Source organism: Aythya ferina (assembly GCF_964211825.1).
Source record: "Aythya ferina genome assembly, chromosome: 3".
In the NCBI taxonomy this organism is placed as follows: domain Eukaryota; kingdom Metazoa; phylum Chordata; class Aves; order Anseriformes; family Anatidae; genus Aythya; species Aythya ferina.
In genome coordinates, this window is record NC_140298.1 from 39,615,973 (window position 1) to 39,676,920 (window position 60,948).

General features: G+C 39.9%; 1 long non-coding RNA gene across 1 annotated transcript; it reads left to right on the top strand.

Annotated features, from left to right (window-relative positions):
• Positions 1–4,782: 4,782 nt before the first annotated feature.
• On the top strand, positions 4,783–60,617 carry LOC311433484. Its single transcript, XR_014690776.1, has 13 exons — positions 4,783–4,845; positions 6,108–6,207; positions 6,332–6,395; positions 6,852–6,881; positions 18,320–18,618; positions 19,911–20,122; positions 21,345–21,511; positions 22,664–22,848; positions 23,337–23,439; positions 41,770–41,856; positions 45,586–45,679; positions 60,011–60,162; positions 60,260–60,617. It is a non-coding gene; the product is annotated as an uncharacterized lncRNA (long non-coding RNA).
• The last annotated feature ends 331 nt before the right edge of the window (positions 60,618–60,948 follow it).

Below are 60,948 nucleotides of genomic sequence, written 5' to 3' on the forward strand. Positions count from 1 at the left end.
TCCAGCCCTCTACTTAGAGGGGAAAAAGTGCAAATATTTTTCTTTCTGCTGTCATTCTGAGGATGAAGCCACCATTTGGATTTTCCTAACCCGGTGTTTAACTTTCAGATGACAGAAATACAACAGTTCACAAGAACATGGTCTCAGCCCTCACACATATGCTAGTTAACACTTTGATGGCTGAATTAAATGCTAAACACATCTAAACTGATTAAATAAGAATTTGGCAAATTACAATAATACCCTGACCCCCCCCACCCCCCAAAAAACAAACAAACAAACACAAACCAAAAACAAACAAACAAACAAAAAAACTCACAAAGATATGCATCTCTGCTGTTTCTTTTTTAAAGCCCTTCTCAGATCATTTTCTTTTCTTTTTCGGTAAAAGCCTGATTTGGAAAGTTATTGTCTGGAGGCTGTATTTGCATAACAGCAAATAGAGTCAACCTACATTGTCCAGTTGAGGAAAAAATAACCTTCAGATAAAAGGAAGGCAATTTGCCCTGTTATGAGTCATCAGGAGCCGAAGGAAGGAGACATTCTTGAGGAAAAGGTTGCTGGCATAGGTCTACTGCAAAGGAAAAGCAGCACTATTCTGCAGCCGTGGTTTCTCTTGGAGAACAGTTAATGAATTGGATGTGTGCTCTGCTTTTCTGTTCCCAGGAGGCTGTTTCCTGGTAGATTGATAGGGGTAGGTGTTTGTTGCAGTGTTTTAAAGTTGCTTCAACTGTTTCAAGCCTGGTTATCTGTTCGGGGTTCCAGAAGTTTGAATTTAGTTAGATACCTACCTGTTTTCCATACAAGCAGTGGTAGAGTGGTAGGCTCTGGGTCTGATACCTCCTTAATCAAAAGGTTCGTTCTCTCTCCTCTGAAATTTTTTTTTGTATTTGTATTGTGTTTGTCTCCAACTTAAAGCAACTTTCATACTATTCGTTTTTTCAGGGGAAAAAAAACTGTGGTGAAGGGACATTCAGAAAAGCACCTAGCTTCTCTGCAGGTTCTTTTTGAGGAACTCCATTGCAAGAAAACAAAATTGTTATACTTGAGTGGAATGGTAGGTTTTTAATGGGTCTTAATGCTTCACTATCAGGTTTGCCAGCCCCTACTATTTGTGAAAGTATATTTGATATGAGCACCCCATTTCATCAGATAGGAAGTATGCAATGACCTTTAATTGACTTCTACACCCTGGTTCCTCTGGAAAATGTGTAGTAAATCTGTTGATAATTTCTCAAATATGGAGTTTCCCTAAGGAATATCTGATTTAGACCAGTCCCCTGACCGCTCCAAGGTCTGTCACAGAGCAAACATCTCCGTGCCCAGACACAACCAAGAGGGCCGCCGTCTCCCAGAGAAATGGCTCATGACCAGCAGCACTACAGCCTCCAACTGAAATGTGTAACGCTGGTTTGTCCTTCAAGTGTAAAGCCAATAAGGAATCTCTACCACAGTTTTTGAACATATTTCCAAGTATGGCAGGGTGCAGTGGCAGGCACATAATAGGACTTTTGGCATGTATTATACTGTGCTCAACAACTCCACTCTCTGATCCAAACATGCCCACCAAAAATAACTTCAGTGAACAGCTTTTATTTTAATTATTCCAGTGTGGGACTCATGAAGTTTTGCCAACAATCTGGTTTGTAAAGCTTTTTGTGTCTAAGCACAGAAACCCTTAGTGTGTAGTTAATTCCCCACTGGGATTTTCCTGATTCAGTCACAGGTCTATTCTGCAACCTCATCTTTCTTTACCTATCACTTGCTCTTAACACTGTTCACCCCATTGACTCCTTGAAATCTCATGCCTTCTTGGCTTCTGTGACTGCTCTTTCCCGGCTTTACCCCCTAATTTTCTGTTTTCTCTTTCAGCTCCAAATTTAGTGGTTGTTGGTGGATATTTGGTGGTTCCCTAGTAGTTCTGATCTCTGCAGGGCTCTCACTGAGCTCTGTGTGTGGGTTCTCCTCTTCCCCCCTTTATGCTCTCTGTCCAACTTAGCAGGGGTATAATAACTGAACAGCTACAGTTTTTGCCAATGACTTGCAAATCTGCCTTTTCCTATCTGAACTGTTTCCTTTTGTCATTGAATCTTTCTGGTTTCTTCCCTAATTGTCTCCCTCTTTCCATCTTCCCTTCCTCCCCATGTCATAAATCTTAAAACAAACATAAGAAAAAAGATGTCCCTGTGGTTTGGTGGTATGAGCTGCTCCATTCTGCAGAACTGACTATGGTTGTTCTTCTCTCTTCTCTACATTCAACTATTTATTTAACCCTTCCTTTATCCAACTCTACTTTGTTTTATGGGGAAGCACTTGCAATTTGGGACATGGCAATGGTGCAGTATTTAAGAGGTTCGTATTACTTTGTGAATAACCTCAGATAGCCAATAAATTGCCCCTTTAAAAAGATTGGATGTGAAAGGAAAAAAAAAAAGAAAAAAAAAAAAGAGTTGCTATGATGCTCAGTTTAGATCAGGTTCATTTCCTGAACGTGACAAAAGAAACACCTTTGGAAGGAAAGAATGGGAATGTTCCAGAGCAGGATAACCTATAGTCTGATAGTTTTTAGCGCAGGTGTGGATAATACAGATCCCTTCATGCCTAGAGGGAAGGGAGCCCAGAGCTTCTGCAGCAGGAGGGAGTGCCCCAGTTGTAGTCCTATTGCGTAAAGCAGCCCTGCAGCAGCAGCACCCACTTCTCTCATTGTTTTGGTGGAGGAGGGTGGAGATCCCTGTCTTGAGATAGGCAACGAAATTCCAGAGAGGCTTAAGATGATTTCAATATCCTCAGCATTTCCTAATGGCTAATCTGGGCAGCTCTTGCTCAGCCCTCTGGGCTATCTGCATTCTTCAGCACCCAAGTTCTGGATCCCACCAGGGAGGTGCACACCTAAGAGTCAGGAGCAGCAATTTTCAGTGCTGTGGGGCCTAAATCCTGCTTATGTCCAGACCAAAATATTTATCTGTATTTCAGTAAATGCTTAGCTCTACCACATCTTGGTCTTGGTTGCCTTGATAAGTACTACCAATATGAACAGTTTGGCCAACGTGATGTTTATTTTCAGCATTTGTGTAACTTTCACGTGCCATCTGTTACAACATCCATAACACAATGCTTAAATTTATGTAGCAAAACTAGGGGAATGCCTTTGGAACATCTAAATTCACACACTAGTGCAGTTGGACTTGATGATCTTCGAAAATCTCTTCTGACAGAACTGTTCTGTCCTGTCCTGTCCTGTCCTGTCCTGTCCTGTCCTATCCTACTCATCATAATGTTGCTAGTAAAATAAAAAAATACTATAAATTGATAGGGTATTCCCCTGCCACGTATACTCTATGCCCCTTTCCCAAAAGTCTAATAAGGTATATTGTTTTGTGAGAATCCCTTCTCACTCACGAATTTTCAGACTACTGCTTATTAGCATGCTCAACCTGAAATTCAATACCCAACACTGGTACTTTCATTTTGTCTCACTTTTGGTCTGTACCCTGGTTCTGCTACCTTAGTTTCTGTGCATATGCAGTGTGGAGTATACAGTGGGGGATTTTTCAAAGGTCTGAAGGTCTTTCATTCTTGAATTTCTTGTGAAATTCTACTTTAACATTTTCATAAGACATATGAAAGACAGATATTCTTGGCAATTTACAGTAGTCCTTGTCCAAACTCATTTAAAATATAATTGATGTTCTGAGAATAATAAAGCTAAAACCAGAGAGAAAAAAAAATGATATAGTTAGAAGATCAGTGGTTATCTAGGTATTCAATATTTTATCTTAATGGCTTGGATGGAAGGACACTTTTAATTACTTTTATTGAGTTGCTGTGACAGTGTAATAAATGTTTCTAGAAGTCAGATTTGAATCAGAGGAGGGTTTCACATGAAACTGAATGCTTTTTAGAGAGAGTTGCAAACACTGGACTTTGTTATCTAGTATAAATACTGGAAACAAAATGGTTCACTGATCTTGTTCTCATCAGTCACTTTTCTCCCAAGTTACCAGTGCATTTGCCCATCTGTGATTAAAAATACAGATAACCAAGAAACTGCGGCATTATGGTAAGTGTAAAGAAAATAGAACCAGAAGCTGTGCTTTATAGTAAGCAGGGGGATGCTGCAATATTTGAGCAAGTATCTGCCAGCAGCTGTGAATTAATGAAAGAACCATTACTTCAAAATTTTTAAACTTTTAAAAAACAACAACCTTGGATCATGTCAATTTGGTGCCTACTCACTGGAAAGTCACCAAATCTCACTTGTTTTGCTTGGGCCTCACTCAAACATAACTGGCCTCAAGCTAGTAAGCAAGCCAGCAAATGTTCTGGCTTGTAAAGAAATCTGATCCAATTCTGTAAACTGAACCCAGCCTAAGAGTGGTGGTAAGGGGAACATATGGAAAATTAATGACAGATAATAGAATGGTGGGACAGCCTTAAATGAAAAAAATATTGTTATTAAGTTTATGCAAGGATTCCAACTAATGGTCTTTTGGCTGGAGGGTCTTTTGAGCTAAGAAAGTTACAGAAAAGCTGAGCATTGCTTTTGACTTTGCCAGCACTGAAACCCCAGAAATGGCTGCTGCACTGCTTTTACCCCTTCTGCAGCCTGAAATTTCCCCCCCCCCCCTTGCCTGTTCTTAATTGATACCTGTAGCAGAATTACTTTCTAAGCTGGTTCAGCTGCAGCAGCACTTTGGGAAGTACAGCAGGTCTGGTCCCACCTGTTTAAATAAATGGGAACCTCAGGAAGAGGAGTGGATTGGAATTTGCTTGGGCTCAAACTGGGTATGACAGCAAAAAGCTAGCCTGAGAACTGCAAGCCTAGCCAAGCACTAGCAGGAGGAGGTAAGAGCGGTATGGGTGTTTTCTTTTTTCCTCTGTGGACCTCCAGGCATTTTGGAAAGATAAGTTGCTACTGGTATGGTGTCACAAATGGGGAAACAGTCTTGGGGAGCTTGCAGTCACACACCTCCTCTCTGGGGGGAATGGGTTTCACAAGGAAAGGGAAGGAGGGAGGGGTTACTTTGAAGAAAGAGTGTGCATTGCTGGAGTATTTATATCCTATGTTTAGTTGGCTGATGGCCAGGGGCACTCATCTAGTGTAGACTTGAAACTCTGGTGCCATATAATAGTTATTTTGTGCTAAGAGAAAAGTGGTTTTTATTTTTATTTTTTTTTTTCTCCCCACTTTCATTGTTGCAAACCAGCTAAAATGCTAATCTGCCTGCCTATAATTTAAAATGCCTTATTTCTCTTCTTCCCCCTTTCTTTTCACAATGGATGAGCATCAAGCTGCCTTTACTCACTGAGTAGCTCAGGTGTGTCTTCATTACGTATGTCCAGCCCCTTCTATCTTTAACAGACCATGTGGTGTAGTGTTCCCTGGGTGATTTCATGTGGTAAACTGATCCCTCTCACTCAGAAGAGGGCTTCACGTACATCTGAGGAAAAACAGCACGGGCTACACTGAGGTGAAATGACAGGTGGTCATCTCCATCTCATTGCCGCTATGTAATGGTCTATGGCTGTTGGATTATTGTCTTTGACTCCTGGTGAGTAAATTATCAGGAAGAACAGAGCTCCTGCTTTTTCAGTTGTAGCCCTTCTACAGGAGGAAATATGTTCTCATTATCTAGTCTTAAGTCTCTCTGCTCCCTTCATTTGAGGTCTCTCTTGAATGAGGACAGTGTGCTGTAATCTTTGCAAACCCATTCTCGTTTCCCAGGAATTTACCACAACATTAGCTCATTGTTTATAGTATTTCCCATTCCTTGCTCACACTTCCAGTATGGAGTGTGACACACCCTGTTACCTATTAAAAAGTGAAGTGCCAGCTGAAATGGAGTGGCAGCAAAAAGTGTCATATACATGGCTGTGATAGAAGAGCAGACCCTCACCCTGATGAGAAACATTATTACCAAATGTGTTTCTGGCTGCATCTATCCTGTTGCACACATGAAAATATTAAGCTTGATGTCAAGTCTCCCACTGGGAGACCCTTCAGGGCTAAAAAGTGTGACAACTCATCTGGTAATTTGGATTTAAAAATAAATGAAGATCTTGTACTATTCAGCATTATTTATTCCTCCTGAACCTGGTGGACCAAGCCACTAGGTTTGCACAGAGACTAGAATGCTGAGTCCACAGTGGTCCTTCTTAGAAGAACCTTGGAGAGTATCTGGAGAGGACCAGACTCCCTCAGAAGAGGTACTGAGGGGTCTCTGTCAGCCCTAACCTTTCTTGCCAAACTGATCACTTGAAAGTACAAATGGATTTTCCAGCAAGTGTCCTTCTTTCTCTTTTTTTTTTTTTTTTTTTTTTCTCTTTCCAGGTGACTGTCTGCATCTTCATTGCAGTTTAACGAAATGTACTGGGATCAGGATCCCAACAAAGAGGTGATTCTTTTTTTTTTTTTTAATTTTTTTTTTGGATGGCTTACATTAAATAGATCATCTGATTGGATAATCATAAGGTTTCATGTTAACCTTAAAATTTGATATGCATGAAATAAAACGTCAAAAGCTGAGTTTTATACAAAAAAAATTAGAACACAAACACATGTATTTTTTAATATACATATTTATATGTGGTTTTATACATACAGAGTGGCAGCACTCATACCAATAGTGCAGCAGCAGAAAACTTTAACTATGTTTAAGGGGCAGCAGGGAATGACTTAGCAGGCAGGGTTTTTTCCTGAGAAATAACTCTTAAACTGCTTCACATGGCTCAGAGACTGGGAATCAGTATCAGTGGGGAAGGAAAGAAATAAGAAATGTTTAGAAATACCAATGTTTCCAAACATAAATATTTCCATTTCTGGTTTGATAAATCTGTTTAAACCCTTTCAGGTTCCCGTGGAGGAATAAAACAGCCTAAAGGTAAAACTTATGATGTAAAAGACTGTTTTCTGTGACCTTGGTGAACCTATGAACTGACCAAAAAAGGTGATGGCTCCAGAGGGCACAGTGCATGTTTTGCTTTTCTAATGTCTAGAAGATTCAATACATCTGAAATATAACGAAAAAATTCCTGCAGGGCAGTGGAGATGTCCTACTGACAAGAGGGAGCTGTATTCTTTTCTCATCACCTCATAAACAGTGGGGTTCTGACTAAGGATGTTAGGTAATGCGTGCCATATACAGAACTCAAAGGGGGTATTACTTTCATTGTATAACCCTTTAAGATCTGAGGCAGTATTGTTTAACAAAGCATATTGTTTTTCCCTCTTGCTTTTACTGAGCTTTGATGCTGATTTTAGAACTTGACAGCTGTGTTTTGACTTGTCATGCATCTCCCATACAGGGGAGGGGGGGCAAATGTAGATGTTCAGGGCAGCAGGCAAAACAAACTGCATTTAAAAAAAATAAAAAATCAAGATTTGCCATAGGGAATTGTAGGGCAGGTCCGTAAAGCTAGCCAAACTCCTATGGGGAGAGCTCTTAGACCTTAACTGGGTGCTGGTCACTCATACACTAGCTGGGAGAACTCTGTGGATCAGACAGGGACTTATAATACCACTGTAGAAAATACTATATTTTGTAGTATTTGCTTGGGATTGTGATCCAGAAGACTTTAAGAGACACACAGGATGCTTGACTTTCCTTGTAGCACTCTTCATTGTGACAATACTTAGGTACGAGTATTTTGCATGAAAAATAATTAGGCTGGAAAAAATTAATGTGTTCCAGAACTTTTTTTTAAAAAAAATCAATGTGTTATTCCTACTGCAGTCTATGAAATAGACTTTTTTTTTTTTGTCATTACTTCCAAACCCATAACATCAAACTAATTTGTATATAATATTAACCTGCTAAACTGTTTAAGTTTATCCCTTATGTCTTTTGAGAGATGTAAAGAGTTCATATTTGTTCCATAGCTGAGTTTTTCAGATGGCCCATCCTTGAACAGTTATGAATACTGTGTGGGCATTCAATACCTGGAGCAAGATTAAAACTGAAGTTCTACAGATATCTGAGGAGAATCTCTTGAATAAACCAGCAGGACTGTACACTGGGAACAATGGGCTGGGGCCTAAATAGGAAAAGACATGAAATCAAGGGATATTCAAAACTCTAATAAAATAGAAATCAGACAGAATCCTGTTCGGGGTCAAAATAATTTTACATACATACATGTGTGTGTATATATATATATGTATGTATGTATTTTCCCTCCTCACTATCCTCTCTAATGACAGAAGACTCAAGAAAATTCATTTTTCTCAACTGCTACAGAACACCATGACACAAGGGGCTCTTAAGAACTTTCTACCACACAATTCACTAGTCTTATTTTCTTTCTTCTTCCTCTGGAAGAATGACATTTCCATGGTGTTTAAGTCATGGCCCTCTCAGGAGAGGCCTCCTGAGTTTCAGCAAGATTATATCTAAGGGAAGATGCAAAACCCCAGGATCCTGTTGATGCTCTTCACATAGTGTTTCTGCATATTCTTGTTTCTAAGCCTTAGTGAATTTTATGAGTGCAGGACCTTTGTAGCAACTTCTGTGTAGGAACACCACTTCCTCAGACCATAAGCATGTTTGTTCTGTAAGTATACTTCCCTCACTCTGATATGGGATGTCTTCACCTCTTTTTTCTTTTTTTTTTTTTTTTTTTTAACCTTCTTTTCGGAATTTGTCTTTGCTAACTGAGGAATGGGGCATGACGAGCAACCCTTGCACATACTTCAAATTAATTTTTAACTGGGTATCAGAAGCAAGGCTAACTTAATAAATAGTTACTGCTATTAACTATTTCACAACTGGTCAGTTTAGCAGAAATGTCAAATCAATATACTTTTAAGCCAATATAGTACTGTCTGTGAATGGTTAACATCACCTGTGTCCTCTACGAATGGAAGTTAGCATTTTATAGGTCTTAAAGCAGCATGGGCACAGAATCTGCATTTATTCTCATAGAACAAAATATAAAACAGAACTGCCACTTCTAAAGTAAGATGTTACACAAATATCCCCTTTGCTTAGCCTGCAAATTTGGGCCATCTTAGAGATAGAATATCTAAAAGTTCTCTACATATCTTGCAATAATTTAGATCTAGATCCAAACTTCATCGCTTGCAGTGGTTGTCAGTTCCAAACCACTGTGTCTCATAGAAATTTCTGGAATGTGGAGTATTGCATTTAAAAGCAAAGGAAAAGAATCCTTGATAGCCATTCCATCATTTAGCTAAACAAAATCCCATACGTGCACCATCCTGCAAGGGGGGAATGATAAGGATGGGAGAAATGGGGTGGGGGTGGGGGGGAGTGAGACTCTGCATACAGTGACAGGAATGTAAGGTTTGGAACAAAGGTGTAAATATATATACATATTAACTGCCTTTGTCCTATAAAGCTCTTTAAAAGCTAGTAACATGATTCAGAGGCTTGGGTATATTAAATCCAAAGAAAACCGTAATGAAAGACCAGGAAGCCACTTTTTAGTTACCCTTAAACTAAAGATCAAAGCAGAAAGGTATCTCATTTCCATATCTAACTGTGAAGTATTTTATGAAGAAAATCAAAAAATGGATCTTAAGAACAGTTCTTGTTGTGCTGTCTTGCATCAGAAGAATGAGTAAGAAAACTTTCTCTTTGCTGGAGGATGTACCCACACAGTATTGTACAGCAAACTTCTTCATCTGTCTCTTGTAATTTTTGGTTTGTAAAGACCAAGAAAGAGTGAGACAGGTTTTTTATTGCCCTGGGATCATTTTTTTTTTTTTTCTCTTCTCTCATAAACCTTCCATATGCTTCTACATCCATGTCTTGTTTTCAATTTTAGTGAAGGTTTTATTTGGAGACTCATAAAATTCTAATTTATTGCAGCTTCTTTTTATAAGATGGATTGGGGAGGAGGGAAGTATTGAGATAGCATGTGCAAGGCAGCCTAAAGGAATGCATTTGTGAATTTAAAGCATCATTCAGTTTATCAACCACTGCTTCACTTATTGACATATACTTTTCCTCATTTTTTAACCTATGATCATGTATTCTCACTGTATGTATAGAAAGTCTATGTGATTTTACAAGTATATTAATGTACTTTTTTTTTTTTTTTGAGGGGGGAGGGAGGTATGGAATTCAGGTGCTGGCTTTAAAAATCATAAATAGGTAATGCTGATAATGGGTATGGTGAGAGACAGTGAAAAGAACCTGCCTTCCCATTGTGCCACATCTGACGTTATTTGGTAATATCTTCTCATGCATTTTTGTGTACTATAGTCCTTGAATTCTATGTAAATTGGGAACATGAATCCTGATTTATTGAGCAGCTGCTGGTTTTACCAGCATAAGGTGCACATTTCTAGTACATGAAAAGGTATTTGACTTTGAGCTGCTCAGGCCACTAGTTGGTAGAGTCCCTTGGGAGGCGGTTCTGAAGAGCATAGGGGTCCAGGAAGGCTGGGCGCTCTTCAAGAGGGAAATCTTAATGGCGCAGGAACGGTCTGTCCCCACGTGCCCAAAGATGAGCTGGCAGGGAAGAAGACCAGCCTGGATCAACAGAGAATTGTGGCTTGAGCTTAGGAGAAAAAAGAGGGTTTACAATCTTTGGAAAAGTGGGCAGGCCACTAGGGAGGACTATAAGGATGTTGCGAGGCTGTGCAGGGACAAAATTAGGAAGGCCAAAGCTCATCTGGAGCTCAATCTGGCTACTGCTGTTAAAGATAACAAAAAACGTTTTTATAAATACATCAACACAAAAAGGAGGACTAAGGAGAATCTCCATCCTTTACTGGATGCGGGGGGGAAACTTAGTTACAAGAGATGAGGAAAAGGCGGAGGTGCTTAATGCCTTCTTCGCCTCAGTCTTTAGCGGCAATACCAGTTGTTCTCTGGATACCCAGTACCCTGAGCTGGTGGAAGGGGATGGAGAGCAGGATGTGGCCCTCACTATCCACGAAGAACTGGTTGGTGACCTGGTACGGCACTTGGATGTGCACAAGTCGATGGGGCCGGATGGGATCCACCCAAGGGTACTCAGAGAACTGGCAGAGGAGCTGGCCAAGCCACTATCCATCATTTATCAGCAGTCCTGGCTATCGGGGGAGGTCCCAGTTGACTGGCGGCTAGCAAACATGATGCCCATCTACAAGAAGGGCCGGAGGGCAGACCTGGGAAACTACAGGCCTGTCAGTTTGACCTCAGTACCAGGGAAGCTCATGGAGCAGATCCTCTTGAGAGTCATCACGCAGCACTTGCAGGGCAAGCAGGTGATCAGGCCCAGTCAGCATGGGTTTATGAAAGGCAGATCCTGCTTGATGAACCTGATCTCCTTCTATGACAAAGTGACGTGCTGGGTGGATGAGGGAAAGGCTGTGGATGTGGTCTACCTTGACTTCAGCAAGGCTTTTGACACCGTCTCCCACAGCATTCTCCTCAAGAAACTGGCTGCTCTTGACTTGGACTGGCACACGCTTCATTGGGTTAAAAACTGGCTGGATAGCTGGGCCCAAAGAGTCGTGGTAAACGGAGTCAAGTCCAGTTGGAGGCCAGTCACTAGTGGCCTTCCCCAGGGCTTGGTGCTGGGGCCGGTCCTCTTTAATATCTTCATTGATGATCTAGACGAGGGCATTGAGTGCACCCTTAGTAAGTTTGCAGATGACACCAAGCTATGCGTGTGTCGATCTGCTTGAGGGTAGGAAGGCTCTGCAGGAGGATCTGGATAGGCTGCACTGATGGGGCTGAGGTCAACTGCATGAAGTTCAACAAGGCCAAATGCTGGGTCCTCCACCTGGGGCGCAATAACCCCAAGCAGAGCTACAGACTGGGAGATGAGTGGTTGGAGAGCTGCCAGGCAGAGAAGGACCTGGGAGTGATGGTGGATAGTCAGCTGAATATGAGCCAGCAGTGTGCTCAGGTGGCCAAGAAGGCCAACAGCATCCTGGCTTGCATAAGAAACAGTGTGACCAGCAGGGCTAGGGAGGTGATCGTCCCCCTGTACTCGGCTCTGGTGAGGCCGCACCTCGAGTACTGTGTTCAGTTTTGGGCCCCTCGCTACAAGAAGGACATCGAGGTGCTTGAGCGGGTCCAGAGGAGGGCGACGAAGCTGGTGAAGGGCCTGGAGAACAAGTCCTACGAGGATTGGCTGAGGGAGCTGGGCTTGTTCAGCCTGGAGAAAAGGAGGATCAGGGGTGACCTTATTGCTCTTTACAGATACCTTAAAGGAGGCTGTAGTGAGGTGGGGGTTGGCCTGTTCTCCCACATGCCTGGTGACAGGACGAGGGGGAATGGGCTTAAGTTGCGCCAGGGGAGTTTTAGGTTGGATGTTAGGAAGAACTTTACTGAAAGGGTTGTGAGGCATTGGAACAGGCTGCCCAGGGAAGTGGTGGAGTCACCATCCCTGGAGGTCTTTAAAAGACGTTTAGATGGAGAGCTTAGGGATATGGTTTAGTGGGGACTGTTAGCGTTAGGTCAGAGGTTGGACTCGATGATCTTGAGGTCTCTTCCAACCTAGAAATTCTGTGATTCTGTATGGTCTTTCCTCTTGTAGAGCAGAAGTCAGATCAGAAAGATTTAAGACTGAAAATGGGCATACCAGTATCAACATCAAGAGAGACCTGAAGAATATCCAGGGGCCCAGTGAACTCCCAGATTTATGTGCTTCTTGCATGCACAGACTCCTGAATGCAGAGGGATGTCATATACATGTGCTCATGTACTATTTGATCTGCATTTTCACATTTGTGCTTCATTTGGATAGTGAAACTAGTCTACAGACTCATATTTAATAATAATAAATTTAAGTAATCAGCTGTTTAAATAATTAACTATCTTTTTCAGACAGCAAACTGCATCCACAGCAGAGTGAGAGGAAATCAGGTGGAAGAGCCTGCCCTTGATACAGTGTGCTCCTATAGGAACCAGTTCTTATTGGCCTGTCAGGGATTGCCTTCTGTCCATGCATAATATTTGCTGAATAGCAGTAAGAAATGGTCTCCAAGACACCAGTGACAGCAGGCTCTTTCCTTGGTTAGGAACAGAGAATTTACCTCCAAGGGAGGAGGAATATCTCCAGGCTTACCTGCCTGCTCTGTTTTCAGAACTGGGCTGTGGACCAAACCGTCAACAGATCTTGCTCTAGAGCAAGATTTCTACAGGGGGAAAAAAAAAAAGCATTTCCTAGTTACTGCCAGCCTAGTTATTTTTCTTTGCCGTTCTCCAATATTAAGTTCACCAGCTTAAGTCAATGCCTCGTGCTTTAAATAGTGAAGAAGCCAGGCACTAATGTGTTACTGTGGTTCAAAGTTATGATGAAGTTTCAAGTAGCCTCTCACTTCAGTAGAACAAGCACATCTCTCACTAAGAAACTGCATCACTTTTATTTAACCACATGATGTGCTGAAATCACCTGTAAAAATAATTGTCCAGAGTGAATTGTATGTTGAACCAGCACAACCTATGTAGAAGGCCTCATCAGGCAGATAATTAAAAATGTTGTGCAAACTGACAAATATATTTTTGCATGTTTTTGGTTTGATAGACATGTACATATATATACATATATTCTTGGAATATGTTCTTCTTTGTGAACAACTTCCTACTTCAGTACTGGATTTGGTATTGTATATGTTAAGATATGTCAGTAAAACAGCACTTGTGTTGTTTAAAAGTTTGGAGGGAAGACCCTACTGGGAAAAGTTCATAGGGGTGGGTCAACCTGAGCACTGAAAGAGAAACCCAAGTCCTGCAGCATGTTTGAAAGCTACTCTTGTAGGGGCTGTGAGGAAATATGAGAGCTCTGCTGGAGAAAAACTCTTGGGCAATGGATTTTATTTTTCCCTCTAAATAAAATACAGAATAGGCTTTTAATTGTCTTTTCCCCGTAGCAGATACTTAAACCTGTTCACTAATGTGAGGGGAAAAAATAAAATTCCAAGCAAAATTCCTACTCAGAGTAAAGATACAAGTGAAACAAAGTGCGCAACATGCACCCTTTTCTTTCCTTCCTGTTTTGTTTGGTGTCTTCTAGCTCTGCTTTTTGGACAGCTGAATGGGGGCTGGTAAAGTGTTTACAATATTTTCACATGATTGAGATGGCAGAGTTCTTGCACTCCGTGAAAGGCCTTCTGTTTTCAGATGGCATTGAAAGTTTACCGTCTTTCCAGACAAAAGGAAGAGAGCCCGTTGCCAGCGGATGAGTAATGGGCATGGCCTCTGCACAATACCTCCTATCCAGCCCTAAATCTACATGGTGTTCTTAGGCTTCCCGGCTTCTCCAAAGCAACCTTTGTCTCTGCTCTGGGAGACCAAAACTGCTCGTTGGGCGAGTGGGGAAGCAGCCAAGAGGGAAGGCTCAGTGACAACAGTTGCTCAGTGCTCACTGCCCAGTATCTGCCTTCTTACTATGCTACTATAATAGTTGGAAAACCATCAACAATTGGGCATCTCCTATACAAATATGTTGCAGACCATCTGTATAGTTTTCAGTTCCAGAAGATTCCAGTAACTCACTAAGTTTTAATACTTTTTTTTTTGTCCCTTGTTAATCTAATGGGCTGCCCTGAGATACGTGATTAAAGCAAAAGCCTGCCATGATTACCTCAGAGCTAAAACTGCACAGAAGTTGCCAATTCCTGTGTTTGTTTTCTCACAAGCAACTTGAAGGAGGCATTTACCACTGTTAATAATTTTTAGATTCTATTAATTTTTTTTCTGGTCAGAAAAATGCTTGGTGAAAATGATCGTTAATGTATCCTTTCAAAATATTTGAACAGACAATTCTAAAGTTTTTTCAGAGAATCTATGCACTTGTTGGCATTATAGAGATTAGTAGGTAATTGTTTTTCTTGTCTCTCTTTAAAGTTTCCTAGAGCTTGTCTGACTGGAATTCATGTATATATGTAATTGTCTAATACGTTTGTCATGTGTGTGTGACTGTCTCTCTGTCTACCTGTCCACAAGAACTCACATTTCGCTCTTGTGTAGCTTAAGCATGCTGAGAAGAGCTTTCTAAGAATTAACCAAGCAGTCATTAACTGCACTAAATTTTGATTATTTGCTCAGCTAAGAATTGTCAACAGTTTTGCTTTTTTTTTTTTTTTTTTTTTTTTTTTTTCCACCGATTTATTGTTGTCAGGAAAACAGAAGCTAAGGCCTAAGAGATGCTGGATTTCTTAAAGGTTTGTTGTAGCTGGTAGCAGCAATTTACTGATTAACCTGCAGTAACCTGTAGAGCTGACAGTCCTGGGTATACAAGCAGTGCATTAAGGTTATTAGCCAAACTATTCTCTAAATTACCTGAACAGGGTTTTCAAGGTAACTAATTCTATTCTTTGGACTTTTTTTTTTTTTTTTTTTTTTTTAAGAGTTAGCTGTTTAAAACAGCATTAAAATAACCTGGCTTCATTTCCTCAGCTGAAAGAGCAAGTCAGCTGAAACTTGGACTTTTTGCTGAAAGGAGGGAAAAAAAAGAGGTAGTTTTTCTTTTAAAGAGCATGACCATACACATTCCGCTTTGGTGCCTTTAAAGGCAACTTCCCTGTTTCAAATGCCCTCGAGCACAGAAATACCAACACCTCTTAATTGTTTAATATATTACAGCTTAAAACATTTACAGAAGTGCTCTCCAAGTATTTCACTGTTCCAGATGCTTGGTCCCGCACCTCCTAAAATAATAGGCTATTTCCCCTTGCTTTTCATGTGATCAGTGCCACACCAAGACACAGGCTGTGCAGCAAGGGAAGGAGAAGGGAAGGAAGCAAGCGGGACTGCCTGACACAGGGCCTTGCACTTGCGGCACACACAGACTTCTCTGTCTGGTGTCACATGGCTTGAGGAAGGGGAAAATAACACGGCTTGGACTTGGACTATAAGATCTTTGAGGAGAAAAATGTCATAGTGTTAAGCATTTGAATGTCACCCTTCACAAAGTGCCCTATCAGTGTGTCCTCTGAGCAGCATCCCAAAATGACAAATAATTCTAGTACCCAGCAGTGCTGAACACACACCAGCACATGATGCAGGCATCTTGCAGCCATCTTGATGCCATGCTACAAGCTGCATTCAGTGCTGCATGGAGGTGGTGTGAAGCTGAGGTCACATGCAACTGTGCTTCAGATGGGGGAAAATCATTCTGAAAAACCTTAACACTTTAATTTGATTTAGGGGAGGTGAAGTGTGTTAAAACAATTGGCCTGGCCTGTGCTTAACTAATTTATTTTACAGTTTGTCTAGCCAAACTGAATCAACTCTTTTTATCTGCTTGAGAAATCAGTCCCTTAATACAGAGCACTCAGCCCCCTCGTGCTTCAGTGAGTCTCTGCCCTGCCATAGCAGGATCCAAGCTGCTCCGTCAAACTCAGCATCACGTTGTCCCCCTGCTAAGGATCCCAGCTGACACCTGGGGGTTTCAAGCCTTTCACCTGATTTGCCTCTGCGAGGGAGCTGTGCTTAGGAGCTTCCAGTCAGGAGCTGGAGGCAGGGTGGCTGTGGCTGGCCCCAGGGAGCAGGCAGTGCAGAGTTAAATGCTTCAGAGGGAGCTGAGGACTGAACCGTGCAGTGAGCGGGGTTTCAGTCCGCCACTTCCCAGCTAAATTGCCTGCCATCCTTTTGACCCCAAGTCTCCCGTGTGATGGGGCAGTGATCTGGCTGCTGAGCCACTAGACTAATATTGTTCTTTTAATCTCACAAAAATGTGTATAAAAGAGTTTGATTCACATGAGAAATTAAGTAGAAGATCTGTCCTCATAAAGACATTATACCATGAATGCTCTCTTTCTGCTGGCTGCAAGAATAGGTGGCTCAGGGGTGAAAGGGTAGCATTTACATTTAAATACACCTATTGGAATCATACAAACAGAAGGCTAAAACTACTGCACCCTCTCTGAATGCTTTTAGGCTTTGCTGCTTTTTTACACTGCAGCATTTTTTTTTTTTTTTTTAATCAAAAATGGGAAACAAGACCCTTAAAATCCCATAAGATAAAACAAAGAAGGTCTTTGTGTCAGCAGGATAAATGGATGAGCCTTTTCAAACTAATTATTTTACTTTTCATGCTGCTCAAGAGGTGAAATCCAGATATGAACAGCAGCCTTCTCTGCTGTTACACTAACTGGTAGTGCTAGCTGGGTGTGATGCTGTTTACATTTCCCAGAGAAAGTGAACAGCACTTTTTTTTTTTGTGCCTGCCAAACCCAGATTTACCCCCGATAAAACAGAAAGCTCCTTAACACCTGGAGAAAACAGAAACTGAAACACTGCGGAAAGAACACTAGTGCCAGGGTGGCCTGGCAGCCAGGGTGAAAGCTCAGCAAAACTCTTGAAATGCACGCACTTAACCTGGTCCAGGGCTTTTCCCCTTTCCTCTCTGGTATATTCCTCCCCTCTGTGCAGTGACAGAGGTGTACAGGCTAGAGCTGCAAAAATTCAGGGGTTACCATTGCTCTTTGGGACAGTTGGTTGCTGAACATATATACGTAAGCTGTGTATTTTCCTTGACATTTTCTCACATTTTTGATAGCTCTTTTATCATGCCTTTCCAGCCAAACTAGGGCCAAAACCAAACAGGATGAATAAATGCCTTAAAATTACAACATAGCTGGAAATCAGAAATCAGGAGCTGTGTTCTGACTGGTTTTGCACACACTCCCACATTATCACATAACATATAGCTAATAATGCTAATCACTAAATATGTTCCAGATGCCTCTGAACAGTGAATAACTTAAAATCCAGATCTGGATGTGGCAGCTTCTTAAACTCTAGTTAACATTTTTTCCCTTTGGCTATGTATGTAAAACTGCTATCTTACTATATAACATTGTTTTGTTGTCTAAGGTATTTTTATAAACTTAGTGAAATGATAGTGCCTATAGAATCTCTTCCAAATGGAGTGACTGATCAGATTTTCAAAGTGCATGTGAAGAAAAACTGAAGGATCCCTTATCTCTATATTCAGTAGCCATTTATGGATCTTTTTTTAAGAGCATATCTAATTGTATTTTGTATTTTTGTACAGTTTAACCTTTGCAATACAGTGTGGCTGTGTAAAGGGAAAGCATGTCCCTTAGTCTTCCTAGCATGCCTTTCTAGCTTTTATATTATCGCTGTCTTCATATTTTTGGTCACAGTTTAATGTTAAATACACATCACTCATCCATTTTCCAAGCTAAGGAATGTTCTGTGACCTAAGCTCTCCATATAAAGAAGTTGTCTACACATCACATAGTCTCTGTTACACCCTGCGTAGCTTTACTCCTTCTGCTACGCCCTTTTGGAGGTGAGGGGATCAGAGGTGTACATGGTATTCACCGTGAATGTATAAAATGGCATTTGCAAATGAACAAAACTGCTTTGTTCTCTTTTCCCTTCCATAGGACTCCTGACATCCTGTCTGATTCTGACCACTGCTGAGCATTAACATGACATTTTCATGGAGTTTAAAGGTTCTTTGTAAGAAGTTATTTTTCTGACCCATGGATACATAGGGCTGCATTACCTGAATTCAGAGTACTTTATGTCTCCTGTGGAGCACTTTAGACAACCTAAATTGCATACCTATGTGTTCTAATCCTACAGTGCAATGAAGGTGCCTCAGTACTCCTTAAGGAAAATTCCCTTCCAGCTCACCAACAGTGAGCATTAAGCACCTCATCCCACCCTGAAATTTTTTCAGGTAAAAATTATCTTCTGAGTAATAAAACACCATTTAATCTTTTGAGGAATAAAACACCAATTAAAAGCCACGTTTAAAACATGGAGGGTATGGTAGATGTTGTGAGGTTCTGGTTCCTGGCTCGTCTCCTGTTTTCAATAACAGTGTAACCTCAAAGGTCATGTTATTCCTGAGAGCAAGGACCAGAATCCTACAGCTATCTCCTGCCACTATTTGATAGGTAAGTTGTCTCTCTTCTTTCCTTGGGGGACACTTAAATGTTTCTGGGGAAATGTCGTGGGAACTTCCAGGTCAAAGAGGGAAGCCTTCAGTTGCTTTTCAGTTCTCATATTGTTAGGCTGTGTGGGCAGACGATGGTCTGAGTTGTTGTTTGAGGTTAGAACCAGACACTTCCACTCCAATTTAGGCAGCATTACTGGATATGGGCCAAGAAGTTTATGCTAAAATTTTCATATAATTAAGTTATACCAAGCATAGCTCTACAACAATCAAATACTCATTTCCTAGCTTGAGGCTCTCATTTCACACTCTGAATGAATAAAATATAGCCTGACCAAAGAGAGGCTGTGAGAGGAGTGCAAACTCTACTTAGAGGTTAACAACCTGATTTCTCTCTCATACCAGTTTTACGGTCACTTAGCTCCATTGACTTTGGTGGAATGAGTCCTGATTTACAACATTGCTTCAGAGCAGGTTTAAAGCTGTGCTACACAATAGCAATGCTGGTGCCAGTTCTTGAAGCAAAGTGTATTTGCATTGTGCATGCCACAGTACTATCAGGTCTGAGACCCCAAAGAAAATGTTTATTCTTTTTTGATCTCTGGAGAACAGAGGTGCAAGAAATTATTTAGAGCTCTCATTTGTTACCTTACTTGTATGGTTTAATATCAGTTATGTTTTATTTGTTTGTTTGTTTGTTTTTTTTTTTTTTTTCCTTCAGTGATTTGTCCTTTATCAAGGTAATCCTGTGCTTTCAAATCTAATATGTTGGGTTAGAGGTTTACAGAGTTCACGTTGGTGTGTATTTTTGGTGGGAACACCCTCAACTTGAAATGCTATCTGATGTAAAAAGCAAGCAAACAAACAAACAAAAAACAACAATGAAGCAGATTGTATTAGTTATTTAAGAAACTACTTAGAAATTAGTTTACCTCCTGTCACCTCTCCCAAGTGTGATTTTAAGTCCACACACAATAGGCTGCCATTTCTTCAGTTCCTGGTGTTTGATGTGATGTACCAGCACTGGAGGCCTCTGTACCGCTTTCTACCTCACACTGGCATCTTATCTGCAGAGCAGATGGAGGAAACCATCTGAGTGAATACACCTGATCAAGAGATGAGGACCCATGTTCTTAGCTTGACTCATGTTGACACAAAACACTTTTATTGTGGGAAAGCTAAGCCAGCCAAACATGATGGACTTGCAATCTACTTCACTGCTACGTAGATACACTCATGCCTGCTGGAGCCCCTCTTCAGTAACTTCAGCCCACCTGCACTGAAGGTATGCAAAACCTAGGGGTGTGTGACCTTGTGCTTTTGTTGTTTCTCTGATGTAGCTCTTAAATTGCCATAGCTCATCTTTCACAGTTCTTAGGATCTGGTCTGTCATTGGGCAGCTGTAGAAGGATCATATCTGCTTTGTGAGCCAGCCCTTTTCTTCCCCAGTACAACAGTGGTATACTTGTGGAAAAGGTCAACTAGCCCACTGCCTTCTCTTTCCCCATAACATGATCGGTAGTTGGGCAAAAGCATCAGAAGTGCATTACAGAGTTGAGAACAATTCCTGAGAGATGTCATTGTTAGTTGACCAGCAGCAGACTCTTTAAATTAATGATCCTTGTAGAACATGTAGGCCAGCTGATCCAAGACTCACGTTCACGTTGTGACCATTTGATATTGTGTTATGAGTGTTTCTAGTAGGGATAATGTGTTTTGAAACATCATATGAAGGATAATAATAAACAAAAACATACCTCCGTTATCTCCCAAAAAGAAAACTCCACTATGATGATTTATCTGATGGATCTTGAAGGCTTCAAGGCCTTCGTAGGTGTCAGGGTTAATGCAAGACAGATTGCCGAAGGAACCAGGTGGCTGTGGTGCCACATTTTTATTGTTCTTTCTCTTTCCCCCCAAAATCCTGACTTTAAAATGTTTCTTATGTGCTTGGCTGTTGGGAGAGAGCTTCATAGTTGTGGTCTGTTAGCTCAACATTTACTGTGCTGCCCGAATGTGAAAGCAAGCATGGAGGGTGGGTTCTCCATGACTTCTGTGGGATCTGGAACAGATCCATGAGGAGTGCTACTGTTTTCAGCACTTCTTTTTCTCTGCCTAAGAGCAGGCACACTGAGATATGAATGTTGTTGCAGCTGCCATATAGTACATGTAAGCCACATGTTGATCATTATTGCTTTAAATGAGAAGGTTTTTGTTTAAAATGCTTGTTTTCTTCCATCTAGAACCTACTGTTTTTGTTTGTTTGTTTGTTTGTTTTTTAAATTTTCTACAATACTTAAAGTTTGCATTTTTAATGCTGTTAACAGTATACCTGGAATTTACACATCACAGTTTGTATTTATTAAAAAGACTATCCAGATATCTATTTTTTCATTGTGCAGACAGCTTTATAGTAACAGAGAACTAGCTCCTAATTAGTTGAAACGGATTGGCTATTCATTCTTCAATCATTTGTATTATTTTATGTTGTTGTTTATTAATTCTAGGTCTGCTTCAGTCCCCTCCCCAAATAAGAGAGAATGTTTTTATTTAAAATATAATGAACCATGTTGCATTTAGAAGAACTGCATGGTCAAATGATGTTACCCTGTCAACCTACTGAATGCCATGCCACGATGCCAGTGTTTCGACTCAATATTGATTGCTGGCTTTGGTAAGACTGGAAAGGAAAGGAAGACCTGGACACACTGACTGCATATAAGCTATGAAATAAAATTGGTCAGAGATTTTTCCTTGATGCCAACTGGCATGGAAGAGCTTGCATTCACACAGCTAAACTCTTCTTACCCTTCAAATCACAGTGGCCACATCCAAAATACCTACTGGAGACAGTCCCTGACATAGGTTAATACCCAAACTGTGCTTTGGCATTGACTGGAAGAGCACAAGCAAGTTTGAGCCAAAACTATGCCAGGGACCAATTTAGTAGTATGGATGGTTTTGAACCCATGTCTCATTAGTCCTGTTTAGTTTATTTAGTGTCAGAGTGAAACCTCAGTCCTACTGCCAGGAGCCAACAGAAAACCCCTATTGGCCTCGGTGACCAGAAGCCGCTGAGAAGTGTAATTATTACTTTGCTTACCTCCCTCATATTTGGATTATTTTTTTCCTCTCATTCTATCTATTACAAAATGAGTACTGAAATAAACATTTAAAAAAAAAATATCATAGAGTAATGAAATTGGGTTGTTTCCTGTTCAAAACTTGTTAGTTTTGAATGACCCACAGGGTTATCAAACAGGCTTAGGTTCTGGTAAAGCCAGCTTCATCTCTCTTCTCTGATGGAAGAGCTCCTGCAGCTTCAAGCAAGTAACTTAGATTGTATATGACTATGCACCCCATTTGGATAAAGAGTTAAAAGCTGCAAGGTGTTGAGATACAAACATGCCAGGTACTTGAGGTCACATAAGCACTTGAAACTGATGTGAGCATAAAACTACCTTTGATTTCTGTGTCACTTTTTTATTTTTTATTTTTTTTTATATTATTTAATATATATATCTGGGAAGGGAATTTGTTTTAAATCCTGAAAAATGAACTTGAGTGTGTTCACACCTGTGTCAAGACGCTTTCAGAGTTGAAGGAAATGCTGGGGGTGGGTTTGGATAAACCTGAAGTATTCTACAGGGATGGCTGTGCTAATTTGGAGAGAGGCTGCTATGTTTGCAGAGCTAACTCTCTGCACCTGGTACCCCGGTTAACCCATGTAAAACTATCCTTCACAGTACTATGCTATACTTCTGCCTGCAGCAATATAAATAAGAATCAGGCAATTCATGCTATAATCTTTTTCTCTATTCTAAAGATAAATGGCACTGGAGAACAAGTTGATTTAAAAAGCTCATCATACAAAATGATTATATTAAGCCATGCTGTATTACTGAGATTACAGAAAATGACCTGCATGTATTGAATTAAACCACGATTTTCCAATGATCTCAGCGGCAGCAGAATTGGGACATTTTAATCATTGCATTATCAGTTTGTGAGGTAGGTAACTACTATACCAAATTGCTGCTCAAAATGAAAAACAGTATTGTTTTATCCAGAAGGTTTCTGGTTTCCAGCACTAGCCTTTACTTTTCTCAGAGCTCAGACATATGATTGAATTACTAAAGCTGACAAGTACTGATTTCAACGACATTTAAGCTAAGGTATTTTTTGCCTTGGGTTTGCTACAGGCTAAGTGTGCTGTTAATTAATGCGGTCATTTGATGTGCAGCACCTTGCCGAACCATGAGAACTTGATTGTGGGCTTTTGCCCAACGTTCCTTAGGTTAAAAAGCCTCTTTGTTTCTTAATTGACCTATTCATGGATCAGCCTCATAAAGGAGTCTATAGAGCCCAACATGCACATAGTCATACCTGGCCTGGGCTGTGTGAATCTTTTTTAAGGAGAACATTATGAAGAAAAGGATAAAACAGTTGCCTAGAATGATTTACATAGAAATTCATTTATTTTCTTTTCTTCTTCTGAGCTGGACTTTGAAAAGCAGGAAGTGCTTCAGCAAAGCAGAGGAGGAACATGGAGGAACATTTGATCTATCATCCTTTGGCTCCCTTTCTCTGCCATGTTGCACTGTAAGTCCAAAGCACTCTCTCCCATGGTTGCTTGCGCGTCAGTGACTCTGCTCAGACTGAGTGAGACAAGTAAAGTTAAGGTTTGCAAGGCCATAATGTGTTTATTTGTGCAGTCTGATCTTGAGAGGAGCCTAGGAGGACTTGCATCTCCCTCCCACTGATATCGGTGGTGTTGAAAGTGCTCAGTGCATTCCAGGGCAAAGCCTTGGAGGCTGCTGGTGAGAGAGCTGTAAACGCTGCTTTGGAAGTACACGCAGATTCCTTTGGTCTTCACTGGGGGCGAGCTGGGCCTACATTTAAAAACAACAACAACAAAGCCAACAATAGTTGTAGTGGCTCAGCTAACAACAAAGGGACTTCAGCCCAAGCACCTTCCAGCGTGGGTGTGCTCTGGAATTAGAAATAGGCCTGAAGCTTGACCCAGGGATGGGTATCTCCCTGTTTTTCCCGTGGGCAGAAGGGTGCTGGCTCTGCCCAGGCCTCAGCATCCTGTGGTGTGTGAGGATGGAGCCCAGCGGCCCATGCTGATGTTCCCTGCTCCTAGCAGAAGGTGCCACTGCAGGCTGGATGCTTCTTCATTCTGTACAGGCGCTGAGCTCTGCCAGGCAGGCATCACCCTGGCTTCAACTCATGCTCTTTCTGACCTATCTAGCTATTTTAAAGCTGGATCCTTTTAGCTTATATTCTCTCTCAGACAATTTTTTTTTCTTCCCCTCTCTACTTCCACAGCTGAACCCACTTTGCCAAACTCCCTACTCCACCATCTATCCACCACCCCATATGTTTATATTTTCCTATAGCTGAGACACATTGTGCTGACCTGCCTGGACAGAACTCCTTTATCACAGAGATAAACATGATGTCCCCCTCACATAGAGTTTCTATCATGTGTGACCTTTCATCTTGAACTGCCATGACTTTTTTTTTTTTTTTTTTAATGCTTCACTGTGCTTCTTGCAGCAGCCAGGAAAGAAAATCTTTTGTTTCTAGATAGAATACTGCTAAAGGACATGATACGGTCTTGTTTTTAATCCAGCTAATTAAAATCTGCATGTGCAGTGTAACTGAGAACACAGCCTTCGCCCACCACTTTCCCACAGGCAGGGAATAAAGGCCTTTAGTGCAGCAATAGCTAGCCACCCTTGGATAACAGAGAACAGAGCCCACAATTCATCCCAGCTTTCCTTATCATATCCATGGAGGGCTTTTCCCTCCCTCCCCCTCTCTCCCCATGGAATCACTTGCTGTAGCTATGTGCCTCTATACATCACTTCAGAATGTAATCAAGTTAAAAATATGCTAAGTCTCATTTGTCTATGCACCAGAGAGCTCTGTATATAATTCATTTCCAGTAAGAAAAAGAAGAGAAAGAAATGAGAAAGAAGAAAGAAAAAGAGGGAAAGAAAAGAAGAAAAGAGAGAAAAAGTGTCTATTTCTAGTCACATGTCAAACCTATTTATGTTAAAACTGTTTTGCCAAGAACTAACTGAATAACACGGTTTAGCAGTTCACACTTTCGTACGTTCATTATGTGGGGTTTTAGGATTTGTTGGATGGCTGCGGTTATTACTAAGGCTGGCTTTGTATGTGTAATGGGGAGAGGGTGCCATGGAATGTTTTTTTGTGAAACATTTCCCTGGTTAGTTTTTCACTTGTTGCTTTTTGTTGGGTAGCTGAAGTGGGGGAGGGAAGGGGAGGAGGAGGGCAGCCGTGTGGGAAGAAGCAGTACGGGAAGAATGGGAAGCACTAAAACTGAGCCTCCACCTGTTTTCTCTTTCTCCAAGTCATGTTTTATATAATGATGAGGTCACAGGGAGCATAAAAATGTGCCGGGAGACTCAAAACTTGGAAGGAGATTGTACAACATTAGCAGAAAATACATTTGAGTGACTGTAAAGAAGCCCTCCCTCCCCCCGTAGCTTCCCCTGTAAAGCACAAACAGGCTTTCAGTGGGCATCCCCTGGTAACCCTCACAAAGAGCTGCTCCAACAGCTGTGTGTGCAGCTAAACACCATCCTTGGGCTGCTCTGGCGAGTGCCGATCTCCATTTGTCGGCTTCCCTAACTCAGTCAGTGTGGCATACATGCAACTAAAACATTAAAGGAAGGGAGTCTGGAAACATTGTGAGTCTGGGATAAATACACAACATCTCTAGAAATGAGTTATGGTCTTATTTTATTTGCCAATAATGAATTATTCATACAATTGTTGTGCTCAGGGAATGATTAAAGAGATATAAAAACATTGTGTTTTGCAATCTAATAGGGCTTACTAGGTGACACCCATCTAACTAAAGCAAATAACTTTTTTTTTTTTTTTTTTTTTTTTTTTTTTAAACACCTGAATATTTTAAAAACAGAGAACAGGATGATTAGAAAGTACTGGGAAGTACTGGGCAGTACTGGTCTGCCTATATGCTAAAAGACAATCAAATACAATAGCGCTTTTCATCATAACTTCATTATCTTCTGCTGACCTCTGTAGAAATGAATGAAGAGATCTGTACATGTTCCCATAGTTAATGCCTATGGATGGCTAACACAGAATAAGAAACTGCTATTAATATATTTATATAACAGTGGTATATTACATTTATATGGCATAACATGAAAATATGGTAAACAATACTGTATATTCTCTGGAATAAATATTTAAACAGTAAAGCAGTGAGAGACAAGAAGACATTTATCTGCCTTTTCCCAATTATATATATATATATTTGTTGAGAAATATATTTGATAATTGAGAAATATATTCATTCAATAATTATTCTCCAATGGTTACATCTGTATTGATGCAGTAAAAAGGTTACTAATATTAAGTCATATTTTTATAAAATTAGCGTTCGCTTATTGTTTAAGCAATATAAGATTTATGAAATGTGTGTTTAAGTGTGCTAATCCTAATAAATATGGTTTTTTTATTGTTACTTAGCAACCTTCCATAAGCATTTAAAATTAATTTATATTTTGGGGCAACATGTAATTTTTATGTGCAGATGTGATGTTAAATAATTTCCTGTAATTCTATGTAATTAATAACATAAATTAGGGTGATGATTATTATTTTTATCACTAATAACAGTTGTTGTAAAGTCCTTCTTATGCAGAGGGCACATAACAAGATGTGAAAATCAACCACATTGCTATGTTAGTCATACATGACAAGCAGCATGGCATAAATACCCCCTCAAAGTTAGTGAAGGGTGCTGAACATCAGGGCACACTAAAGGTCAGGCTTAATAATGGGATGCAAGTTTCAGATCCCCACAGTGAACATTTAATATATTGGAAATTGGGAGCCCTAGTTGGTAAGTCCCTACACCTCTTTATGCACTCAAAACTGCATTCCAAAAAGTTAGCTTATGATAGGACCCAAAACTCAAGAGGCTTACATGCCAAAGATGAAAGTTATTTAAAATGTTCAGCTATGGCTGCAATAAGATCCCTTCAAAATGACCATTCTTCTTTCCTGTACTAACCTCGTATCAAAGCAATTTCTTAAATCAGCGCCAAAAGAAGCGAAGAGAATAACTGTGATTAACTTTCTTTTGACACTGCACCCTTACAATCCAATGCTCGTATTTCATTGCAACCCTTCCAAACAAAAGCTGTCTAGTCTAATTGTGCAAGAATGTTTTATAAGGCTATGAAATGAAGGGTCAATTAATTATGCCCTTTCTACCAATGATGAAGACCAGGACAATAATGCTTCATCCAAACTGATGATTCAGGGGGACAGTTTGCAGCTGCTGAACTGCAAACAGAAACATGAGTCACCCACTGACTTGCATAAAAACCGAAAAAATATTATGATCAGAAATTACTTTCCCTACCCTCAGAGCAGAGGAACACAGAAGCAGCTCTTTTCCTGAAAGATAACTAGCTAGGTTTATTACTGGTGGTGAATGGCACACATGCAGAATGATGGCGTAGCCATGTGGCTCTGAAAATGGAAGAGTAAATCTGAACAAAAATCTTGCATAGAGTCGTAGGATATTCTCAGTTGGAAGGTCCCCACAAGGATCATGGAAATCAACTCCTGGCTCCACACAGGACCACCCAAAAACCAAACCCTGTGTCTGAGAGCGTTGTCTGAACGCTTCTAGAACTCCAGCCAGCTCAGTGCCATGACCACTGCCATGGGGAGCCTGTCCCAGTGCCTGAGCACCCCCTGGATGCAGACCCTTTCCCTAACCCCCAGCCTGACCCTCCCCTGTCCCAGCTCCATGCCATTCCCTTGGGTCCTGTTGCTGTCCCCAGAGAGCAGAGCTCAGCACCTGCCCCTCCGCTCCCCTCGTGAGAGAGCTGCAGACCACCATGAGGCTTCCCCTCAGCCTGCTCTGCTCAGGGCTGAGCAAACCATGTGACTTCAGCCACTCTTCATATGCCTTCACCATCTTTGTAGCCCTGCTTTGGATACTCTCTGACAGTTTTATGTCCTTCTTATATCGTGGCACCCAGCACCTTAGCCATGTTTTACCTGCTGATGATAATTCTATGTTAATAAAAACTGAGCTGGAGACTTGGGATTTAATTAGCTTACTGCTAGCATAATAACAACAACAATAACACTAATAAGTAGTTATTAGTAATGGGAACACAGAGACAGCTCTTGTTAGTTATAGGTAATTAGTTATCAGCAATGGGAAGAGGGTGGTAGCAGCAGGAGCCCAGGGCTCGCTGCCCTGCAGACACTTAGCAAACGGAGTGCGATGGGAGCAACACCAAGGCTGCCTTCAGCAGGCTGAGCATGAGATGTAAGCCACAAAAACACTAAACTGCTTATTTATGGCCTTCATTTACTCATTTATCCTTGGTCTGTCAGTGAGGTCCTAGTTTCTCTCTAGGATGGGTTTAAGACCAGAAGGAGCCGGGAATTCCAGTATGATCCCTCCTCCACCTGCACCTTCAGTCCTTGGTAGACCAATGGGTGGGTTTTTGTAAGGCACCAAAAAACACATGTGTACAAGGCACACATAAAACCTACAAGCTCTTTACCATGTGTTAAAGCTATTCTGTGCCAGCAAAAGATGAGATGAAAAAAAGAAGCCCAAATTCAACACAGCACACATATGCACTTTCTGAATGAAGTCGACTAAAAGGTCACCTGTGTGATAAGCAGTGCAGTGAAGTACACAGTAAAAGTCATTTTCAGCTCTGCTTCCAATCAGCTTCTTGTTTTGTGACAACACCATTTCAACCTAGTTTCTTGCACCTGCAAACTAGTTACCTGGATTAGCCCAACATTTAACATGGGTCCTGTCTGTCCCCTTCTCTTTCTGAGGGTGCTGATATCTGTTCCCGCTGCCTGTGTGATGGCTCTTGGCTGCTATATGTTTTGCTTGTGCATTGTGACAATGTTCCTGTTCTTGTTTTCTTGGCTTTGCTTCCAGAACTGATTCCTCTGACAAACCTTGTAATATTTTTTTGTTCTCCATCAACTGCTGTTGTTTCATCTGTGAAATAATACCTGTCACATCTTGAAGTTCAGTAGCTGTTCTTTATGTAAATCTGCAAAAACTTCTGAGAGCTGGGTAGCCTTGTCTCATCAACCCCCACCCCCCCTTCTTTGAGCTTTCCCTTTCATATGGTAGTACTTTCTATCACCCCAGAGGTGCAAATTGGTTTTTGTTTGGTTGTTTTTAAATGTTCTTCAGCCCATCTAAAATTAAGCTTGTTGTAGAGAATCTAAGCCTCTTACTCCTCAGTGCTATGTCTCTTTCTGAGGCCTTTTCTCTGCCTTAAGCACCTTCTTTTAATTTCTAGTCCTAGTACTTTTCTCATTTCCTATCTCACATACTTAGCTTCTTACAGGAGAATTATTAACTTCTAACTTTTTCCTTCTTGCATCTCAAATCACCTGAAACTTTCTGATTTCACATATCACAGCTCTTGTCTCAGACATGTTTTTTCAGACTCAGCTTCTCATACCATGTGTTTTCAAAGGGTTTCTCATTTCAATGATTTCTATCCCAACAAGTGGAGTTGCTGCCTCTTCTGTTTGAACCCAGTGAGTAAGCTAACAAGTTAAGGGTCTTTTGTGTCATGTGCTGTTCTTGGATTTTGTTTCTTTCTTCTCAGATCATAATTGGTTTCCATAGTGAAAATGTAAAGTATTAGGCATACAGGCTACACTGAGGTTCTGGAGGGACCATAATCTTAAAAGCAGTGAATTTAGGAAGCAAATGTAAGCTTTATTAGTATGATGAAACTTAATACATTCCTGTATTTTAAGAAGTGAGAAGTGCTAATTAATCATGCTTTGAACTTAGCATGTGAGTCAAAAAGTCAACTCTGACCTGCACTTAATTAGTAGCATTTTGCCAGCTGATTAAAATACTTTTTTCTTTTTTCTTTTTTTTTTTTTTTTAAAAAAAAGGAGAAATTAAAATTGTTCTTGCCTTGGTGTAGATCATAACATAAATGCAAACAATTGTAAAACCCTTCCTTCCATTTCTAAGCAGTTACTCCTGGAATGAATTCTTCTGAATTCCCTGGTAGGAAGGGAGCATGTCACCTGGCCCGCAGGCTGGCAGAATTGCTGCTTTCATTCTTACCATAGGGCTGCCTTGCCTGCTACCCTGCTTTGCCTCTGTCAGGTTCATTATGAAAATAAATTATCCTTGTCTCCATGTTGTTGGTAGATTTAAATAATTAGCAGATTAGTGAGATGCAGGTTTTCCTTGCAGAAGTCCTGCTGATTAGACTTTGTGACATACTGAACATCCAGCTGTTTTTTTTTTTATTTTGTTTTAATGACCATTTCAAAGTGATGCCCTGAATAACCAGTAGAGGCTTTTCTAAATGAAGATGCAGCACTTGCTCCAGTCTTCTGCAACAGTCATTGTTTTCTCATGTTCTTTTTTTTTTTTTTTCCTTACAACCTGTATGAGTTGTAGGTCTGCTAAATTTTTGCTTCATATATTAGCAATTTGCAGTCTTACATAGCTCTCTTTATTTAAAAAGAAAACACAACAACAAAACACTGGAAACAAACCCAAAAAGAAAACAAGTTTGAGATCAGTCATCCCCTGACGTTCTGAACAAAGGAGACCAATGCAGGAAAATAATCTAGCTCTCCGCTGAAATGCCTCAGCTTTTCTAATTGCTTTCTTTAGGCCTTTCTGACTGTTGTGTGAGCCTTTTACTTCTGATGCACTCACTGATTTTTTTCACTAGCTCTCAGCTTGTGATAAACCCAACAACTCCTGCCCCAGCTTCCTGTTGCTGATATGCAGAACATATGTCAGAACAACTGGCCTAATGAGAAATGAAAAACAGTGAGGGAAATATAAGGTATAAGAAAAGGACATGTACAGACACCAGTTAAGTATAAGATTTAGGATATTGAAGAAGAGATTGTAGAGATTTGGTTATCATGTAAATGAGTGATTTTATTTTATTTTTTTTTTTCTGTTAATACAAAATTTGGGGGGTTGTAAAGGATTCGATGAACACAGGGCTGTTTCTCATTAGTGGTGGCTGTCACTAAAATGAATATGTTGCTGAGTGTTCAGTTTCTGGGAAACGTGGTTGAAACATGAGCAGCTCTCTCAATGCAGAGCTCCGAGTCAGATGTTTTCAGAGGGGATGTTCCCCATTAAGTAATGACAGAGAACCATACGGAACACATTACAAATCGAAAGACTGATTGATGAAGTGCCTGTGGTCAGCTTTCTACAGAAATGAGAATTTTGAATGTATTATCACATCAGCATGGAGCTGATCTCACGTACAATCACATTCTGTTTTCATTTCTTCTCTGCTTCACAATCTCACACATGCTGGTCCAGATCACATTTATAGTGAGCAGAACCTCAGACTGAAGGAAATAAAGCATCAGGTTTGAGCTCCGATGTTTCATTGATTTAGCTCAGCTCACAGAAGCTCAATAAGTCTGACTTTGTTCACACAGCTGGTAAACTATAAACTTCTCCTTAGAACAAACTTCTTCCCTCCTTCATGAGAGCAGGGAAAGGGGACTCAGGCTGCTGGATTGTGCTGGTGGGTAGGGAGAGCAAAGTGGGATCACATGGGAAGGCAGGGTGGTTCCAAGGGTGCAGCCTTGGATTTATCAGACTGTAAGCAAGCTCTGTTTGGGCTTCCCGAGTGTTAATGCTTTTCTTTTCCCACTTACCTCATTTGCAGGGGGGCAGTGAGGAATATCAGCTGGTTCGTGCTGACTTCAGGGTGAGATTGCTTGGTCTGTTTGCACTCATGTTACTTATTACTCTAGCTTCAAGTTCAGGTTTGTTTCAGATACAGTGACCTCTTCTGTTTTATAGAGAAAGCAAACAGGGCTTGTCACATGAAATGTGTGTAGCTATTCACTGTGTACTCTGATTGCAAGTGCATGCATGTCTGAGTCATGGCACATTTAAAGAAAAATGTACAGCAAAATGGTAAATTTAGAAACTTAGGTCAAAGTGTCTAGCTCTTTTTTTTTTTTTTTTTAATTTATTTTTCCTTCTTTTTTATTTTCTCCAAATAGTTCTTGAAGGGTGCATTAGTACAAACTTGAATGGGAATGGACTTAACTATACATTTAATAGTGTTTCAGTTGTGGTGTGTTTCTGAGACCCCAGCACAGGAAGGTTATAGGGCACCACAAATCAGGTGCGAGAGCCGAGTGTTGCTCACACCTTCACTAATGGAGCTTGCCTAAACATCTCTTATGCTGGCCATAATGTAATGGGCGTTAATGAATGTAAGGGCCAGTAAAATAAAGTATCTATGAATGCCCAGAATCGTGAACAGTGGATCAGATTTAAAATGAAAAACACGGCGAGAGAAATATAAGGAGTTCATGTAAAGCCCATGGATATATTTTAGGGTCTTATTTTTGATGATTGTTGGTATCAGATAACTGGGGCCTGACTATTCAGAATTGTTAAGAATGCATAATTCCTAGCTGAATTCTCTTAAAAGTATGTCTTTGTGACTTACAGAGGAAATGATAACAATCTCCTAGCCTTCTTAATATGTGAAAGGTCTTTTTCTTCTTTTTTAAAGAATTAGCCATGGCAAACTGTTTTCCAGGGATCTGATTTCTGCCCTTCAGACTTCTACAGATGTTCTTGAAATACAGCACAAAGGTACCTTGCTGATAAGCAATTTGCTAGTTCTTGCTTTGTGTTTATCCCTGGCAGAAATCTATGTTAGCATGTATGCAAACAGTAGTGTTTAAATGCTTCGTTAATACAAAGGATAAATAAGTGTAGAATACAATGACAAAATGAGCACAAGCATCTGTTCAAGGATACCAAATGTTAAGCTATCTGTAAACTTTGTAACTATTTCATTGTTCTTTCTCTATAAAAAATAAACAGATTAATGCAGAGATTCAATTGTCTTTCAGATATTTATGTTGTAAAATAATAAAAGTCTGACAGTGATGGCTAGTCACTGGCAAATAGATACAGACTTTTACTGGGCTGAAAGGCTTTATGGCAGGAGTAATGCTGAGAGATCTGCAGTCTGTACACCTTCCATGTGTACAGTTTTCTTAACATAAAAGTTATGAACTCTGCTCTGAGACAAGGCTATTGCAATTGTATTTTTGGTACAGTCTAGAAATGCTTAGATGGGGCATAGATCTGGAGAGGCTCATTAATCCAGTACCTGGGATGAGCTTTGGTTCTCACGTTATTCCGCTAGTCTTGGAGGACCAAATACTTCAGAGTTCTTGCTTAAAATTCTCCCCAGTCCAAAGTGAACAATAGGAGTGGTTTTTATTTAGACATGAGAGCAGCAGGGAAAAGTTGACAGAATATCCTCAAATTTCCTGTGAATCTCCAAGGGAAAAGTCAGTGTGTGACATTCCCACAATGCACTGTAAAACCTGTGGTAGATGATTGAGGCTTTGATGCCATTAAGATTAGTCCTGAAGTAGGTGTCTTCCGGCATGGGCACACCACCACATTTCTGACAGGGTAGTCAGAACTACCCTAGATCTGACAGACTATATTAATTAACCAGGAGTTTTCCCAAAGTTAAGATAAAATAAGGAAAATCCTCTTCTTCCCTTCACTCAGTTTCCATATTCTAGTGTGGGCCTAAATCAGGAAATTCAGAATCTAGAAGTCATTGAATTTATCTTTGCATAGTCTTAGTTCTTACACACACAAAGATAACAACGTATCTGTTGTCTCAGATCAAATCATCAGCATTATGTATATTAATAATAGCTGTAATTACCATTTTACAGAAATATGGGTTTTAAAAAAGACTTCCCAATACAATCTATTTTTATTTACTTTTGTTATTGTATCTTCAGAATGGCTTTGTTCAGTTCTGTTCTTTTGAAGATGACTGACCTATTTTTTTAACTTGTGCATTGTTGCATATTTCATCAGTCTTAGAAATAATATTTTTACGTTGCTCAAGTAACTTAAGACCTTCTCTCTTTGTCAGATGTGCTCTGGTGCTTACACGTAGTCCTGAAAATGCTATCACCTGCCAAAGTTCTAGTGGAACTGGTGTAATACACACATCTAAGGCATCTGAGACTTTTGGTCTTCTATAGAAAATCTGGCACCAGTACAGCCATCTAGGTTATTGGATGTGTTTTTATTGGAAAAACATCCTGGCCCAACCACATCTATAGATATAAAGACATACTGTGTTGCTGCTTCTCTATACTGCTGTTTCCTTTCTAGATTGAAATAGGTGATACTGCTAAGAGTACAAATCTAACTGCATCAGTATTAAATGTTGTATTAGCTGTACCTGACATCTTGCTGAAAATTGTGACATAGGCTCCTAAGTACTAGTCTCCTTTGAAACCAAGAGTTAAGGTCTAATTCCATGAAACATCTCCTCCCTCTTTTTAGATTTGGGCTTTTTGTCTGTTCAGCTCTTCTGAAAATTTTTACATTTAGGTTTCTGCTGTCAAAACAGATCAGGATTTAGATGTCAGGTAGGTCATTGGATATTACTATTTCAGTATCTTATTAATGATAAAACAAGGATTAAGAAAAAGGTGAATGAAGAATAAGTCTTCAAACTTTTGGAGAAGAACCAGCTCTCACCAGAGATGAGTCCATGCTAATGTTGTGCTTCTTATATGAAACTTATTTTGAACTTCCTTAGAATTTTTGAGGCAGTCATCTGAAAACTAAGCAGCATGGCTGCATAAAAAGTAAACAAATGCTTTAGATGTGGTGGGCAGATCAGATTGGATATGAGTTCTAAGAATGTACAAAATTAAGTCAGCTTTATTTAGCAACAGAATGGTTACTGCACAGTGGTAGCACCACACGTGACACTTCCCGAGCATTGCAACACCCTTAACCAGAGAGATCCGGCATAGAGATGACTGTTCTTGGCCTTGCTGAGAATACCAGCAAGATGTCTAACCATTGCCAGTTGTCACATGTTGAGGCACATACAGAAAAAAAAAAAAGTATGTATAAAAATGTGCAGTTGTCCCCTAGTAAGTCACACTGAATAGTACCTAGCTAAGCATTACAGCCTCTGGATTTCAATAGCTCACTGAGGGACTCCTCCCATGAGATATCACATCTGGAGGATCACAGCTGGCCATCAGAGAGAAACATGGGTCTACTGGTTTAACAGGAATGATGGTTTGGTCTTGAGCTTCCCTAGGACTGTCACAGTTGCAATGTCATCCAGTCCATATCATCTATTGATCTGCAGTTTCCTTTTGATTTCAGTATCGACTGTGTAACAGAAATATTTATTTATTTATTTATTTATCCAGACTGTCACAAAGTTTCTACTACCTTTTTGCTTTTCTGGTACTGTGAGGGACACCACCACCACCACCCCTCAAAAAAACAAACAAAAAAAAAAAAAAACACACTTTTTTTGTGTCTATCTCATCTGTGCAGCACAAAAATGCCTTTGCAAGAAGGGCCAGCAGTTGCTGGGATACTCATCATGCACTGTATAGTTTTGCATCTTCTCCTCCCTCTGATTTTGCTCTGAATTGTCTGATAACTTTAAAGCATCAAACAAAAGAACCATAAAGCAAAGGTAGGACTTTGTCTTTGTCTTGGGGCCATTCATCTCCCAAGAGAACTGAAAGAGGGTCTTTCTATGTCCTGCAGCAAAAGCAAGTTTTCTTTCTTTCTCTCTCTTTCTTTCTTCTTTTTTCTCTCTGTTCTTTCTTTCTACGCCACCTTCCCCCCCCACATGCTCTTTCATTCCTTCTTGCTCTCACTTGCTTTAAAGCATACATCTGACATAAATTAATCTGCAAAGTTTTTAGTCATTTCCCATCCACTGCTGGGGCAAATTAGACTTGCTGATATTGTTTTGGCCTAACCCTGCAGCAGCATGAAAGGAATGGCTCAGGGAGAGAGCATGCTCTCCTTGGCTCTTCTTCCATGTACTCTCTGGCCCGCTCAACAAAAAAAATGAGTTCAATTGGCCTGAAAGGCACTGGGAGATTGAAAACCCCTCTGTAGTACCTTAAATAACCAAAATTACTTAATTAACGTGGAGGCCATTATGTGTGGTTACCATATGAATGAGTAAGTGGACTGCCTGAGTTACAGAGCAGGAAAAAGGAGAGGATATCTGAGGTCAGCCTTGTCAGGGTAAAGGAATCCTAAACAATGAGGGCATTGGTTTAAGATTGGAGGAAGAATTTGAAAAAGAGCCCTGAGAGTGAAATTAAATGAAGCATGGGAGAGTATTAGTGGAGATTAGCAGTGCTGTGAAGGAACCCAGAGCAGACTGCCAATCGCCCCTGAGCACCGGCAGCTTCAACTTTGCTGCTGAAGACAGGAATTGGGCAGTATGCTGCCAGGGTTTGACTGAAAAGTATTTTCTTGAGCAACATTAAAGAGTTTCTCTTCCACACACCCCCTCTCTTTCGTTGACTTCTGAAAGTGAACATGCCCCTTTTGGCTGCCTTTATTTTTTATTTTTTATTTTTTATTTTTATTTTTTTAATTTTTGCCAGGCAGACTTATGACAAAGTAGGAAAAAGAGTCAAAATTTTAAAAGTGCCCTGGCACTCATTGTAAATGTGAGATTCATTTAGTAGCACAAGGTTGTCATCACTAACATACTGCTTCAGAGAAGGGGATAAAACCCAGTGAAACTAATGAAATTCATGGCAGTGCTAGTCTGAGTTGAATTCAGTGAGGAAAAGGATGAGATGTGTTTGCACACGTACAGAATGGAAGGGGCGAATATTGGTATCGTGAAAACTAGACTGTTTTCCAAAATCTGCAGGCTTAAAATGATCTAAATTTTTCAGAGAGTTCTTTGAGGCCATTTCAAGATTTTTTTTTTCTTTGAATTTATCTTATCAGCCGTAATGGTGGGCGTTTCCAGAAAGCAGCACCTGTGATAACTCAGTTTTACCATATACTTAAAACAAGAACCAGCTGAAGGCGTTATATTTTGGAAAATGTTGGCTGCAGTGTTTATTTTCTTGGTTTTGGTTTTATTTGCTGTCTCTTTGAAGCAGTATTTTCTCATGTGTTCTGGAGTGTTCAGGCTGCTGCATGTGAGTTCTTATCACTTACCTTTCCTACCAGCTGCAAATGGAATTGTTCCTAAAAGCACAGGGAGAGAAAGTGAATCATCTCTCTGAAAGCACTTTTTTTTTTTGTGTGTGTACAGAAGACAATGGGCTAGACCTTGGATACCATTTGCAAAACTCTCCAAGGAATCCCAAGGTGAGCCTCATCAGGGTCTGTATGAAGTTAGGGATCATGTTAATTTGGGCTGCGCCCTTCTGTTGTGACTCATGATCTCAACTGACTGCATACATCAGATGAGCCTAACAGTCTCAGAGACTGATTCATTATGCAGAGCTAAATGCAGTTTAACTGTGACACCCACTAGCTGGTTGTATGAGTGTAATCTGAGGGATCTCTTTTTGGAAAGCTGCTTTGTCTCCTTCTCTGCATCTTTATTCCTAAAGACTTTATTTTGCAACTGCAAGTCTCAGTCACTGGGGCTTTCAGAACAGCTCCTATGTGCAGCTGGGATGCCAAGGGAGCCCACGTGCCTCAGCTGCCTCCAAGGAATGGACCTAGATGGTGCGGTTGCTTTGGCAATAGATGCTTTAAAACTTTAATGGTTTAAATTCCTAAGATGTTCAGGTGCTTCTGGGAAAGGAGAAGAAGAGAAAATAAACAAACAAAAAGCAACAATTAGTCCTGACTTAATAATCCTAATAAAGTTTTCAAGGGACACAAGAACTGGAGTCTAGCTAGCACTCTAAATTGTAGTAAATTGGTGGGATCCATACAAATGGTGCTTCGTTGCACAAACTGTATTTCAGAAGCAGATTGGATGACATTTTCCAATGTTCCTTCTGCTGCAATTGTTTCATTCCTCTGCAAAAGAACAATTTAAGTAATTGAATTTTCCCTCAGGATAGGAAAAAATTAGTCCCCCTCCCAGCCCTTTCTTTTTCATTTTCCCTTCTATTAATTTAATTGAAACCAAAATTGCTTGAAATATTAAACACCATTGGAGGCCTCCCATTACTAAGGCTAGAGCTGTGTGAGAAATACTTTTCCAACCTGCAAAACTTTTGTGTTTTCCTAAACATTCCTGTTCTGCTCTGGGATAAAACCAAACCCCTTTAAAGGCAGGAATACATGTGCTTGTGTGTATATATATGGGCGTTAGCATTAGGAGCCTGGCATGCAACCACCAGAATTTTCACCTTCAAAAAGCCTCCTCTTTTTCCTGACCAGAGGAAAGAAGTTGCCCCAAAAGTGACTGGTTCCAAGATTTTCTTCTCTACTCAGGACTTGAGAAGGCTTGCTAGCAGGGTGCAGTCTTTCAGTTGAGTGCTCTGCAGGTTGTTATGGAGGCCATCAGACATTTGAAATTGGTAGGAACCGACACAGAGCATAGCCCCACAAACACTTACACTGCATTCAAAATGTAGTCTGGAGCCTGGCTGAGCAAGAAATAAATTCCCTTTAGAAAGCAACGTTGCTGTAGGAGACTTGTGACTCACTAGTCACCAGGGTTTATTTCTGTAGTTGTCACACAGGATTTCATTGGTAGATTTCCAAGCTAGAACTGACTAACACGTTCCACCTGGCCTAATGAAGTGCATATTAATGACTTAAGCTTGACTTTGCAGCGAAGCAGGGGAGGTGCATTCAGAGAAGTTGGCCACAGGCTCAGCTGGCAGGCAAAGCTACCTGTTGTGCTACAGATGAGGTTAGTCCCTGATGGCATATTAATTTGGATACAGCAGAAACAGGTCAGGAAGCTCTCCAGACAAAGCCCCTGACTGAACCTGTTGTGTGTTTCTGCTTTTACATTTTTTTTTAAAGATAAAAAAAAAGTAATCACGCTATGAATGAGAAACAAAGAAGAAAGTAGGGTATTTTGCTTAACTCTAGAGCGAGGACAGCATACAGAGAACTCACACACCCTCTAAGCAGTCTGCATTGCTTCTGGTAACAATTATGTGTGTGATGCTCCTGCTAATTCTGAATTGACCATGGAGTTACTCAACATACCCTCCTGCACTGTACCACTGATTGTTCAACATATGGCCTAAACAGAGTTCACAGCTGAGTGTGACTTTCTGTTAGCATAAGGTATAATGACCAAATTTTGCCAAGTATTAATCTAATCAGTACTGGAGGACAAGATTAGTTAGAAATGGTTTATCTTCTAAATGTGTTGCTGGCAATATACTCCTGAGGCATAAGCTATCCCCTTTTTCTCCAGTCCCATCTGAATAAAACACAGTAGCGCTTTATTTAAAGATTTTTTGTGCTATTTCAAACTGTTTTAACCCTGACAATGCTTCTTAATGAAATCTAATTACAGAAACGTGATTTCACTTAAAGAGCTTTTCTCTGTTCCTGCCAGTTCCTAGTAATTAGAAATCTTTTACATTACTAGTCTTTCTTCTGTGCAAACTGTATTACTTAAACTTTCAACTCTTTTTCATGTGTGAACCACAAATATATTAACTTTCAATGACTCACATATTAAGCTAATAAAAATAAAGGCAAGAGGCTAATAACATCATACTATTACAGAGTTTGGGAATATATGTTTAAATAAAGCTGAAATTTCATGAAAAAGAGAGATAATATATGTAGATCAAAAACTTTTTTTTTTTTTTTTAAGGGATTGTGAATAACTAATCAATTATTAAGATTCCTTTTAATGGCTGCTGCTCCTTCTAATTGGTTAAACTACTTAAGGAAATACTTCAGTGCAGTAATTAGCATAGAAAGCCTGATTGTTTATGCCTTTTGATCATTGATGCTATCAGGGAAGAAGTTGGATTTTAATATTCTTGAGAAGGATGAGTAGAGATCTGACTGCCATCCAGGCCTCTTGGTTGTAACACTATATGTCTAAATCCTTAAGTTGCGTATAGTTATCATCTTATTTCCTCTCATCAAATGTTTTCATAATAAATGCCCTTTTTGTACTTTTTATTATAAGGTGTCCAGTGAGCTCCTTGAGAATCAAATAGCTTAGAAGCAAGGGAGAGAGAACACATTCTCCATTTTGTGGCCCGAAAGGACTAAATTGTGCCATGGAGATTAATGTTAGCTTTGGGATTTTTAATGAAGTATGTGACATCTATGATTCAGTGTGAATAGTCATAGAAGCTAAGCCGTACACTATCTGCATTTCTGCTGTTTAAATCTGACCTAGGTCAACAAGGTCTAACAGACTAAGGATAAAGAGGTATTTATGCAAAGAAATGCGTCAGCTAGTTTTGGTTTGGCAACTTTACCAACATGTTCTTTTGCTCTGAAAACTGAGAAGGAATCCTCCCAGTTGCAGCTTTCTTACATTTCTAGTGCTTCCATCCTTGAGATGCTGTTGCCTTACTGGGAGATTTTGCTGGTTTTGGTTTTGGTTCTTTCAAATAACTGATCAGCCCAACGATCAGATGCACACCATGAAGAATGTCAAATTGAAAACTATGACTGGTCTGGGTACACATTGCAAGTACGTGAAATAACACTTTCAGTAGTCCCTGCCATGTGTCCTGGGCTAGATTCTCTTATAGCATCAGCTGTGCCATAACAGTGCATGGTCCTTAGTGACACCTAATAGTAAAAGTCAATGGTTTAGCATCTTCAATCTAAATTGCTTACAAACTATATGTCCAGTGATATGTAGTTGTACATTTCTCGACTGATATCAGCGAGACATTTGTAGTGAATGTGAATGAACTTTATTAATTCATATGAAAGAAATTCATTATGGGTGAATAGGTAGAGCTGAAATTTTCATAGATGTAAGGAAAAGTTAGACCAGTTGTGCAGTCCTGCTACCTTTGACAGTGGGCAAGAATAAAGCTGATTTTAAAAAGCTTGTCACAGCTAGTGTCAAACCATTTTTTGTTAGTTTGGTAGGTAGGGATATTTTATGCTAATCTGTTTCAGAGTGAGACTAGAAAGCGGTTTTTAAAAACACTTGTTACTGAATTCAGAACTATGCTTTGTGAATCATTAGCTGACACTGTACTCATAGGTAGGCTCTATTATTTGGGCTGACTTTCAAAATGCTGATGGGAGCACACCCACAAGAGTAGAGCTGAGCAAATAAGGAAACAGCAAATAATTATCCGATACGCTCCGGTTAAGTTCAGGATGTTTGCAAGATAAATGATTTTGAGGGTGAAATATTTTACACTGATGTGTGATCGCCAAGTCCTGGAAAAAAATGCTGTGCTGCCTAGCTGTTCTCTGCCTACATGTGTGCACATGCAGCTCTGGCATGCAGGCTCATCTATGCAAATGAAACCTTCGGTTCTGGAAAGCCACGTGTGCCCCTCTCCTCCCTCCCCCAAACTCTGCTTTCTGCTGATACTTGTGCCAGTAAAAAAAACAACCCCGTGAACTTTTGCAGACACCAGTCATAAAAAGAGGCCCGGCACATCAACAGTTAAAGATTAATAAAGAAATATTGAAAGTTACAGAAGGATTATTAAAAAAAAAATAAATATATATATATTTTTCCTCCCTCCCCCTCAGCTGTGTCCTTAGGATCATTTCACTGGGAAGGGAAATAATTTAGTTATCATGTGACTGCTGTTATAGGTTGCTGAATGTTTCATTTAGGAAAAAGTTACAAATTAGATTCCTTATTTCTGCTTACACAGAGACTTTATAATGTCTTTCAAATAATCCTTTTTAAAAGGTCTTTGAGTTGCTGTAATATAACTGTATTGAAAAGTTCATGAACAGTCATTCAAAGTTCCCAGTTGTGGCCATTGCAATTTAGACTACAAAGGAAAAGAAACCTGAGCAGGGTGCTTGTTTCAGAATGAAAGGCACGGTGGTTGCCCACTTGCAGCAATCTGATCAGAGTTCTTGTTTGGCGCTCTTCTGCCCTACAGGAACCCCGCCAGTTGCAGCCTGCTGTCCCCTGATGCATGCGGACAGCTTCCGTCAGCAATCAAGGGCAGAAGAGGCAGTTTCATGAGGTGGGTGGGAGGTTATCCTTAATTATAAATTTATTATACAGGCATTTTATTTCAAAACCCTCTGTTCACATGCATGAATCACTCAACGTGCTACATGATTCTTTACCTGACTTGCGAACTTATGTGGCTAGGAGGAAATTCCTAGCTTGGGGAAGTGTCTATCGCTCCCAGTATTAACTCTTATAAAGTTCACATGTTCATCAGATTGAAAGATAATATTTAACTTTCTGGCTCTTCAGGCCCCAGATTCTATAATGTACAGAAAAAACTACTCGCATGCTGCACACTTATCAGACAGGGATTAGGGTAGACTAACTAGAACATTTGTGCAATTCTCTCTGGACTCGGATCCATCAGTCACCCTTAGTACAAGATTTTTTTTTTCTCTTTAATATAGAAAATGCTAGAAATCCCTAATACATCTTGAAGAAGCATTTGTGGGCCTGAAAGATTTTCTGGCTATACCAGCCGACCCAAAAAGTTCCTCTCTCACCATACAAACCCCACCTCAGAAACATCTGACTTCCAAATTCTCCCGTCAGAGCAGAGTGTCTGTTTCCATGTGATTCAGCACTGGAAAGCCTCATTTTTGAGCTGGATCTGTGGTTAACACTACTACTACTAAATCTCAACAGCTTTCTGCCCAAGGGTATTCAAACACTGTCTTCAGTGCCTAAATCAAGAGCTAGCATTGATTTAGATCCAGACTCAACACTAGTATGTTGCCCCCATCAATAAATTCCCAACAGTGATGGTTCTCTGTTGCTTTCCTGAGTAACCTCATACATAACTGTCCTGTTAATTTATCATTTCTCCTCAAAGTATAAGAGGAAGAAGTTAAACAGAGCTTTTCAGAATGAACTCCGGACTTCTACACAGACTGTAGCATTGTAGCTTCAAATGGTAAAATGGTTTGCTCTTTTGTGGTCTGAACTTAAAGACCATTACCTGTCTATTCTAATAAGGGAAAAAAAAAAAAAAAAAAAAAAAAGAGCAGCCAGGCTACAGATGTGTCAACTGGAATAAACATAATGTTCTGAAAATATGCAAAGTGCATCCTGGCCATAAGGTGCTTGTCTTAAATTAACACATTTGGCATCTGACAAGGCAGTATGTGAATTTCAGGAATGTGATAGGTTTCTTTGTTTAATTAAAGGATTTTTTTTTTTTTTTAGCTAAGTTGCAACTTTTCTGGCTGATAGAGCTGTAGCTATCACACAAGAATGTCTGTCTCATGGCTATTTTAAGTACATGCTAAATTATATTGTGTTCTTTTTTCAGCGTAGCAAATTTCTATTTTTAAAGAATAGTTAGACAGTGGTTACATTCTATACCATTGTATTTATCACCATTTAAAAACTTTAACTTAATCAAATTTTCAGAGTCTCACAGGAATTATGGTGATTTACACTGCCTTATATTCTGTAACTAGTAACAGACATTGGCCTCCATCATGCTTTTGTGCTCAGAGCACATGATAGGTGATGCTTTTTAGCTGGCTATGTTTCGTGCTCTCCTGAAAAAAAAATATTTCCACCAAGTTATCTGCTACTGGATTTAATGGCATCAGTGTAGCACCTGACACTGTCATGACTTGCAAGGATCACTTGCAAGTCTCGAGTCCATGCCTACTTTGCTCTTTCTGAACTTGGGGGCCATTTTTGTCATAAGGGCCTTAGAAACTAACCTGTAACTATCAGTATCTTTTCAGACACTTTTGAGTGTCCCAGCTGGCAGGAGCAATCACACCATGCAATAGTCCAGAAGGTGCATTTGACAAAGCAGTGTTTTACAAAAATTATTTTCCCCTGTCCACTCACATCTGTTTGGCTACATCACTGTAATCTAATGAAAATGATACACTGAATGTTTGCAATAAATAACTCATGCCTCTCTGAATTCCCCAGCTCTTTATTTTCTCCAAAAAAAGTCCAAATGATTGGAAGAAACAGATTTATCCCATAGTACTGTTTAGCAATCTAGAATCACCAATCCCAAACTGACATAATTGGTTTAGGACTGTAAACATTGAAAGTACACTATTAATCTTTTAAGCAAGCATTGGGGATGAAGAGATTGATTTGGGGCCTATATTTTAAGTTATGTATGAGCTTTAAAAATCACAGAATCACAGAATTTCTAGGTTGGAAGAGACCTCAAGATCATCGAGTCCAACCTCTACCTAACGCTAACAATCCCCACTAAACCATATCCCTAAGCTCTACGTCTAATTGTCTTTTAAAGACTTCCAGGGATGGTGACTCCACCACTTCCCTGGGCAGCCTGTTCCAGTGTCCAACAACCCTTTTGGTGAAGAAGTTCTTCCTAACATCTAACCTAAAACTCCCCTGGCGCAACTTTAGCCCATTCCCCCTCGTCCTGTCACCAGGCATGTGGGAGAACAGGCCAACCCCCACCTCGCTACAGCCTCCTTTAAGGTATCTGTAAAGAGCAATAAGGTCGCCCCTGAGCCTCCTTTTCTCCAGGCTGAACAAGCCCAGCTCCCTCAGCCAATCCTCGTAGGACTTGTTCTCCAGGCCCCTCACCAGCTTCGTCGCCCTTCTCTGGACCCGCTCAAGCACCTCGATGTCCTTCTTGTAGCGAGGGGCCCAAAACTGAACACAGTACTCGAGGTGCGGCCTCATCAGAGCCGAGTACAGGGGGACAATCACCTCCCTAGCCCTGCGGGTCACACTGTTTCTTATGCAAGCCAGGATGCTGTTGGCCTTCTTGGCCACCTGAGCACACTGCTGGCTCATATTCAGCCGACTATCCACCATCACTCCTAGGTCCTTCTCTGAAAGTTGGGAGTCTGGTTAATATCACAGTTTCTAAAGTGTCTGTATCAGGATTATTTCTAACAAGTCACTGCTAATACTATCATCATGTTGATTACCCTTCTGTTACAGCTTTTGCATGGCTTTGAAGAGTAATAAGGATAGGCTGACAGTTGCATTTCATTTTGCATTGATTTTCCGCTACTCATAACATTTGCCTTTGTTTACTTCCCATAAAAGATATTCAGAAGAAACCCATGTCTCCTTTCTGGTCTGTTTACATACTTAGTAGATATGCTTCATCATCCAAAAACTCTTTTCTGTTTACAAATTCAAGGAATACAACACAATGCACAAATTAGTACCCATATAATAAATTCAGGCATGTATATTGCATAATTAACTCCAAAGGTTCCAAATTACATATTGTACTAATTACATATAACAAAGCTAATTACATGGCTAGAATTACTTGTTGCTGCTTGTGCAAGTTAGCAAAGCACAGAGCCTCCTTTATCTATACCATGATTCTACAGCCATCAAGCTACTGTGGTTTGATGGTTCAGAAGCAGCTAAGGCCAAAACAGGTCACTGGAGTATCCTTGGACATTTGAGTTCTGGCTTTTTTTCTATCCCGACTCAGCTAGGTTTCTGATTCTGGGTTTGGGCTCACAACCTCCCTTTGTTTTCCTGATCAGATCATGGAAGTTGCAAAACACTGATAGAAAAGATACATTGGAAATCCATATTTTCCATATAAATTTACTGCAGTCACTGAGATTATCTTTGTACAAGAGCATTTCATTGTAAATTTTGATACTTTCTGGTGGTAAAATAATGAAATAAGACAATATAGAAGTCACTATTTTCAACAGGATATATTGATGAAATTAAAAAAAAATATTTCCCACAACATTCCGGGTGATAATTGTCCATTTTATTTTCAAACCAGGACTCGTTCAGGTTACAGTCTGGAATCTGGATATTGCAACACTTTGTGAGACAACGAACAACTTCTACAGGATTGACCAGTTCAAAGTGAAAAAGTAAGTATATACCTTTGTGCATACTTCATTGATCTTAACACCACAAAAAAAACTAAACATCTTGCTGTTATCTAAAACATCGTACTTTTCCAAAATTCATATTGAAACCCTGCAAAGGGATGAATTGCAGAAAATTCTTGCTTCTTGTGATGTTGTTGTGATCACGTACTTTGCAAACTGTTCTCATCTGTACTTTGCCTAATGGTGAATGATATTCTTATATAATTCTTAGCCATGTAGGGTAGAGGGCAGATCTAAAGCAAAGATAATTTCAGCAAGCAGTATGTATTTTTCTCAAAAGAACAGTAGCACTTTTGGTGGAAACTGAGCAGCACGAAAAGAGGTAATACGTTGGAGAGACATGAATAAAGAAAGAGATCTTTTGTAGTTGTTCAGCCTGTGTTCAAGTTAATCTCCCTAATCAATTAAATGCATGTATGTAGTATTTTTGTGAGTACAGGCTCACTGTATAGCATATCTAGTATTTTCCATGGTCATCCCTCTGTTTTTTTGGCAACTGGTTATCAGAGACTTCAAAAACTGAGGATCTGGGCCCTCAGCCTTATGAACCTGGAGAAGACAGGATTACCTAAATGAAATTCAAATAAAAAACAAGTGTGCAGGACCCATCAATGATCTGACTCATTTCTCCAGGGAAAAAAAAAAAAAAAAGCCAGCATCATTCATTGTGTTAGCATCCTTCTGTGATTGAAAACACTTGCAAGGCGGTGCCAGCATGTTGCTGTTTGCATTCAAACAATAATCAAGATCTCACACAGTGATGATTTGTTGTCAGCTATTTTTCCTGCACTAAACAAGTCTGACATTAGCAGCCCACAAGCTAATTAACTCAAGTATCTGGCATGGGAATCTACAGTATAGCTATCAGCAGAATATCCACAGAACTGAAATAACCAGCCAATTGGACTGATGCTCCAGGGAGACAAAGAGTGTCTCCTTGAGGTAGAAAAGAAGAAGGGTGAATGGTAATAAACAGGATTTCCAATCCCCACCACAGAAATAAATTTATGTCTTTGGGTGTTTTGGTTTATTTATTTATTTATTTATTTATTTTAACAAAACCTTGAAAGAAAATTTTCCATACTCACTGAGCTGAATGCTTCAGGTTGAATATTGGTCACTTGTCCTTGATTCCTTAATACTTTACTATCTTCCTTCAATCTTACTGGTTTACCTTTAGCTTGTTCTTAACACACAGAACTGGGTTCTGGCATCCGTCTTCTTTTAATATCTATGCAGGTTTCTTGATGAGTCAAGATTGTGGGATGCCTCACTGTTCAAATGCTTTTTGTTGCTCCCTCGGGGTACCATTGGCATCACATACTCCCAGGACAATCAGTATGCAGAAATAGCAGCAATGCTGAATTCTGAGAACTTTTGCTAAAGTGTTGCCATAGGCTGAAAGATGTGAGCAATCCAAGAGGAAAAGGCAACAAGAGCAAATGGGATGAACGGGACATTAATATTTTGGCACCTTGTCAAGGGGCTCAGATTTCAGTTTTGTAATTGTCTGTGCCTCTTGCAGAATTAGAGGTACTGTCATCTGCTTTTGTATCACACCCACTGAAGTCAAGTGGAGATATATATTCTTGGTCCCTTTTAAAATGGGACCTGGGTTGTCATCTAAGCAGGAAAAGGTGCTGCAATAGCATCCTTTAGCCACTGCAACACTGAAAGTGTGAAGTTCTATGTTTTTTTTTTTTTTTATATTGTTTTTTTTTTTTTTAATTTATTTTTAAAGACATGATCATGCTCATAATAAGCAAGGAATATATATAGAGAGATCTATACAGAAAGACAGTCTAGTTTAGTTACTGTAAGCAAGGCTTAGGAGAGCTAATGGAGACATGTTTTAACTAAAGCAAATTAAATCCCTTCTGAGCAAACAAGCAAGTGCAGTTGGATCCATATCCATTAAAGAATTTAACCATTTGGCTCACAGGGTCATATTTACACACCAAAATTAAATACTTATGAGCACTGTTCGGTAGAGAGATTTTTTTTTCACTCAGTAAGAAGCTCTTTGGAACCACAGGTCAGCCAGAAAATATGCTGAAGAGATGGCTATTTCTCACAACTTGCCACTTTGCTAAGTGTGTCTATACAAAATCAAGAGTTTCACATCTAAGCTGTGGTGCAGTGGTATGTTCCCATCTATCTTTTGTGTGGCAGGGCACTTGGGCTGGGCACTTGCCTGAGAAACAAGATGTCCTAACTGAATTCACAGAGTAAGAGTTCAAAAACATTTACTTTCTTGGCCAGAAGAGTTAAGAGGTGGATTATTCTGTTTCAACTGTTTTATTGTATAGAAAAGGTGTGAAAGATTTACTAACTCTCAAAAGAGTGTAAGCAGAGGTATCATGGCATGTGTGAGAAGCATAGTCCCTTGGAGAAGGGGAAGCATAAGCTCTAGCAATTAAATCAGTACCAAGAATATCCACAATTATAGGACCATTGGCTAGGACAAGAGTTCTACTTTGGGGCTTCAACAACTCTTCAGTTATGAATGAGGAAGCCTACACCATGGTTCAGCAAACATCATGTTAACTTGTCTGTTGAACTAACTTCAGTGTCAACAATAATTTAACTGCAGTAGCATTAAGCTCATCCCAAGATCTGAGCATGTTTTGCTGAAATCAGTGCTGCTGTGAGCTAGAAGGGAAGAGAATCATTCCCCATTTAGCCTACTTTTGAGCTCTTAAAAATCCTGAAGTCTGATATTGATAGCCTCAGAAATCTGGTGCTAAACTCTGCATGTTTTGGGTCTGATCTGCTTTGGTCAGTCAGGTTTCCTTTGAGAGAAGCTGGGTGCAAATGGTTATGTTAAGTTACCCTTTTAGAAGTATCAGAAGTAAACAAGAGGCCTGCTATATGCTTTTGCCTTGTCCAGATTTGAAACTATCTGCGCTTCTTGGTGAATTTGAAACAATGACTAAACAAAGAAGAAAAAAACAAAAACACCATAAACTTGAACTCTTGTTGTCTGGCCACTGTTTAAATGGGGGCTGAAAAGGATATTTAATTGTACATCTGTGGCAGTATTAAATTCCATTTACTAAGAAATAACTTTTGCAGCAATGTGTATGCTTTTTCTTGCTCACTTTCACACTGAGCTCTAAGGTTCCACTACAGTATTCTTTTCCAGGTTGCTGCAGTACTCTCTCAGCATTAATCATTGAGTGATTTTTTTTTTTTTTCTGTTGGGTCTTCCATGGCATTTTCAGATTCTTGTTTTTATTATTATTTCTTAAGCACTGCTTTCATACAACTTTGGGTCATTTACTATTATTCACTTAATCCACTCTAGTGGAGTGGCAAATGAAACTTGCACCAAAGATACTCCTGCGCTTTTTTTTTTTTTTTTTCCTCTGTAATTAATTTTGTCTGTAATTGTACCAGAGAATATTGTAATGGCATCCTTGTAACATAGTCTGTGAGCTATATGGAAAGTGCTCATGAAAAAGTCTGTATCATTCACAGAATCACAGAATCACAGAATCACAGAATCACAGAATCACAGAACTGTAGGGGTTGGAAGGGACCTCGAAAGATCATTGGGTCCAACCAGCCTGCAGGTTCCTCAGAGCAGGCTGCCCAGGTAGGCATCCAGACAGGCCTTGAATATCTCCAGAGAAGGAGACTCCACAACCTCCCTAGGCAGCCTGTTCCAATGCTCCGTCACCCTCACCGTGAAGAAGTTCTTTCGCATGTCAGTGCGGAACTTCCTGTGTTCTAACTTGCAGCCATTGCCCCTTGTCCTATCCCCATAAACCACTGAGAAGAGGTTGGCTACATCCTTCCGTCCCCCACACCTCAGATATTTATATACACTGAGGAGATCCCCTCTCAGTCTTCTCTTCTCCAGGCTGAACAAACCCACCCAGTTCTCTCAGCCTTTCCTCATAAGAAAGATGCTCCAGGCCCCATATCATCTTTGTGGCCCTCCACTGGATTCTTTCCAGGAGATCCCTGTCTTTCTTGTACCGGGGAGCCCAGAACTGGACACAGTACTCCAGGTGAGGCCTGACCAGGGCAGAGTAGAGGGGGAGGATCACCTCCCTTGACCTGCTGGCCACGCTCCTTTTAATGCACGCCATGATCCCATTAGCCCTCTTGGCCACAAGGGCACAGTGCTGGCTCATGGTCAACCTGTCGTCCACCAGGACCCCCAGGTTCTCCTCCTCAGAGCTCCTCTCCAGCAGGTTGTCCCCCAGCCTGTACTGATACTTCGGGTTGTTCCTTCCAGCACAGCTTTCTGGCACGTCAGCCACTCCTCCCAGCTTTGTGGGGAGGTCATACTTCGATTAAATTAAAGGAAATTAATTTATGTGGAGTCAACATGAAATTACCTGAAAGCTTGGCATCCTGTTATATTTTTGTAGTTAGTTTTCATTTGAAGATGACTTCTGAATCAACAACAAAAAATAAATGTTGCATGCAGTAGTGACTTTAGAAGGTCCCATCATACCCATTTGCCCTTGCTCTTCTTCTCTCCCTTGTTGTTGTCACAGGCTATACATTTAAATATCATCCTATCATCCTAACTAAAATCTACAAGTCCAGGTACAGGAGAAGCAAAAGCCTTTGCTATAGACACAAGTGTCCTAAAAGTCAGAGGCACAAATTCTTCTGAAAAAGATACTGCACATTTTCATTCCAGCTACATTTGGTAACCATTTGGACTAGGTCTGTTAAAACCTCCAAATTATGAATTGTGCCTCTTGATTGCAGTGTGGACATACTGTGAGTCATTCATGAGACATCCTCTGTGTATTATGAAACTACACAAGGATTCAGATCAGTATGCACATCAAGGTAGTAAGTGCAATCATGCCTTAATGCATGTCTGGCCTAGAGACATGTCATGAAGTGTCTTCAGTAAGAAGACCCCACCAATGTTTTTACAGCTTATGTTAAGTACTCTGACTGGCTGTTGAGTGATTTAATTAAGTTTTTTTAAGATGACATAACCATTCTACAAACAAAGTGCCACATACTTAATAGTTTAATGCTAAGGAAGGCAAGATGAAGGCATGTCAGTAAAGAACAGCTTCCTACTTTATTTGATTTAGAGTTGACTCCCATCACAAAGTATATTCTGATACTTTACTGAGAGCATAATTTTGTACGGTTCCCTTCAATTAGCAGTAAAACCTCAGTTACCAGGAAAAGATACATTTTTACATATAATAAAAGGTATGTTGTTAACTTCATCCAGAGAGAGAGAAATAAAATTAAATAGAGCAAGGATGCAGCACCACAACTCCCCTCTGAATGTATAATTGGCATTGTATTTAATGAGTGTCATTGTACATACATGAGTACCCCATTATAGTCATTCCAAGAGATAAGCGATCAGGATCCTACATGTGTTAACATCTTTTATACCTCTATACTCAGGTTTCTGCAAACGAAGAGCTAACAGATAGATGACATCTACTCATTATTTTATTCATAAAAAACAAATGATAATATAAGAGTTCTTATCCTCTGTAGTTACAACACAAGGACAAATGGAAACACACTGTCTGGCTAACCCAGTTGTGTGTGGTACTTATAAATGTTTTAAGCATGGTTCCTCAAAAGGAGCAGAACTCATAGTTCTCCATGTTAAGTGCTCCTCAGAGGAAAATGACTGTGCTGAGCAAAAGTAGTCTTGGTATGGCCCAAGGAAGAAGTTGTGTTGCAATCTCAATACAAGTTTTGCATACGGGAAAGTCAGTGGGAGTGCAAGCAGTTTAAATATAGGAAAGATCTAATTGCCAGGAACCATGTGATTTCTTACAATTATTTAATATAGCTCTGGAATTAAAAATTTTAAATATATCACATTCAGGCACTGATATATAAGCCTGGCATAAGGATGTACTTTTGGCAGAAGTATACCGTAAACACATAGTAAATGGAAAAGCACTGCCTTAAGGAGCTATCAGTCTTGGTTTTATTACAAGATGCAATCAGAGAAGGAAACAAACAAATATATAAGAGCTGAAACAGAGAAGGAAGTGGGAAGAATAGTGCAAGCATGCTTTTTCACAGACTTGCTGTATAATATCACAGTGAGGAAGGGGGCCTGGGAGCCTCCTGCTTCAAGTTGTGGCTTATTTAGGCAAAACTCCCGTAGACTTCAGAAAGAGTTTTGTCTTAAACAGAACCAAGTAGAAGAAATTAGGGCTCATCGCAAAATGATCAGATTTGTACAAAGAAATCAATGTGTTTCCCACTATTCTGGCTTAGCATTACAAAGAAAAATGAGGCTTGGGAGAAACATAAAGCAGCTTTTTATAATTAGGGATCTTTTTGAGTTAGCCTGAGCCTTCCCCCTTCCTTCCTTTACCTTCCCATTCTCCTCCCAAAATAATAACACATTTTGCCAATAATTTTAAGGAAGTCTCAGTGGGCCTAATGGAATTCAGAGAGAGGGATCTAACACAGTTTCATTTAATTCTTCTTTCTCCTTCCCTGCCCCCTCCCCCCTCCCCCCCCCCCCCCCCCCAATTTTCTTGCAATTTTGTTCTGTGCCTTATATCATGGCATGGAGGTAGTGATGCAAAAACAGAAGTTAATGGTACCACCACTGTTTGTTTCTGTTAGCATTTACATGTGAAATGAAGGCATTTTGGAAGAGAACCAGACTGGCCAGTAAAACCTTTCACCCTCGTAAACTGTACATTTGGTTTGGCTTTGGCTTAGATCCCAGAACTTGTCACAAGCTTTATTATAAAGCTGTAGTTCAGCCACAGTTTTGTTAGCTTTATTACAACAGCTCTCCTCCTTTTTTTTTTTTTTTTTTTTTTTTTTTTTTTTAAAAAAAAAAAAAAGGAAAAGAAAAGAAAAGAAGAAAGAAAGAAAAAAAGAAAAAGAGAAGTAAAAAGCAAGCAAGCAAGCTTTTGTTCATTCTGAATGCTCTTCAAATTCTGGAGAAATATACAAGAAAGTGCAATTAGTCAGATAACTGGTCAACATCAATCATCAGAAAATAAATGAATTTTATCTAAAATTTACAAAAATGACACATCACCTCCTTAAAATAGTCCAAGAGTGACTAATCACATAAACAATAAGGCAGCCACCAACACTCAGGCATGTTATACTTCTGAGAAAGCACTGCCAAAGAAGAGGCTACAGATCAACTAAGGAATGATATGGACATCTGGAGGGAAGATGCATGCTACACTTCAAGAGGAGATTTTTTTTTTTTAAGCTTTCCCAAAGGGGTAATTTTACTCTGCATGAATTCACTAAGGGAATATATAATGAAAGAAAAAAAAAAAAAGAGGAGGAGAAGGAATGTGTTCTTCAGTATGCGATTACAAAACTATTGGTCTCATCCTACTATCACGCATCCTCATGGACATCCTCTTATGGACAGAGTCCCCAGTTCAGGACCAAGCTCTTTGCTGTATGAGAACGTTGTAGGGTTTACACGCTGTTAATGGGATTTAATGGATCTGGTCTGTTCAATACCTATTAGTGAATTATTCTACTCTTATTACAGATTGAACAGTTTTTGAGAGGATATGTAGAGCTGCGTGGGAAGATTGTTTGGTTCATAGCACTTGGCTGGGTTTTGAAATACGGTCTTGTACTTAAGAGACTAATTTGAGACACAGAAAACTGAAGTTTGGCCCCTGTCGTTCAATTCTCACATGATTCTTGATTAAGTGATCTACACTACCTATATTTCAGCTCCTTGTTGAGAGAATGGTGACCAGAAAATCTTATCTGAGGATAGTTTAGACTCATCCAAAGTTTAGACTGGTCTTCTAGTACAGAAATTCTTATTCTAGTCTATTTTGGCTGCAAAACTCTTTGGATCAGGAAAGCTGAATTTGGTATGAAGCCCTTATTTCAGTTGGAATTTATAGGAACCAATTTCTTAAAAAATACTTGTTTCCCCAAAATGCAAATGGACACATCAGCTGGATTATTTTCAAAACACCTTCGTGTCTACTTCCAACAGAAATAATTACATCCCTTCACTCTTCCATGTAACACTGAACTGACAGTGATTCCTTATTCTCCTATTGGAGTCCCTTGTCTCCTTCAGTAGCTGCTGTCCAGGGCTGCCTGGAACCAGGGAACCTAGGGATCAGGACTATTTGAAAAAAAATTCATTTTAGATTTGAGCAGGTTTTTTTTTGTTTGTTTTTTCTTTTTTGTGTGGGAAGGAATTGTGTTTTCCTATTACTACTCTTGGAAAGAAAACAAACTTGGCTCACAAACAGTTAATGCCAAAGCTCTGGTTGGTACTGGTTGTAGGCTGTCTGAGTTCTCTATGGAGCTGGGATGAAAGCTTTACCTTGCTGGGACCAATGTAAAACATGGGTCTGGGAGAATTGTTATCACTGGTGAGTAAATCACACCCAGAACTTGTCCTTCTCTCCTTCCTGGATACCTGCGTTTCCCAGTGGTGCTTTGCTATGGGGTTATTTCTGAATATAATACACAGAGATATCTAACAAAATGCAATCTGCTTTGTTGTATTAGTGACATGCCTCAGCAACCTGTTGAAGGGAGAATTTGTGTAGCAGATGAATGGTGTATGCAAATGACCATTAAGTTCAGTCGCATCTGAAAATCAATTATGTAAGAAGTACCATGTAATACCTTGTAACTGAATTTTAGTTCACAAGCAAGGTGTGCAACTCTCAAGAAGTGTTTGGTGGACAATGATTTGTGAATTTTAATCTGATAATTGGGTATTTCAAAATATCCTTGAAAGTTTGCTTGAATTACATTTTTAAAAGTTAAAAATTATATTGTAAAGGACTTTCATCTATCTATAAGAGGTGGCATAAAACAAAGGGCCCAGTGCTGCACAGCACTGCCCATACTCTGTGAAGTGTTGAGGATGAGATTGTTTTAACGATCAGCGGGAGTCAGAGCCTTGATACCTCTAAAAATCTCTCTGTGTTTTACATTCTTATTGCTTTCTTTGAGGGGGAAGGGAGGTTTGAAGGTCACAGAATCAGGCCATTTGCTTAACCAGAACCAGATGATTAATTACTTTTTTAGGGGTTTTATTCCTCTGAAATTTTTTTATCCCAGAAAAGCAAGAGGACTCACAAAGTGTGTGGTTGAAAGAAAATTATGTTAAGATTACAGAAATATTGTACGTCACAGTTCTATGGGAAGTAGCTTTTCATTGTTTAGCATAAGAAAAAGAAATACTAACAATTCAGGCTACACAGCTGGGGTTTGTGCTGTGTAATAAGTTCCAAATAAAGAAGGTTTATAACAAACCTTTAAATATTGCACCCAACCTGGAAGTATGTATCTTGGAAAGTTTCAGACTGAAAAGGAATTGTTTAGCACAATTAACATTCAAACTAGATTAATTGTCATTTTAGTTTAAAAAAAACCCTCCCGCTCCATTCTTTCATGCCCTCCCCTCCAAAAAATTTGGAACTCATCACTGGAAATATCACCTCAAAAATCTTTTTCTGCTTTCTATTATTTAAACCAGAGACGTATGTACTCGTTTGAGCAAAATAAGAATGAATCTAATTTTTTCTTAAATCAGAAACAGATCCAGATGAGGATTTCAAAATTATGAGAACACTTTTTATTTAGATTTCTGTGCATTTAAGTGGTATGTTCTAGGGAAAATGCTGATTATTGTCAAATGTCGAAGACTAGGTCGCAAAGCCCATTGAAACCACTGGGAAAACTGCAAACAATTTTGATGTGCTTTGAATCAGGCCCTTTCTGGAACAGTCCCTGAACATAACACATGGGATGGGCTGAAACGTATCTCATTGTGCTGCTCCAAAGGCTCTGTTTATCATGGCAAACTGACAGGTTTGAGCACAGGCACACAGTTTGTTTCCTCCTTTGAACCTTGTTTGGCTCAGTTTTGGTCTGGGCTGCTCAGCTTCTCCTAGTTAATGGCCAAAGACTATTTGGGTGACTATTGCAAACCTAATGCTCTTACCAAGACGTATCATGGATGTGGTAACTTGATTTAAGAACAAAATGGAAGGCTGATTGTTATGGACCATGAACATGTTATGCTGTTCATCCTCGGGACCAGAGAATGGTTTAGAACACATTAACAAGCCAAAGATTTAGCAGACAAGAGGTCTCTTTGTCAACTTTTGAGCAAAACCCACTTTTATTTTCAATGATATTTCACTGTTTTTAACTGTGTTTACTCCAGGACACTATTTTTGTAGTTTGGCATTTCTCCTCTAATTTCTTCTAATCTTGTTCAGCATGTGAGCACACCAGCGACACTGTATGAGTATGTTTCCAGGTGCCAGCCACACGGAGCCTATATGTGGAAACAAAAAGGGGCTCACGCCAAGCATTTGCTTCTCCAGAGCTTGGCTGGCCTGGGTTGACCACAGTTTTGCATCAGGCTGCAGGGAGAGGGGATGAGCAGCCGTGCTAAGCTGCTTCACAGCTCCCTTAGAAGAAAGTAAATCCTCTGCTACCTTTCTTCTAGGCTGCTTTCTGGTGGCTTTGTCTTCCCCTTGCTCAACACCAAGAGCTGGTTGAGCTCACCACTTCTAATAGCCCCATTCTTCGATGCATGTTTTTTTTACAAGGTAAAGTTTGACCTAAAGCTTTTGATATTCTGAAAGAAATCACTCTTATAATGAGTGACATTATAATGAAAGGACAATTCTGTTCTCTCACTGGAGTGAGATCAGAATTGGGCTTTCTGCAATTTTTCTTTCCACTTTAGCTTTGATACACCACAATCCCACTGTTTTTGGTGCTGATAAATAAATGTATTTATATGTTATGCTCTTACATTCCTGATACTAACTGAGGAAACAGAACAATAACACACTCTTGTCAATACAAGCACTGCCCTGGGAATTGACTAATTAACATAAAACTCAGCCCTGCAGGGACATTTCCAGGTTCATTTTTTGCTGCCTCAGCAAACTCTAGGGTTTGGGCTGTTAACTACTTTCAGATGCTCTTTGTCTCTCAAGAAAGAAATAAAGAACATCCACATTGCTTTAGGCAAGTTAATGATTCTACAGAATACTTACCTTTTTACCATATGCTTCACGGTGGATTAAAATCCTGAAGGAGCTAAGGATTATATAGCATGTATAGCCCTTTGGCAGAAAAACACTTATTCTGAACTAAAAGTGAATAGCTGAATGCGACATTTATATTCATTGTTTTTCCAGAACTACATACTGAGGATGTTTGATTTTTATTCAAAATAATTCTTCCAGTAATCCCAAACCAGAGGCTTTGTAGGTGCTTTGATTTCTCAGGTTCTCTTAAGGTTATGACAAACAGTTCACAGTAGCTACTGGGAAAACTGGAGAAACTTGCATAACCACGTCTGCAAAGTTAGAAGGAAATCTGGCCTAACTTGACAAAGAGATGTGTCTAAAATTTTGAGGAACTCATAATACTTGGGTTTTGTGTGTAAGCATATGTGTTTGTGTGAATTACTTTTCATTCATATTCTTTCCCTTGGACCACAGAAGAAAAGTTTCTTATCTACAGGAAAAATATGAGAGAAAAGAGAAGGAAATTCAAACGAAATAAGATTTCATTTGAAAATTTATTATAACTTAGAGGTTAAAGGAAAACTCATTTTTTAATTAATGTTCTCTAGATCTGGATATTAATAGCAAATGGTCTTTCCTCCATTTAATGTTTGCCTGTTATTATTAATCATTGTTATTAATCTGTTATTAATTGCTATTGCGACTATTTAGGAATGAACAAAAACATGTTCTGCAGTTCATAGAAATCATCAGTAGAAAGTAGCAAGGGAATAAGTTTCTATCACTGTGGAAAACTTTTTAATAGGTCCTCACGTGCAACAGCTAAAAGGACTTACAAGTTACGTTTTGAAGAAGCACAGATACTTTCAAAGTGTTTTGTAAGAGCAGAAAGATAAGCATATGTGCAAAATGCACATTTGACAGAGCCAAACTTGCAGCACATGCAGATACATGCAATATTCATAGTTCTGTTTTGTACACACATTTGCTTGTTGGTGCATGAATATGCGTATTTGGTGAGTGTGCTTCAGGCAGGATTATGAGAAGACTGTGTGTGTATATATGACTGTGTGTACCTATCAGCACAAGTTATTGAGATTGCCCAAGCCTATCTGACCCTGTTGTATAAACTTGACCCATTTGGAATAAAATTTTACATGATGTGTGTTGTGTTCCCCCGCCCCCCCCCCTCCCCCAGCAATTCGCAAACATAATAGTTGAATGTTTGCTAGAAAAGGAAGAAAAATATGTAGTAAAACACATACTGTTTTACTCTTCATCAGGCATCATGCAAAGGTTTCATCTGTGTCACTGTGGCTTTTAGGTTTCAGAACAGCAAAGCGGGATTGAGGGAAACTATGAACTGAACTGGGAGAATTTAGAGAAATCAGAAAGATGAGAAAAAGTAAAATCTGATACAGAACCAGCAGGTAGACAGGACTATCTGGACAACATGATTCCTGAGAAAAGGAAAGAGAGATAGTGACCACAGAATGAGGAGTCAGAGGTAGTAAAAAGAAAATACTTCTATGGCAGAATTTTAAAGAGATGAGGCAGCAAGTGCTAGTCCTGGGGTGATCAGACAAAAAACAGCCTTTGTGCCACTCGAGCACTTGGAACAGCACCAACTGCCTGTGAAAGTCACTGACAAGGTTTTCATTTCCTCTTATCCCCATCCACATGAGCTCTGGCAAGTTACTACTACCATCATCTACTTCAACTGTCGTGCCAGTCACAGAGGTCTGTGCAATAGATTTCAGTGTTCCCAGCATTGCTGATTCTGGGAGTCAGCAAATGCAAAGATACTAAAATTATCCTCATGAAAAGTTAGTATTCTTGTTTATTTGCATACATTAGACACTGCTTGTGTGATCAGTAAAACAACTTCCACTAATTTAGTCTGCCTGTACTCTTGTGAAAAGCCTAAGGCCAGCTAGGTATAGGCAGCTATGTTTTATTCAACTTTTTCCTGCACACAGCAACAGTAGTCGTCTATCATATATTTACAGTATGCTCAAACAGAGGGAACAGTGCGTGTTGCCTTTATTGTCAGGAAGTGTCAAATGTATTAATAGCATAAATTTTGCTAGCTAGCTAAAATTCTCACACTGCAATCTTGTGCATCAGCATTTTTTTTAACCACAGATGGTCATTTATGTAACACTGTTGGAAATTGTAGCTGTGTTCCACAGCAACAGGAAAATGGGATACATCTGCACTGTGTGGGGAAAAACACAAATGAACTAGAAGCTATGCAAACATTTAAATTACAGGGAAACAGGACTGCGATAAGCCCAGGGCTGTAAGAGCAGGAAGAGAGTGTCAGCCTCACCCATGCCCTGAAAAAAATGGTCACATTTATGGGCTACTCTATTGTACTGAGTGGAAGTTTGTTTATGCGGGACCTTCCTTCCCTCAGGACTTCCTCTGAGAGGAAATGTCGTCACTGTTCAGTAGGGGTCAATTGTTAGGCATTCAAAACTCAAACATAAAATAGTATCCCTGAATGCAACAAAGTGCAAAGGAATAAATAAGATTTATTGATTTACCTATTTAGAAACACTTACAACAGTTGTTGTTGCTCACTAATACTTTTAGAGAGCTGAGTAGAATCAAACAAGTCTTGAGTAGCTGGAATAATATTGTTTTATAGGTACCCAAGACACTACTCAGTATCTGATGAATCCCACCAATTTTGTCACCTCTGCTATAGCTCTATGGCTGATATGGGAATATGTTTAAACAGTCTGCAGCTGTAAAACCAGGGTGATGCTCTTGTGAGAATACTTGGCTAAATCTGGTCCATGTTTTGGACTGAACTGCTCTGGATCTGAAGTGCTCTGCATGAGCACTTTTCTGAGGCCATATTTGCAGCCTAGACGTTGCTTGAGGTTTTTTTTTTTTTCTTTTTTTTTTTTTTTTTTCTCATGGTAAGATGAATATTTTTTGAGACTGAAAGCCTATAAAAGAACTAAAATTAATGTTGTTTTACCTATGATATTGTCATTATATTGTTAGTCTCATGAAATAAACTCTTGTTTATTATTAACTCTTGTGGGAGGTGAATTCATTGAGCTCTTGGGCTGTCAGACTCACAGAATGGCTGAGGCTGGAAGAGCCCTCAGCAGAGCACCTCATCCAACCACCTGCTCAGGCAGGATCAGCTAGATTGGGGTGCTCAAGGACCACATCCATTTGAGTTTTGAGCACCTCCAAAGAGTGGAGATGACACAACCTCTCTAGGCAACCTATGCCAGTGTTTGGTCACCCTCACAGGGTAGAAAGGATTGTTTCTTATGTTTAAGTGGAACTTTTTGTTTTTCAGTTTATGCCTGTTGTCCATATGCTTCTGTCAAGCTCACAGTAACTGCTGTTCTGACACCGGCCAAACTGGAAAGGTACCAGCTGAACAGAAGCATAACTGAAAATTTTTGTTCTCAATTCACAAAAGGCAGACAGTAAACTTTTCTCACTCAGGTGAGTACATTTAATCTCCAGATATGTACTGATGCTCTTTATGAAATTTGATTTTTAAAGCTCCTACTGAGAGGATCACACTTTTATACCCATTTAGGCTGTGGGACACCTGGAAACAAAGGAACATGGTGAACTGGCCACAGTCTACAGCAGTCTGCAGGGCACATTCGTGTCCAAAATAGGCAGCCCAATCCTGACTAATGCTGACCCAGGATGTTCATGGCATGTTTTTTGACAATCTGCATCTTGTATATTCTAAATCCATGAAGTCTTCCTCCCTGTTGCACAGTCTGTACTAAAAATAAATCTCCCATCCCATGTCGGAGGAATTTTCCTTAGAGTGCACTAAGACAACCAAAGGAACAAGAAGCTGTGATGTATCTTTCCTGTGGAACACATAATGAATCTTCATCCAAGGACAATATGTAAAATAAAGTACAGCACGAGATTACAAACTGGTGTCAATCTGATTAGAGATCTTTTAGATAAAGCACCATAATCTACAAGCTGATTTTATCCTGGCTAGAGACCTGGTCCAACATGTTTCAGGCAATTCTCCCCTCCTTCTTCCCTTTCTCTCCTTCTCTTTCTCCCTTTCCCTCTGACACTCACATGCCCTCACTCTCTCAGTTGTGGAGCAAGTGGAGGGCTTTCATTTTGTACATGTACACGTCACCATCTTGCCAAGCTGCCTGCATCCCAGCCCCTTGGCCATGTCCAGGCCACCAGCCCCTTGCATCACATCTGAAAGAATGTTGCCTGTGAGGCAGAAATTCCCACCATGAG